The sequence below is a fragment of the Rhinolophus ferrumequinum genome, chromosome 18, assembly GCF_004115265.2.
Source record: "Rhinolophus ferrumequinum isolate MPI-CBG mRhiFer1 chromosome 18, mRhiFer1_v1.p, whole genome shotgun sequence".
NCBI classification, from domain to species: Eukaryota; Metazoa; Chordata; class Mammalia; order Chiroptera; family Rhinolophidae; genus Rhinolophus; species Rhinolophus ferrumequinum.
In genome coordinates, this window is record NC_046301.1 from 40,285,947 (window position 1) to 40,358,035 (window position 72,089).

At 39.6% G+C, this 72,089-nt stretch overlaps 5 protein-coding genes across 5 annotated transcripts; all 5 read left to right on the top strand.

Moving 5' to 3' along the window:
• The first annotated feature begins 456 nt into the window (after positions 1-456).
• LOC117038451 (zinc finger protein 699-like) lies at positions 457-33,440 on the top strand. The gene is given in 13 exon segments (XM_033135427.1): positions 457-828; positions 2,941-3,181; positions 3,338-3,426; positions 4,018-4,144; positions 4,628-4,711; positions 5,920-6,002; positions 6,455-7,601; positions 25,302-25,354; positions 26,357-26,483; positions 29,328-29,426; positions 29,836-30,016; positions 30,350-31,792; positions 31,794-33,440. Coding segments are annotated over 12 exon segments (3,534 nt in total). The 5' UTR covers positions 457-828; positions 2,941-3,150; the 3' UTR covers positions 31,864-33,440.
• Positions 33,441-36,537: 3,097 nt separating this feature from the next.
• LOC117038452 (olfactory receptor 18-like) lies at positions 36,538-44,000 on the top strand. The gene is given in 3 exon segments (XM_033135428.1): positions 36,538-36,554; positions 43,056-43,528; positions 43,531-44,000. Coding segments are annotated over 3 exon segments (960 nt in total).
• An 8,911-nt stretch (positions 44,001-52,911) lies between these two features.
• On the top strand, positions 52,912-53,877 carry LOC117038148 (putative gustatory receptor clone PTE01). Its single transcript, XM_033134828.1, has one exon. The coding sequence runs from the start codon at positions 53,047-53,049 to the stop codon at positions 53,875-53,877; it is 831 nt and encodes a 276-aa protein (XP_032990719.1). The 5' UTR covers positions 52,912-53,046.
• Positions 53,878-59,925: 6,048 nt separating this feature from the next.
• On the top strand, positions 59,926-60,942 carry LOC117038453 (putative gustatory receptor clone PTE01). Its single transcript, XM_033135429.1, has one exon. The coding sequence runs from the start codon at positions 60,085-60,087 to the stop codon at positions 60,940-60,942; it is 858 nt and encodes a 285-aa protein (XP_032991320.1). The 5' UTR covers positions 59,926-60,084.
• A 7,215-nt stretch (positions 60,943-68,157) lies between these two features.
• LOC117037797 (olfactory receptor 18-like) lies at positions 68,158-69,123 on the top strand. Its single transcript, XM_033134269.1, has one exon. It carries the CDS (start codon positions 68,293-68,295, stop codon positions 69,121-69,123), a length of 831 nt encoding a protein of 276 aa, XP_032990160.1. The 5' UTR covers positions 68,158-68,292.
• The last annotated feature ends 2,966 nt before the right edge of the window (positions 69,124-72,089 follow it).

Below are 72,089 nucleotides of genomic sequence, written 5' to 3' on the forward strand. Positions count from 1 at the left end.
AAAGACAGAACTGAATGAATATGGGGGATAGACCATTTTATAGACTAGTGGGCTTATCTTTGCAAATATATGCACATCGTTGCATAGTACTGAAGAAACAAGGAGAAAGGCCTGTAGAGAACCATTAACGAACTTCTTGCTGCCAGTACACTAAGCCTTAGATCCGACTCTGCCAGGAGCCACGCACTCCTGGGACCGGCCAAGGCGCACACGAAGCAGTCCGCATCTGTTCCGCTTCTAACGGGGTCCTCTGCGCTCCGCTCGGTCTTCCGGCCAGGGACTGCCCATCAAGACTGGTCCACACGGGAAGCCGGTTATGGATGCAGGTCCTACCGCGCCTCCTGGCGTCGACCAGAAGCGGCCCGCGGTCCCGTGAGGCCCCGCCTGGGCCTTACCGCTTCCTGATCCCCGAATTCCTGAAGCCCCGCCCCTCACGCTGAAGGCGATGGGCGGACGGAAGCGGAAGTGCTGGCCAGTTTTTGTCTCGTTTCGCGCTCTTCCCTCCGTCCCAGATAGGTTTTCTCACCTGTTGGTGTCGGGGCCCGGCGCTTAGTCCCCGCGGCTCCGGCTGTCCCGGAATCGGGGCGCCTCCCCCGTCGTGCCCCGCGCCCAGACTTCCCGCGGCCGCCGCGCTTCCTCCGAGAGCTTCTGCCCGCTCCGGCCGCGCAGGTCTGGACCGTGACTCAGTCTCCGGTGGAGGCAGGGCGTTTTCTCCATCAGCTGTGCACCTCTCTTCACAAGCTGCCACAGCGAACTGTGTCTTTTTTCCCAGAAGGAAAAGCATTTACGCTGTTCTGGGAAACGGCCCCAGCGTCCTCTTTTCCTCCGGTGCGTTATGGTGAGCACTGGCCAGAAACGCTCTGGCTGTGGGCGTCTGTTACTGAAGTTTGATGAGTTATTTAGGTGCTACCTTGTTGTCCGTTGACCATTTGTTAATACTTTGCATTATCTCCTGTATCTCTCTCCGTGTGTATATAAACTCTTTGAGAGTAAGGGAGATTGAAATGTTACAGAAACGATATCTGACCTTTAATAACTTGGTTAATTGCCTCACATGTAACAGCAAAGTTATGTAATGACTCATACAGATTAACACCCCAAAGGAAAACTCAATAGAAAAATGAGCAAGAGGTTTGGATAGGCTCTTCAATGAAGAAACTATATAAATGGACCGCAAATACGTGAACAGCTACTTAATATCATCAGCAACCAGGGGAGTACAAATTGAAACCACAGTGTGGTAGTACTGTACACACTGAATGGTCAAAAGTAAAACTAAAACAGTGACAGTGGCAAGTGTGGGGTAAGATGTGCATACACTGCTAGTGGAAACACATTTTTAAAGAATATCAACTAAATATGACCTGCTGGTAACACACCAGTAAGGCATGCACATGTGCACCAATTAAACCTAAAGACTATTTAAAGCATCATTATTTGGAATATCCCTAAACTGAAAATAACCCCAAGTGGATCAAGAGAAGAATGGATGAATTGCGGCGTGTATTTCCTGTGGCATACTCCTCAGCCAAGAGAAGGACCGAACCATGGGTAGATAGATGCAATAATTTGGATGAATCTCACAAACATATTTTGAATAACAGAAACCAGATGCAAAAGAATGCATGATGGTTGATACTGTTTCTTTAAAATTCAAAAATCGGCAGAATAGCCTACATAGTGGTTGTGATTGGGAGGATTGAGTTAGTGATTTGGAAGAGACAAAGAATATGTCTGAGATGGAGAAGATGGATATGTTCTAATTTCTTGACCTGATTGGTGCTTACCTGAGCCTCATCATTTCTTAATAGTTCACTGAGATTTTTATTCATGATTGCCTCCCTTATTGTATGTATGCTGTAATTCAATAAAAGAAGTTCAAGAAACGGAACTAAGGGTACTACCTCATAAGGTTGAGCGAGAGATACAGAAGTAGAATAAAATGTACTGAAAGGCTGAGTGAAAATAAAATCAATACTAAATGGAAAGAAGTAGAACTGATCAATAATATGAAAAGGTGAAAAGATTAAAAATATTTATAATAGTCTTTGTTGTTTGTGAGATAAGTTCAACATAAAACAATGACATGATTCAGGCCCTGTGGGAGAGGCTAATACTAGAAATGTATTTTGAGTTTTTTCTAAAACCCTGATACTCAAGTTTGGATGTCTGCGAGTCAAAATTGGAACACTAATTTCTTAAGTAAGAGAGGTATTAATTATCAAGCTCCCCTGAAGTGTTTATTTCCCTAGTTTATCTTTATCTTATCCCTAACCAGTCTTGTCTGTGTATCAAGATTATATTTGTGTATGTGTGGTACTCATACTGTGATGGGGTTGATTCTCTATACTGCTCGTCAACTGATATCAATTATTTGTTTATTATGTGCATTGCCCAGTTGAACTGGGAGATCCCTAAGAACTATTCCCTCTTCAGTGCCTAGTGTTTGGCCTGGCATAAGGAAGGCCCTTAGTAAATATTTGCTGAGTGAATGAAGAAATAAGAGACTGAGGGAGGCAACGATTCCAAGTCCAATCAAGCTCCAGCAGGGAGTACTCAGGGAGACTTCTGATTTCGTAAAACCTTTTGTATTTCTCCTCTACATTATGCCTAGCAGAGGGTCGGGACTGAATTCTGGTTATGTCAGGAATAATGACAACCACAGGAGATCAGACTCTTGACAGACTAAGTGTGTGTACTCCTGGCTCACTATTCCAACTGGTGATTTTGGGTCAGTTACTAATCCTCTGTGAACCTTCGTTTTCTCAGTTATTAAATGGCAGTATTAACACCCAATCTGGAGAGTTGTTAGGACAACTAAAGGAATTTATATATGTAGAACTACTTAGCAGGTGCTCCATAAATGGCAATTGTTATTAATATTTGCATGGTACGTAGTATTAGACAATTTTTAATGGCTGTCACATGTTTCATCTGCAGAGAGATGGCTAAAGAGTGATGTTTGAAAATTGAGGAAAAAAATGTCTGTTGCTTAATGATTGAACTGTGAACCAGTTACCCAGACACTCTAGTATATGAAGAGAAGTCGAGGTCAACCTCTTAGTTTAAATTCAAAAGCTTCTCTGAAGCAATCTGCTGACCAAGAAGTGGAATGTTCTGGGACATCTCACTGTCAGTCAGATTCACAGTATGCCTGCCATTGATCTGACTCATGTGTGTGGTAAGTACTTTTTGATTCTTCTCAAATCATCTGCTTTGTATAGTTCCTTCACACGTGTGTTTGTGGTGTGTTACGTGCATGGTGTGGAACAGCTGAAAGGCTTGTGATTGTTGGAATCGAATTGGCTTTGAAGTCCATACCATTCTTCTCTCCAAGGTCATGTTTCTTGGGATCCTTTCTGTCTTGACGAGAGGAAAATCGAGGGGACAAGGATGGTGGCTGGGTTACTGATGGATTCTTCTCAGGTGAGTAGAAAGTTGACATTTCTTCAAAATGTCATGCTTGTTTCTATTAAGACCCATGTCCCCAAGCTTAAAGCAGTTATGACCCTGTTTAGGGAATGAGTCCTGGTGAATTTCCCCAGGATCCATGCAATCTCAGTATACAGCTGTATACAGGGATCACACTGGAAATGATTCTTTTATCTCAGTCTTTACTAATTCTTTCTGATCCTCAGTTATGCGTGTTGGCTAATTGTTTTACACAGTATGACGGATCTTATGGAAGGAAATGAAGGTACCTAATCTTACGGAATTCCTGTGTCACTGGAAATAATTCTTTTGTTATTAGATTTTACAAAGTGCTGCATTGTGTTCAGTGCTAACTGCAGCCCATGATAAAGTTATGGTAAGATAAGTTCAGTCCCATGTCAGTGATGCTGGTAAATCCATGTGACTGTGTGTGGTCACCAGGGAGTATCTGAAGCTAGAGAGAAGAGGTCTGGGCCCAGGCGGACTGGAGGCTTCTGTCCGCCTTTCTAAGTCCCTCATGCATCTTTCTGAGAACATCAGCAAAGTTGGGACTTAGCTGAAGCCAGCATGTGTTTGATGATTTAGCACTTAGTGACCTTCAAGGACGTGACCGTGGACTTCACCCAGGAGGAGTGGACTTTGTTGGATCAAACGCAGAGAGATCTCTACAGAGACGTGATGTTGGAGAACTATGAGAATCTCATTGCAGTAGGTAAAGCTGGCATTGTTTCTTTACTAAGCCCTTTATGAAATGAAAGTTTCTTAAGTACCTTTGCTGTCCAATGGAAATACTGTGATAAACCAGCAGATATAGACAGATACAGTCCCTGGCCTCATGGGCCTTACTGTCTAGAGGATTCTCCATGAAAATGAAGATCTATGTCAATAAATGACTTTATTTCCTTCAGGTACTAAAAACCTGAATACTTTAAATATATGTAAGGTTGGACATGGTGCTCAGGTCTCAGAGATCTCCAGGCATTTTAGGGTACAGAGAAAGAATGTGCTTGGATTTTTGTTCCTTTTAAAATAATTTTATTGCATTTATTTGAAATTTTGCATGATTATTTTGCTGTTTATAAAGTGAGACTTTACCGTCTTGAGAAATACTGACGTCCAAAGGGTTGGTTCCTGATTCAGGGCTGTGTTTTTCATGTCTTGCAAGGTCCTCTTTATTTATTTTTCCCGTAAGCAGGGTATGAATCATGCACACCCAGTGTCTGCTCAGGGATGGAAGGAGCAGAAGAGCTGAGGACAGGCACCAGGGGAGTTCTGCAGGGTGAGTTTTGTGAAGAGCATTGCTAGCCTGGGAAAGGTGCTGTACCTTTGGAAATGTCACTTGGCAAACTTTTAAAGGTATACACTTTTTCTGAGAAGGGTGAGGCCATTTGGTTTCTGAGTTTCCCTTTCCCTTTCATTTCCATTGGTCTCGACTTTTTTTGTTCTCTCAGAAAGATCTGTCTGGCTTATTTGAAAATTTCATTCCTTGCAGGTAGCTCTTTTCCCAGTACCTTCCTATTCTTGTTTTCCTGATTCTGTCACCGTTTTTGTGTACTGTCAGCATTAGCTTCTCCTTAAGCTTCATAAACTGCCTACAGTTGACACCATATCTTTATCATTGCCAAACTCCTAACACAGCCAGACTCTTTGTGGTCCATCTTGCTTTTTGTTTCACCATTTTTATGATGTTTCATTCATATTTAGACATACACATGTGCCACATGCTTTTTTTGAGGTAAAATACACATAAACTAATCACTTTAGTGAATATAATTCATCAATATTGAGTACATTCACAGTGTTAGGCAACCATCAGCTCTTTTTAGTTCCAAAATATTTTCATCACCTCAAAAAGAAACCATGTACCCCTTAAGCAGTCAGTCCCCATTTACCCCCACCCCCAATGTATAACATTGCCAATTCCTTCCTTCCAAGGCTTTTCAGTCTCTCTCCTGTTAGTCCCAACCATTTTCCCTTTCCTCATGCTGTTCTGCCAATACTTCACCTGTATATACTTTCAGCAAAAGCTGCCTGGAATGCTTCCTCACTCCTAGGAACTCTTGAATTGGGTGAAATAAAGGGAAGTCCTTGCACCGATACTTGAGGAAGCTGCCAGACAGATCAAAACAGGGTGCATAGTGTTCCTTTTGGCACTAGCAGCTTGCTCAAGGAATGCCATCTAAATGACTACAGCTTCTCTGGAGTGTGTGGATGGTAGGCAGGAAGTTAAAATGCCACAACACTTTCTTGGTGAAATACAGTCACTTCTTTCTTAAGTTCCTTGGCTCTTGTACCTTTTGATGAGATTCCAAATTCTGCAAGAGTTGGTTCTGATAGCTTTTGTAAGCTTGTTAGTTGTTTTCTGGTGGGAAGGAGGCCTGGAGTTCCCTATGCATAATATTTTGTTATGTTATTCTCTGTGCTATATGCTTTTAAACAACATCCCACAATTGTTCTCCAAACTTGAGTTTTTCCACTTTATTTCAGAATTGGATTTGCAACTCAAAACCAAAGTTTCCACACCTCTTCAAGATATTTCTGTGGAAAAAACATCAAATGGAATAAAACTGGTAAGATTTCCAAGAGTAATATTTTCCGTCCACATCAGGACCAGAAGCAAAACATCCATGAGAATTATATGAGATAAATGCCATTCACTCAACGAAAGAATCTATGAAGAGATTCTCTGAACATCAAGAATATGAGGAGCACTCTAAATTTATTTCAAATCTGTTTCTCCTCAGAGATCTCACTAATAAACATACAGATATATGTAACTCTGGTATCCAGTTGTTGAAGTGCAATTTAGTCTAAATAATTATCAGGAAAACTCTCTAAGATGCTCTGTAAAAGTATAGACTATAATGCAGGGTCCTGTACTCATAGTCAGCTTATTCAACTTAAAATAATAGGAAAAAGTGCAATTATGATCATGTTTCCAGTGCATAAAAGTTGTGATGGGGAGACATTGTTATTACAATGAATGTGAAAAAGTCTTTAATTATCATTTATTTCTTAACAGGAGAGAAGTAATGTCGGAGTGAAACAATATGAACAATATGGCTCTAGCCTCTGTGGAAAAGTACTTAGTGAACATTCATTTCTTATGACTCACATTAGACAGAAAGCTTCTAAGGGTAACCAGAGTGGAAAAGCCTTTAAAAAGAACTTGATTCATACTTTCAAGGAAATACATGTTGGGGAGAAAACTTCTGAGTGTGTTCAACATGAAAAAGCATCTGGTCAGCTTTCAAATCTTACTGGGCACAAGAAAACTCAGATAGGAGGGAAATTGTGTGAATGCAAGGATTGTCAGAGAACATTTGTTAATCAGTCATCCCTTAAGGTACATATGAGACACCATACTGGAGAAAAACCATATGAATGTAAAGAATGTGGGAAAGCCTTCACTCATTCCTCATACCTTACAGATCACATAAGAATTCACAATGGAAAAAAGTCCTACGTATGTGTGGAATGTGGGAAAGCCTTTACTCGATCCTCGGGACTTATTTTACACATACGAATTCACACTGGAGAAAAACCATATGAATGCAAAGAGTGTGGAAAAGCCTTTATTGATTCCTCATACCTTACAAAACATGGACGAATTCACAGTGGAGAGAAGCCATATCTATGTAAGGAGTGTGGGAAAAGTTTTACCCGTTCCTCAGGACTTGTCTTACACATAAGGACACATACTGGAGAAAAACCTTCTATATGTAAGGAGTGTGGGAAAGCCTTTAATAATTCTTCAATGCTCAGAAAACATGTAAGGACGCACACTGGGGAGAAGCCATATGAATGCAAGCAGTGTGGGAAAGCTTTCACTCAGTCATCAGGCCTTACCGCACACTTAAGAACTCATACTGGAGAGAAGGCGCATGCATGTAAAGAATGTGGGAAAGCATTTGCTCGTTCCACAAATCTTAATTTGCACATGCGAACTCACACTGGAGAAAAGCCGTACAAGTGTAAAGAATGTGAGAAAGCCTTTACATACCCTACGTGCCTTAATATTCACATGCGAACTCACACTGGAGAGAAACCATACGAATGTAAGAAATGTGGAAAAACCTTCACTCAATCTTCAGCACTCGCTAAACACCTAAGAACTAAGGCATGTGAAAAAACCTGTGAATGTTTCTCAGACCTTAGTATTCACATCTAAACTCATCCGAGTAAAGACCTTCTGAAAGTAAAGACTATTAAAAAGCGGTATCAGTTTTCATCCTTACGTGATATATGGGAACTTACTTGGGACAGAATTCCCATTCATTTAAGGTATATGGTAGAGCTGTAATTGTTCATACTGTACAGAATGTGTAAATACTCAGACTTCAGAGAAAAACCTTCTGGTTATAAGGCATGTGAGATAGCCTTTTGGGTTTTTTGTTTTTGTTCTAACAATTTTACATATCTAAAATTACTGTAAAAGCCATGTAAAGTAAGAATAACATACAGCCTTAAACTATTTCACATCCTTAAACTACAGCACATGATAACTCACACTGGGGAAAAACCATCTGTATATAATGAATGTGGTATAAAACTTTACTTAGTGTTGAAGCCTTAATACCCACGAGACTTCATAATGGCATAATATTCTATGAAGGTAAAAGATACAGGGAAACCTACACTTGCTTCTCATGTCTTTTAAGAACTCAACATTTAAAAACTCACAGTGGAGAGGTGCCCTCTATACCGGGGGTGTATACAAGTGGACACTTTGGTCAACGTTGCTCAACCAGTAGTTTGCCATAATCAGAAATGTCTGGAAGCTTATGGTAACCACTTCGATCACCTCTTGTAATTGCAGAAGTCAAATGTGACTTGTATTCATCTTTTGTTATCGGTATATATTGAGTATTACAGTTTTAATACAGTTTTCCTTTCTTAAAATGTGTATACATTTTTTCTTTTTGGTGTCCTCTGTATGTAAGAAATCTGAGAAAGCCTTCAGAAATTCCTGAAAGCTTCGTGTGCAAGAAGACTCATGAATGTAAGAAATATTAAAAATTGTTCAGGTGTTAAAGAGTAAGTCATAACGTGTAGTGGAGGGAAAGGTATGTAAGAAGGCTTCTGCCTCATATGTTAATATTTTTTGGTAATCTCACAGAGACATAAAATGTAATGAATGTTAGAAATATAGGAAGTCTGTGTGTGTGTATTTTGCTTTCAACCTTTAGTAAAATGATAATTCACATGAGAGAAGTTATGATTGTAGGGTACATGGGAAATGGTGTATCCATTTTATAAATCTTACACTACATGTGAAAATGCACCCTGGAAAGAAGCTGTATGAATATAAAAGTGTGGGAGTGTTTTTTAGTAAGTACTCATCTCTTAAGAGACTTGTAAACTACTCCTTTGAAGGGATAAACTATGAATGTGAGGAAGTTTGGAAAGCTTTTGGGTACTGTTCTTCACTTACAGTACACAAGAGAATTCTTACTGGAGGAGAAATTGGAATAAATGACATAAAAATGAGATTGTCTTTCTGTGTGTCTTATTCTCAAGGAAAGCACCCATCCCCTTAATTCTCTGTGGTGATTTTGTATTATAAAGTTCAATTGCAGCTTTATTTACCGTGGCCAAGACATGGAAACAACCAGTGTCCTTTGATATAGATGATTGGATAAAGAAGATGTGGTATATGTACACAATGGAATACTATACTGCCATAAGAAAAGATGAAATAGTGCCTTTTGTGACAACATGGATGGATCTTGAGATTACTATGCCAAGTGAAATAAGTTAGAAAAAGTCGAGAACCACATGATTTCACTGATATGTGATATATAAAACTGAAAACAACAAAGGAACAAGACAAACAAATTAAGAAACAAAAACTCATACTACAGATAATAGTTTAGTTATTACCAGAAGGTAAAGGGGGGGAGGGTAGTAGATGAGGGTAAAGGGATCAAATATATGGAGATGGAAGGAGAACTGACTGGGTGGTGAACACACAATGTGATACCCTGTTTCCCCAAAAATAAGACCTAGCTGGACAATCAACTTGCGTCTTTTGGAGCAAAAATAAATAAAAGACTTGGTCTTATATAAGACCGGTCTTATTTTACTATAAATTTAATATAGTAAATTTAATTAATATAGTAATATGTAGTTATTAATATAGTAACTAATATAGTAAATTAATATAGTAATTAATTAATACAGTAAAATATGACCGGGTCTTATAGTAATTTTTGCTCCAAAAGATGCATTAGAGCTGCATTGTCCGGCTAGGTCTTGTTTTCAGGGAAACACGGTATTAACTAATCTACAGACCTCATTTAATTTCAAATTTTTTCATTGTTGTCCTTTATGTGGGCTAGGAATCAATTCAGATTCTCGCATTCCATTAATCTTGATATTTATAAAATCCACACTAACAATACCATTACTGGAAGCATTTAGTTCATTTATGTGTAATGTATCTGGTAATAAGTTTGGATTTCATTTAGTCATCCTCTTTTATGCTTCTATTTGTCTCATTTGTTTTTCTTTGAATTAAACTTAATCTGATTTCAAAACTTACTATAAATTTACAGTGATCAAAACAATATATTACTGGCTTAAGGATAGACATAGATTAATGGAATAGAATTGAGAATCCAGAATATATATGTATATATATTCATTCAATTGATTTCTGAGAAGGGTGCCAGGAGAATACAATGGGAAAAGAAAATATTTTCACCAAATGCTACTGAGACAACTGGATATCCACTTGTAAAAGAATAAAATTGGGCCTTTACCTTACACTATATACAAAAATTAATTTGAAATGGGTCAAAGACCTAACTATATGACCAAAACTATAAAATTGCTAAATAAAAAATGGGAAAGCTTCATGACATTGCATGTGGCAATGGTCTTTTAGATACGACACTGTTAGTCCTAGAATCACATTTTTACAGAAACCACCTGGATTAAAAACCATTAATATAGAGACTAGTGTCTGTTTCCATTATATTCAGATTTAACGTCAACTATCCTGCAACTCAGTAACTACACAATATATATCTGTTCAATAGGACAAGGCAGGAATGATGGCAGCCTTACCTACTGTGGGCAGGTTCTTGTAGTTCTCCAGCATCACATCTTTGTACAGGTTTTCCTGAGTTAGGTTCAGTAAAGCCCATTCCTCGATGAGGTCCACAACCACATCAGTGAAGGTCACTGAATCCTAAACCATCACACACAAGCTGGCTTCAGTAAAGTAACATCTCCACCAACGTTCAGTGGGAAGTGTGCTTTCTCTACCTTTGACCTACTGAATCAGCTCTGGCATTGAGGCCCACTCAAGCATGTTTTAACAAACACTGTTTCTCACGGACACCAAAGTTTGACAGTCTCAGTGATGCAAATCCGCATAGCTGATGGTGGAGTAGCCTTGGGTTATTATGCGAAGTATGACCATCAGACCTGCAGCTGCTTGATGACATTTTCTTGAAGCGTAATCAACTCCTTGTAATGATAATCAAGTCAACTTAACAATAAATCCAGAACAGAAATTACCTGTGCTGCCTTGTGTGACATGTTTGTGTGGGTGGAGAAGTGTGATCATGTTGTGGTTCTCCTTTGGGTATGTGTATTGTTATTTAGCTTATTTATTGCCCCCTTTAATTACTGGCAACCACACCAAAGATCAGCAGATTAGTCCTAACCTCTCTGTGTGCAGTGTAAGCGATCATACAGTTTGGCCTTAGATGGGATCCGAATTGTCTGAGATAAGACCTATGGGTACAGTTGCCTGAGTCTGAGACATTATGAGCAGCATTTGATGTCACTACTGCAGTTTGGCCTCAGTCCTCTGCTTGGACTCCTAGTGATAGTGTCATCAGTAAGTGCTGTACACGATGAATGGAGCAGCTTTCGTCCCAGCTTCTGTTGTTCAATGGCTGACCAATTGGTATAATCATGTGCCGTTCTTCAAAAGGCCAAAATGATGTGAGCCAGGAGTGGATTGTTGACGCCCTTCTCCATGCATCTTTCCTGCTCCCACTCATCTTGTTGAACATGTGAAGAATGCAAGACCATGACCAGTTTGCTTCCAGGCCATTTCCCAGAAGTGTGTTTGCAGTGAGGAATGTTGAAATATGACATCATCTCTCCCATGGAGACAAAGAGCAGGGTTGATTACCACTTGAAATAAAATAAGTTCCACAACCTCAGCTTTCTTTTCCTGTAACACAACTCAACCTATGTGCTGGCAACATATGTGGGCCCTTTGTGTCACCCCTGAGAGACTTGGGAACTAAGGGAATTAATACAAACATGCTGATGGTCAACCTGCTTGCTGTATCATGAGTATAGTAAGTCCTTTTTCTCTGACTTCAAAGTCTCGGATCCTCAGCTGACAACCATGAAATAGTCACAGGCTAACTCAATACTCGTACCTTGGAAGAAGCAAATATCAGATCATGGGTCCCACAGTTTTGGCAATGAGAATGGCATGTTGATAGAAACATTGTTTTCTGAAAGGAGAACAATGGTGGCCAGGCCAGGTATGAAGACATGGGTGTATCTGAAATCCATTAATGAAATCTCTTCCCCAAGAGGTTTGCCCATATTATGGGCAAAATTATACAACACAAATACACAATGTACCATGATTGAGAAGCAGCCAAAATACAGACAGCAAAAAAGAAGAAAAACACTCCAGATATTAGACTTTTTAGACATGGCATATAAAAAACTGTAGTTAACATGCTTAAAGAAATTGAGAGAAACTTGGATGAATACGAACTAAGACATGATAAAAATGGTCAGGCAGCTTTAAAAAACAAGCATAATTTTTAGAAATGAAAAAACATACTCATTGAAGTTAGAAAATCAATGCAAGGAATAATCACCAGATCAGAATTTGTTAGCACCACTTGATGAGAAATTAGCTAGGAATTTTCTAGCTAATTATAAAGGACACTAGCCTTCAGATCCAGGAAGCATAATAAGTCCCAAGCTAAGGAAAAAGAAACCCACACCTATATTCATTATAGGATTTTCTTCTCTGGTGTTTGTTTTTTTCTCCCCTCAATATTAAAAGCAGCCAGGGAAAAATCACAAGTCACCTAAAAAGGAAAAACAAACTGATGGCTCACTTTTCAAGAGCAACAATGGGTGTCAGAAGAAAGCAGGACGACACCCTCAGTGTGCTGAGAAAAAAAATTACCATCAACCTAGATTTCTAAACCCCGTTAAAGTACCTTCTTCAGGTTTAAGGGTGCATATATGAAATCAAACCTGAATCTGATCAAGCTTTTAGATTAACTACTATTGATAAGAAATACAGAGATAAACAAGTTAAACAACACAAAGAAGCAGCAATCAGCCAAATCCAGAATGTAGGACATTTTAAGGACAAATAACTTGATAGCTCCAATAAGTGAATTGATTTTTTAAAAACGGAAAAAAAAAAAAGGAAATAAAACAAAAACTTAAGAGAGATATACTAAAAAAACAATGCGGGGACCCTGTTAGGATCTTGATTTGAACAAAGCAAGTATGAAAGACATTCTGGAGACAATCGGGAACTTTGACGCCTGCCAGCTGGGGACATGCTGTGGTGGTTATGAACTAGCTAGAGATGTATACTTAAGTATTTACCGGTATTTTCAACTTACGATGGGTTTATTGGGATGTAACCCCATCATAAGATGAGGAACATGTGTATTATGTTGAAATATATGAAACTGGAATTTTAGTAGGCAAAAAAATAGTTGAACATTAGAAGTTTCATATAATTCATTCTAATAGAAAAAAGCTAGACATTTGAAATTTAGGAAACATTAGACTTATGAATAACTCATGGATTAAATATACCATTGATATAATAAATTAAATTAGTAATTAGAAAATACAAGATACTATGGTTATTGATCAGTTCTAGGTATCAAAATTTGTAGCTTGCTGCTAAAGTGGCCCTTAGGGAAAAAATTAAACTTTATATACTTATATTAGAAAACAAATGAAGTCAAAAATTCTTCTAAGTTTCCAACTTAAAAGGATGGAGGAAAAAAACTCAAAATAAATGAAGAAAAGTTGAAGGAAAGGAAGAAGAATATGATGACTAAAAATCAAGCACAAAAATTGGTTCTTTGAAAACTAATAAAATAGGAAAAAGTCAGACAAGATTATTCAAGAAAAAAAATACGGGAAACTCATAAAGAAAATAAAAAAGAACACGATAATAGATGCTCCAGATATTAAACATTATGAAGAACTATGTCAGTCAAGCTCAAAACTCACAGGAAATAGGCCAATTCTTAGAAAAATAAAAGATACCAAAAATTACTCTGTAGATACAAATTGAATAGTCCTAAAATAATTACAAAAAATCAACTAGCTAGTGATGGTCACATGACATTGTGAATGTAATTAATGCCATCAAATTGTTTAAAAAATTATTACAATGGCAATTTTTTTAAAGCACTTTATTTTTTTTATAGATGTTAATATGTATCTGTATCATGTGTGCCCTTTATTTATTTTAATTTTTAATTTTTTTATTATTAGTTTCAGGTGTACAAAACAATGTAATAGTTAGACATTTATACCCCTCACAAAGTGATAACCCCTCTCCCCCAATCTACTATCCCTCTGACATCGTACACAGCTGTTACAGTTCTGACTCTATTCCTTATGCTGTACTCCATATCCTGTGACTCTATATATATTAAATTGTAGTTGACATTCATTATTATTCAGCTTCAGGTATATACTGCAGTGATCAGGTACCTACACCGTTCATGAAATGGTCTCCCTAATAAGACAAGTGTCCATCAGATACCATATAAAATCTTTACAACATTCTTGATTATATTCCCCGAAATGACTTTCGTATCCCCGTGGCCATCTTGTGGTTACCGATTGTGCTTTCTAATCCCCTCACCTTCTCCCTCATCCCCACTCCCCTCCCATCTAGCAACCCTCAATTTTTCCTCTACATCTCTGAGACTGTTTCTGATTAGTTTGTTCATTTATTCTATTTTTTAGATTCCATATATAAGTGAGATCATATGGTATTTGTCTTTCTCTGTCTGACTTATTTCACTTAGCATAATGTTCTCTAGGTCCATCCATGTCATTGCAAATGGTAACATTTCATTCTTCTTTAGGGCTGAGTAATACTCCATTGTATAAATGTACCAGAGTTTATTAATCCAGTCATCTATTGATGGGCATTTCAGATGTTTCCATGTCCTGACTATAGTGAATAGCGCTGCAATAAACATAGGGGTGCATACATTTTTTTGAATTCGTGTTTTGGATTTCTCTGGATGGATACCTAAGAGTGGAATTGCTGGGTCACACAATGGCAAATTTTATGTTATATATATTTTATAATAAAAAATGTAAAATATGAAATAATCTGGGCTATGCTATCCCCCTTAGAGAGGCTCCAGGTCTCCCCAGCCCCAAATAACTCACTGTCTGGACAGATTCCTTAAGGAAAAAAATAAAACAAAATAAAACCAAATATTAGAAAATTTTAAATTCCTTTAAATTCTGTTTAAATTTGCCCCACAGAGAAAACACCAAGCTCAGAGTTTTATAAGTCAGTTCTGCTATTCCAAGACAGAATTCCAATCTGACTCAAAATCTTCTAGGGATTAGACACACTTATGAAGATTCTATTACTTAAACTATACTTCAATGTATTTGATCACCTATGCGTATATTTGCATATTAGTAATATTAGTATAGGTAATAATATTTTATGCGACCTATACGGCAAGATTTAGGTATTTGGAAGGTTAATTTAGCCTTTATGCAAAACACCAGAACTGTGCATGATCCAAAGCATCATGTTTGTTTTGCACTTTGAGGATTCTATTACAGTACCATGGGAGACGGACATGTCACTTTTAACACAATTTCACAAAACAGTTTAAGTTATCAAAGGGATTACCTTGATTAAGAGTATAAAGGGGATGGAATGTTCTTTGAGACTGGTATAACATTGATATCAAACACAACACAGCCATTCTAAGAAACCAACGTGATAGGTAAATCTCATTAATAAACATGGATACAAATATTCTAAAGAAAATATGTCCAAACCAAATACGTCAAAAAATGAGAAAGATAATACATCAGTACCAAGTTGGGTTTATCCCAGGAATGCAAGAGAAGCATACAAGAAAATCAATTAATATAATTTGTTTCATTAATAGATTAAAAAAGAGATCATCTCAATGATACAGCAAAATAATTTGATAAAAACGTATCATGTTTTCAAAATGACTTTAGCCAACTTTATAAAGAAAGATAACTCAATTAAAAAATGGGCAAAAGATCAGAATATTTTCCTAAAGAAAATACAAATGGCCATGAAGCACATGAAAAGATGCTTATCATTACCCTCCAGGGAAACGCAAATCAAAACCACAGCAAGATAGTACTTCCTACCCATTTTGATGGTTCTAATCAAAAAGAAAATAACAAGTGTTGGTGAGGATGTGGAGAAATCAGAATATTTTCCTGGTGGGAATGTATATTGGTGCAGCTAACTTAGAACAGTCTGGCGGTTCATCAAAAGGAGTTATCCTGTATCTTTAAATATTGAGTTATCCTATGAACCAGTCATTCCACGTGTAGGTATGTACCCAAGAGAAATGAAAACATAAATCCACACAAAAAATTGTACAGAATGGTCATAGCAGCATTATTTATAACAGCTCCAAAAGGGAAATAGCCCAAGTACCCATCCAGTAGTGAGGGGATAAATAAAATGTAATGTATGCATACAATGGAATATTATTTGGTGATAAAAAGTAATTACGAGGTCAGACAATTAAGTTCGCAAACTCATCCTAGAAAAAGTGCTACATACCTCATTGCTGAATATCACAACGGTCACCTTTGATGTACGCCCCTTGGGAAGCTGTGCACCAATGCCAGTGTCTAGTCCACCCTTCAAAGCAATTTTGGAACTCGTTTTCTGGAATGGCCATCAGAGCTGTCATCCGTATTATCTTTGATGCCCTGATGTCATCAAAATATCTTCCTTTCAATATTTCCTTTATCTTTGGGTAATGAAAGAAGTCATTGGGGGCCAGATCAGGTAAGTAGGGAGGGTGTACTAGCACAGTTATTTGTTTACTGGCTAAAAACTCCCTCACAGACAGTGCCGGGTGAGCTGGTGCATTGTCCTGATGCAAGTGCCATGAATTGTTGGTGAAAAGTTCAGGTCATCTAACTTTTTCACACAGCCTTTTCAGCACTTCCAAGTAGTAAACTTACTGTTAGTCTAGTTGGTACAAATTCATAATGAATAATCCCTCTGATATCAAAAAAGGTTAGCAACATTGTTGCAACAAGTTTGCGAAATTAATTGTCAGACCTTCCTATTTTTAGTCAGATCTGTCCATTTAGTTAAATATGTGCATGAAAATTGCCTGTAGCTTTTAACCATTTATTTGACTGGGGTCCCTGGCAAAGGAGAAATGGTCTTAAAATATTTAGACAGCTGAGGTACCATTTTGCAGATACTTTTTTTCTAGAGCAAAGGGCCCAAGACAATTTACAACAGCTCGAGCAACCTATAGGTCAGACACCAGCCAGCTTCACTTTAGAACATTCTGATCACAGACCAGGCCAAAGGCTAAAAAGCCAGTTCTAGGAAAATAACTGACCCTGGGAGAGTCTAGTTGTAGGCTGAGCTTAGTGCTATGTGGCACTCCTCTCAATGAGATGGCACAGTCTAACATGGGGCTAAACTGACTAATTTTAGTAGAAATAACCTCTGTCCCCAAAGGGATCTTTAGGTGAAAGTCAGCTTTGTCTCAAAGCTGTTTCTGAAGAAATCAAACTGATGTGCCAAATTGAATACTCAGACAACAGACAAAGAAGTGTGAACCCTGAGAAAAAAGATACTTACCAAGAAAGGCTCCTGGTGGCTAACTGGGCTCAAATGTAAAAACAGAGTCTAGCAGCCATTTCTAAATAGGGGCCTCTCAAGCTGTGCTTTAGGGAGAAACCTGTACCAAGCTGCCTACCTCCTGCACTGAACTGCCCGCCTGCGCTATGTTCCTGCCAACCAGTAGGACTGAGACTTTCCCTGTCCAATCAGAGCTGCATAGCTAGATCCTCATTAGCATCTTCACCAACCAATCAGAGAGTCTCCATTCTGACCAATCAGGACAGTGCTTTTTGGACCAATGAAACTGCAAGCTTTTAGAGCCCCCATTTGCATGAAAGCAGACTAGTCAGGGACAAGACAGAGAATTTTCTCTATATAAGTTAGCTCCTCTTTGGCTCTGGGAGCATATTTTTCCTTTCCACTGAAGACTATAGCTCCCCGGCTGCAGTAGAAACACCAAAGACGTCTTGTCAGACCAGAGCACAATGGAACAGACCGAACCAGACTGGACTGGAGCAGAGGAGAGCTGTCTACTCAGAGAGGAGCCTCACCCTAGGACCACCTCACCCCAGGGCTACCTCATAGCCATGCTGTTCATAGCCAAGTTACAGCTGTGCTGTTTCACAATTGAGCTGTTTGCACTGAGTGAAGTTTCCTTTCTCATCACACCCCAACTTGGGGATTCCTATTGGCGTTGAGTTGGTACCGATGACCATTAATTGACACAAGCAAGGCTTTTTTAACAACAACAAAAACCTCTAACCAATTCCTGAAAAAAGCCCAGAGAGCTTCAAAACACAAAAAGTGGAAGCTTGATTCCAGAAGACATACCTTTCGCTTCCGAATTGGAGAGCAAGTTGGGAGCCAAAGTGACTCTATGGGAGGTACCTGCACCTGCTTGCTCACCTGCCATGAAGCTGTCAGGGGCTGTTCTTCGCTGGAATTTTGGAGGAGCCCCCCAATGTTGACTGAAAAATAATATCAACTAGATATTTCATCACTAAAAAGGATGCATTTGGGGAAAAAGAAAACGTTGCATGCAGACATAACAAGCCATGTGCACATTCTGGTCTGAGTGCCAAGATGGAGGGTATTTATAGAAGGGAAAAGGAAGTTAAGGGAAGGGGAAGTTAGAACTACAGAACTTTGTTATAAACATAGAGTTCTTCCTTATGGTTGTTGTGATGACATAGAATGCAAGAACTTCTATAAGCCCTAGCTCTTCCCATAGACCCTCCTGACATTATGTTTCCTTAAAGTTCCAGTCAGTGTTTTTTTTTTTTTTTTTTTTAAGAAAAGCAGGTTTATTCAAAATGCTGGTGAGGATGGTGGACTCCTGTCCAAAATCCATCCCCCTATCCAGTGAGTCTTTAATACTTTGAAATGTTGCTGCATACTCAAATGCATCCTATTCTTTGCACCTCTGTTGCTGCACTTTCTCCACAGAGATGACTACAGTCACTGCATAGCTACACCTGACCTTTTCATGTAGCAACATTAATTCACTGTTTGTGATTCAGTTTTTCAAGGTAGTTTAGTTTCCTCTCTGTGGTTCCTCTTCCCTGGGGAGGGACGTGCAAACTGCAGCTAAAGCGAGAGGGAGCAAGCACTGCAGCATCTTAAACTGGCGGTTCTGACATTACACTGGGGGTGAAGCGATGACATAAGCCTGAGATGGCTTCTGCTAACTGTACGGCTGAGGCTACTGTCCTGAAGCAAGGGGGAGATTCTTTAGCTACTGGGTCAGGAAAGCAACTGTAATGCCCAATGAGTCTCTGATTTCCATTGTGTTTGTGAGTTCAACTACAAGAGCTTGATCATCCATTCCTGATACGAACAGAAAAACAAAACAGCTTATCACAATTTGGGAGAATTCTCTAACGCAGCCTTGAGTTGGTAAGTGACTAATTCTGCAGTGACCTCCCATGGCAGAGATTCAGGGGTGTCGTTAGTCGTGTCATAGAAGGAGATAATTACTTAAGTCGGCAAAGCAGTTTACAGTAAGTCTTAGGAATCCTCTAAGTTGTCTTTTGGTAAAAGGGGAGGAGGGAATTTTGAATGGCTGTAATTCTCTGGTGTGAGAACTTGTTTCCCAGGTTTATGTCATGGACTAGATAGTGAACCTGCAGGGTTTGATCAAATTGTAATTTATCCTCAAAAACTTGATGTCTTCATACAGCCAAAGTTTTCCTGAGATTAAGAGATTCCTCTTGAGAAGAGGTTACATCCGGTGAACATAAAAGCAAGTCATCTACATCTAGATTTAAGGCAGAAGAAGAGGGAGGTGAGTCTGGGAGACTATGGGAGAGAAGTATGAGGGGCCTTTACTGAAGACTTGTGGCGTCACAGTGCAGGTGTATTGTTTTGCCACGTGAGAGTGAAATGGTATTGGGAATCTGGATGTAAAGGAATACTAGAAAAGGCTGAACAGAGATCGACTACGGTGAAGTGTGTTAATTTTAGAGGTATGGAAGCCAGAAGAGTAACTGGGTTGGGGGGCCACAGGAAATGTGGGCACACAATACAGTTTACAGCCCTTAAGTTTTTTCCGAAACAATACCCACTCCCCAATTATTTTTATTATACCCATTATTTTTTAAAGGAGGATAGGAGTGTTGCAGAAGCTGGTACAAGGAATGAGTAAACTCTTTGCTATGAAATCCGCAACAGTAGGTCATAGTGCCTGCAGTGCTTTGAGTTTTGATACTGACACAGTTTGTCTCTAGTGTCTTCAAAAATTGATGTTTGATGGTCATTTACTAACAGAGTTATTTCACCTTGTTGATCCAAGGGTCGTTTGTAATGTAAGCAATAAATCTGTTTATATATCCTTGGTGTGTGTGTGTGGCATCATCAGACTTGACATCCAAGCAAAATTTGGGGTGGGGGGGTTCATTCAGTGCCTGCAGGGTGTTTTTACTGCTTTAACTACTGTCCACTACTGTTTTTTCTTTGACAGGGTAGCACTTGGACAGGGTTGCATGAGAGGAGAAGTCGCTCATAGCATGATACCATCCAGAAGCTTATGGCACAGGGGCCACCAATCAGAAAAGGAGGAGGGCAAGAGAACCCCTACGGGAGAGGAAAATCTGGGAGGGGGCATACTAGTCAAGATGATGTTGCTCAGCAACCCAGAAAGGGGAATCCTCTGATCAGAGGGCTCTGAAGGGCCACAGCCTGGGGGTCTTACCACCACAAGGCTCTATTTAATCAATTTTTCAACAGATGCTGAGCGAGATTTCACAGGGTATACAAAGCAGGCAGGCTCTAAATGGCTATTTTTTGAGGTTATTTAAAAAATAACTGGATGTGTAAAAATTTAAGTTTGGTGCCAGCAGGCTTTTGAACTAATGGTCTCAATCTGCAGTGAACAAATAAACAACCTAGCGGCCAATACTCAAGCTCATCTGTGGCTTATTAACATTGCAGACCTTTATCTCACACTTCAGAGCAAAATACGTTCCTGGGGGAGTAAAGATTGAAAAGTTTTAATAGTAATAAAATTAGGAAGAAAATTAGGAAAATATTTTTGTACTCTACAGTTTGGAAAGAAAGAATTTTTAAAGCAAGATAAGAAATCTAGAAACCATGTTTTTAAAAACAGTATACACTCAATGGGCTATATAAAATTAAAGATTTGATATAACGTTAAAGGAGCAAAGTACATTATCGACTCAATAGATGCGGAAACATTTGACAACACCGATCAAAAATTGGTAAAGTGTCTAGAAACCAGATTTAGAAAGGACTTCTTTAACTTAATAAAGGCCACAATCTATAGCGAATAACTTGATAAGCATTACTGACCATTAGACTTGATAAGTCTAGAACGCTTGATTTCTTCCTGACTTTATAACATAGTTTGAGAAGCCCTGCACAAACAAGTAAGAAAAGGAAAGAAATGTTAATATTAGAACAAGAAAAAAAATATGTACAGAAAATGTTATTTATGTTTTAAGTCCAAAATAACGAACAGACAACTATTAGAGGTCAGTAAGATTTCTAGGTAAATGGACCTACATAAATAATTATCAATAGTCTTCGTCTGCTTGAGCAGTTATCAATAAAACAATGAAAGGAAAAGCTAAAGGCCTAATGAAAGGACTGAATGAATGGAAGGAAGATCTCATGGATTAGTATAGGCTTGCGTTCTGTGTCCTGAGTACAGCAACGTGCAGAAGGGTAGGTAGACACGGACTCGAGCATCCTGTTCTCTGGTCCTTGAGAGGCTGGATAGGAGGCCCTAGCCCTAATCCCGCCTCTAGCCCTACTCTACTTCAGCCCCGCCCCTAGCCCTCACCAACTGCAGCTCCCTAGGAATTTTTAATGGTCTCCGCCCTAAGACCTAGCCCTACGTTAAGCCCCGTCTCTCTGAATATGCAACTAAGTCCCGCCCCACAGGATCAGTCAACCAAGCCCGCCACTGACCTGGTCCCGCCCAGCTCCGTCCACGCCCTACTGCTGCGCTGATCCGGCCCCAGGATCCAACCGCGTCGCTCCCGGGAGGAAACGCTAGTTCTCCACTCGGTCTGGAAGCGGACACCGCCCCGCCCCCCGCCTCCCGCGCACCTTATTTCCCAGCTCCTGAGGCCCGATCCTACGCGGTGCGCGGCGCAGAGACCGGAAGCAGAAGTACTCTTTTGTGCGTGCGCGAGCCCTCGGCCTGGTCTCCTCGCGCCCTCCCTCGCTTCTGAGGTCAGTGTTCGCCTCCGTCTGCGTCCTACCCGGCTTGGGTCGGGCCCGCGTCCCCTCCGTACTCCGCAGGCTAAGAGCTCGGCCTTGGGGTCGGCGGTCAAAGGGCCGCCGCCTCAGGGACCCCGTCCCCGACGCCCCCATCGCCGCGGCGCTTCTTCAGAGCCCCGGCCCGCTCCTCCCGTGGCTGCGGCTCGTCCCAAACTCACTGAATTGGGAGCGCTGGGCGGGGGGTTCCAGCAGTCGGAGTGAAAGCAGACTAGAGTTGGAGAACCACCCTCGTATTTGATCGGCATCCAAAAAGCATCCTTTGCTCCCTTTTCAAAAAGGAAAAGCATCCCTGCCATTCAGGTCACGGGGACGAGAGCCTCACCTCGTCTCTACGCTGATCTGTGGATTTCGGCGTGTTAGGTGAGCACGGGGTGACGTTCGCCTCAACTACGTCCCCATCTCTCCCCTTCTGGTGCAAGAGATGTTATTTAACCTGAATTTTGCTGTGCCTGTGGGGCAAAATCCGTTTGCTACATTATGTTCGGGTGCATAAAAGTGAACTGCTTATTTAATATCTTTGTAACTCTCCTCGCCGAATGCAGCTATAAATTTAACATTTTTTTCTGTAGATTTTTTGAATATCACACTTAACGTGATTATATGCTAGTTTCAGCGTTTTCTTTTTTATTCCTTGTACCTTGCATTTTTTTTTATTTCTTTAGTGCACTAGCCAGGACCTCCACTTTAGTGTAGAATTGCATAGAATTTGCATCCTTGCCTTGTTCCTGATCTCAGAGGGAATTCTACCATGGCACCATAAGTAGGATGTTTATTGTAGGTGTTTGTAAATTTTTTCCCTAGTAAAACCTCTTCCCCTCTAGTTGTAGTGTGTTGAATTATTATCACCAATGGACTTTACTATAGATCAATCACTGTTTTGTATCTAAGGGGATGAGTCATATCTTTTTCTATTAATGTGGTGAATTTATATTAATCGATGAATCCATTTTCAACCACCCTTCATTCCTAGGATGAAATGAAGTTGGTTTGTGATTATTATCTTTATTCATGTCTTGACTGTACTAATATTATTTTGCACAAATGTGTATGAATGAGATCTTTTTTATTTTTTTCCAATTGTACTTTTCTTATCTTAGAAATAGGAAAACAGTTTTTCCGCCCCAACAGTGGACTTTTGAATCCCATACTTAACCTGGTCAGCCGGGGGGGGGGGGGGGGGGGGGGAATTTTTAACTTTTGTTTTCTTTGTGGGTATGTTTCAAAACAACTGATTTTTTCTCTTTAATGACTGGATATAATAAAATGTTGTATTTACTTTAGATCATCGTGGGAAAGTTATAATTCATTCATGACCTGTACAGTTGTAATTGATTCATTCATGACCTGTACACTTTCATATCTGTTCCCTTTATTTTTTTGTTTTAGTCTCCCTACAGAAAATGCTAAGGGTTTGTTGACATCATTAGTGTTCAAAGGACACTGCTAGCTTTTCTGATTCTTTTTATTAGTTTTTAAAAGTATCATTAATTGTGCCTTGTTTTCACTTTTCTTTTTAACCCTTATGCTGTTCTTTTTCCAACCTTACAAGTGAGAGCTTAAACAACAGATACTGATTTTTTCTTTCCTGGGAACTGATGATATTTATAAGTATATAAGTATATACACTACACCAGTTGTGTGTTTCCAGTGTTATCTGAAACAGTTACTTGAATTTTCTGCTTCTGTCCTGCCACATGAGTAGTCCTGACTCTCTAAAGATAAATGTATGTGCATCTCCTTATCCTATATATCACATTTATATATATAAAAATGTGCTACATTTTTATATAGCGTACGTAGCATATACCACCATCTGATAATATTTTTTAATTGTCCTCCCTCAAAAGATTATAAAGTTCGTGTGCTTCAGGATTTTTCTGTTTCCTTCAGTTCTGTGTCCCCTGTGACTGCATGTAGTAGGATCAGGAGAAATATCTAATAAATATGAAATGAAGGAGCGGGAGGTAGGGACCTTAAGGGAAGCATTGTGCTCACCACATAGGGCATAGTCAAGAGAAGGAGCTCAAAGATAAAACATTTGAATAGAATACTTCATTTGTCTACTCTGCATAGTGTGCCCACAGGGTTCTAGGCCAGACCCTGCTAATGTTAGGGAATAAGGACCTCCCTCACACCTGAGTTGTAAGATATGTGTTCATAAATATACATACAAATATATATAAATGTCTTTAGGGTTTGAAGATAAATAGACCTGCATACACATCCCGACTCAGCAGCTTTCTCATTGGGTAACATTTAGTGTGTGGTTAATTGGCTGTGAGATTCCTCAACTGTAAACTAGTTATAATAATATCTGATTTGCAGAGTTTCTATGAAAAATAAATAATTTCTTTGCAAAAGTATGGACATCTTTTTGCAAACTCATTCTCACACCGTGGTTGCTCAAATGGGACGTTATAAATATAGTAAAGTTTTTATTGGCTTTAAAATACATACTGGGTCCACTGCAGTGGAAGAAGTGGTTGCGTTTCATTATTTGAAATTTGTGTGACAGCACTATAGATAACGCTATCAGAGATGACACACATTGCTAACTTCACTTTCAGTATTCTCGTTCTGCTGCTTCTGTCTGTACAGGCAAAATTTAGAACAAGAATCATAGTGCAGCAGTCTTCTCTGCCTCCTCTGTGTGGAATTCAGTCAGTTGATGCTCTTTCTCAAAAACCAGGTTCAGGGAACCTGCAGCCCATGAAGGGGGGGGCCTGGTAATCGGGTTGAGTAATAATGCCTTGTAGCCAAGGGCTGCAGAAGCAAGAAATATTGGGAATGGATCCCCCAGATGTCTGGGTTATAAGTCAGTGCTTTCTTGGATTTGAGATGGAGTGTATATTCTTAAGGTTGAAGGCATTGCCTATTTTTTTAATGCTTTTTCATGGGCAAATTGACAGCTAAACTTTTAGACTTCAGTTAACTTGCTTGGAAAATGGGACTCTTAACCTTTTTAAAAATGATCAACAAGAACCAGAGCACAGTTTTCTAGCTCTAGAGGAGGTAAGATTGCTTCATCTTCTTACGAGATCAGTGTGTGTTTGCTTGGGTGTCTTGAGGGTATGCATGTGTGGGTTTTGTGTGCGTGCATGTGTGTGTGTGTGTTGGGGGGAGTGGTCACTCAAAGGATGTACTGCAGCATCCAGGCTCATGAGTGTGGAAATTGTGGGGAGACCTGGCTTCTCATGTCTTCTCTCTCCTACCTCAGCTCTAACTTCTCAATACTCTGCCTTTCTTCATGAAGGGAACATGGATGGAGAAAATACGGCTGCTGAGTTACAGAAAAATACGACACAGGTAGGTAAGAGCTAGTAATTCTCCAAAAGAATATTTCCATCCCACCAGGTCGTTGATCGTGAATTGGGCCACACAGTAAGTATGTTCCAGGCTTTGAAGGCCAGAGTTTCTGTTGGAACTCAGCTCTGCCATTTTAGTGTGAAAGCAGCCACAAATAGTATATAAACCTGTTTTACTGTGTTTTAATAAAACGTTACTTACACAAACAGGTGGTGGGATTTAGCCCATGTGCCGTAATTTGCTGACCCCTGGCCTAGAGTATCAGGAAATACGGGCAGCTGTGGGCCTGCATTGAAAGGTGTGCTTCTGCAGGCTCCTGAGCCTCTCAGGTTTATGAAAAAAAGAAAAGCTCCCTGCCCATCAGAGTGTTTTTATTCATGAAAACCTCATCTGGATTTGACCTGGTATTTCATGTTGGGCTGATTGCTGTGGTGGGAGAGAGGAAGTGGGTGAAATTGTTTCTGTAACAAGGAATTGTTGGTATCACTGTGGAAATTATAGTAAGTCCTCATTTAACATTGTTGATAGGTTCTGTGACTTGAAGCAAAACGACAGATGATGAAACCAGTTTCACCATAGGTTAATTGATATAAACAGGAGTTAAGTTCCCAAGGCATCTCATCAGTGTTATAACAAAATGAAGTTCTTCAAGGACCTGCTGTATTTCATTTCTAGAGCATTTCTCTCGTTTTTGCTATATGCTCTGGACTGTTCTGAAGCATTATAAGACTGAAATGGTTCACCATCATACTGGAGAGATAAATTTAGTGTTTTAGAAGTGTTCAGTCTGTGAGACAGGATTTGATCAGTCAGGAAGGATGTCGGGAGAAAGAGGAAGAGACCTGATGGCTGAGGCCCAGGGTAGATGCTGGGAGACCATAACATCTTCAGAACTTCCTACGAATGGCTTCTCAGTTCCGCAGTGTTCTCAGCATCAGCCATCCTCCTGAACACATTAGGGAAGTTGGTATCTTTCTGAACAGAATATGCGGGATGTTTCAGGACTCAGTGGTCTTTGAAGATGTGGCTGTGAACTTCACCCTGGAGGAGTGGGCTCTGCTGGATGGTGCTCAGAAGAACCTCTACAGAGACGTGATGCTGGAGAACTTCCAGAACCTGGCCTCGTTAGGTAAGGAGGCAACATGCCTTCCTTTAGTTGTTTAGAAAACAAGTTTATCTGACTAATCAACCTTACTCTAGGATTTGGGCTGAGGAATTGGATTAACTTGGAAATAAGACTGACATATATCACTGACCCCAAGGAACTTATAGTCTAATAGCTTCACCATGAAAATAAACATCTGTGTATTGAACTGACTTTTTCTTGTGGTTGAAAGCCTCAAGGCTTTTGAAGTATTGAAAGTGTGGGCATAGACTTCAGGGGTCACGCGGGCACAGGGAGGTTTGTGGGTTCGGACCTTTTGAGAATTTGGCGTTGATGCCTTTTACCCAGAGGCCATCAGGAGTAGACTTATAGTTAAACAAGTTGGGTTTATTACTTAGTGCTGTGAGGGAGAACACGTGACATGGGGAGCTGGGGGGTGTCCCAGTAAGAGAGTGTTAGAAAGCACGTATTCTAGGATTTGAACTTTGCTAAGGAAGCAGGTTATATTACCTTCCTAGGCCTTCTGTAACAAAGTACCACAAACTGGGTGACTAAATAGAAACTTATCCTTTCACATTTCTGGAGCTGGAAGTCCAAAATCAAGGTGTCAGCCGGCCATGCTCCTTCTGAAGGCTTTATGGGAAAATATCCCTCCTGTCTCTCCCTGGTTTCTGGTGGTAGCCAGCAGTCCTTGGTGTCCTTGGCTTGCAGCTGCATTGCTCTGGTCTCTGCCTCTAAGGCTCTCCCTCTTCATAAGGACACCAGTCATTGGATGAGGGCCCACCCTAATCCAGTATAACTTCCTCTTAACTTGATTATGTCTGCAAAGACCCTATTTCAAAATAAGGCAGCATTCTGAGGTTCTGGGTGGAAATGAAATATTAAAAAAAAATATATATATATATATATATTCGTTTGTTTATTTAAGAGCAATTTTAGGTTCACAGCAAAATTGAAGGAGAAAGTACAGAGACTCCTCATATCCCCTCTGCCCCCCCCACACAGCCTTTCCCACTATCCCCCCAGTGTGGTGCATTTGTTCCAGTTGATGAACCTACACTGACATCATCACCCAGAGTCCATAGTTTACATTAGGCTTCACTCTCGGTGTTGTACATTCTGTGGTTTGGACAAATGTATAGTGATGTGTATCCACTATTATAATGTCATACAGAGCACTTTCACTGCCTTAGATATTCTCTTTGCCCGGCCACTTCGTCCCTTCCCTCCCTTCTAACCCTTGGCAACTATTGATCTTTTCACTGTCTCCACAATTTTCTCTTTCCCAGAATGTCATGTAGTTGGAATCATACAGTATGTAGCCTTTTCAGATTGGCTTCTTTCATTTAGTAACATGCATTCAAAGTTCTTTCATGTCTTTTCATGGCTTTTTAGCACTGAATAATATTCCATTGTCTGGATGGACGACCACCTATTTATCAATCCACCCACAGAAGGACATTTTTACTGCTTCCAAGTTTTGGCAATTATGAATAAAGCTGCTATAAATGTGTGTGCAAGTTTTGTGTGAAAATGTTTTTAGCTCCTTTGGTTAAATTCCAAAGAGCATGGTTGTCTGATCATATGGGAAAGGTATGTTGAGTTTTGTAAGAAACTGCCAGCCTGTCTTCCAACGTGGCCAGACCGTTTTGCATTCCCACCAACAGTGAGTGAGAGTTCCTGTTGCTCCACATCCTCACCAGCATTTGGTGTTGTCAGGGCTCCAGATTTTGGCTGTTCTCATAGGTGTGAAGTCGTGGCTCATTGTTTTAGTTTGCATTTTTCTGATGACATACGATGTGGAGCATCTTTTCATATGCTTATTTGCCATCTGTATATCTTTGGTGAGATGTCTGGTGTGGCCTTTGGCCCATATTTTAATTGGGTTGTTTGTTTTCTTATTTTGAGTTTTAAGAGTTCTTTGTATATTTTGGATGACAGTTCTAATAAAGATTAGATATGTCTTTTGCAAATATTTTCTCCCAGTCTGTGGCTTGTCTTCTCATTCTCTTGATATTGTCTTTTGCAGAGCAATAAACTTTAATTTTACTAAGGAAGTCCAGCTTATCAGTTCTTTCTTTTGTAGATCGTGTCTTTGGTGTTGAATCTAGTAAGTCATTGCCGAACCCTAGCTCTTCTAGATTTTTCTATTATCTTTTAAGAGTTTTATAGTTTTGCATTTGAAATATAGGTCTTTAATAAATTTTTGTGATGAGTGTACAGTCTGTGTCTATATTCATTTTTTGGATGTCAATGTCTAGTACCAGTCTTTGTTTGAAGGACTGTTTTTGTCAAAGATCAGTTGACTATTTATGTGGGCCTATTTCTGGACTCTATATCTGTTCCATGGATCTATATGGACATGAAATTTTGACCCAGTTGGAAATCCAACCCAGTTGGATTGAACCCGGTGGGATAAATTGGATGCTAACAAAAAGCAGAGGAAATACTATTATTGGGTATTTTGTGGGTGGCACAGTGACTTTTTTTTGCCTGTCTCTAGACTAAATTATGAAGTGGCCTTGTTTTGTTTCATTTTATCATGGTCTCAGAGTAACTATGTTTAAGATACGGTATTCTGTGAGATTATTTATGTTCAACAGGAGAACAAAATGTCCTGACTGTGTGTATCAGACCAGCTTCTAATAATACTGAGGATTAGATATGAATGTCAGATCAGTTCTAGACATCAGAGACTATGTTGCAGTTGCCTCCACACCATTAGAAAGTTTTTTGACAATTTGTTGCAATTAAATTCACATTTGCGCCTCTTTAGAGTTTCAGAAGACCAAAGTTTTGGCCTTTTCTCATGGAAATGTATGGTTTTCATTGTTTTCTTTCATGTGATATGCCTTTCTGCATTAACAGGGTATCCACTACACACACCCTGTCTAATCTTCCAGTGGAAACAAGAGGAGAACCTGGAGATAGCAAAGAGAAGACCAATCCAGGGGGAGCAGCAGGAAGGCAAGAATTCTTGGGAGAAACTGCCCTGGGTGGGGGATATTACAGTTGGAAAAATCAAATAAAAACAAAACAAAACTTTGTTTTGTCCGAAAGGCTGATTCCCCACAAATACCATTGATTACTATTTTGATTTTTTATCAGTCCTCTCACACTTTTCTTGTTTTGAGGAAAGACCTTCCATATTTCCCCTTTGTATATTAGTATTTGGTCATGTACATTTTATCCAGTTCCTTTTTGTTTTGTTCTCTTAATAATACCCTATTCATATTACCCATCAGTCTCAGTGTTCATGGAGTTATTTCTTAGTTGCTTACCATTTTGATCATTGTGCTTATTACCAAATTAAGTCCTGAAATAGCCTCACTACCAAAAGTCCTTTTCTGACTGATACCTTTACCTTTTGTTTTAGGTTTTGAGACTCAGCTTAAAAGTAATGAGTCAGTCACTTTGCAAGATGTTTGTGGAGAAAAAATATCCAATGAACAGAAAATAGTGAAGTTCAAAAGGAATGATTCCTGGTCCATTTTACACAAAAACTGGGAATACCATGGTATTGATTATAAGAACAAAAACCACGAGAGACATTTGAGGTGAGTGCTATTCATATAAAAGAAAGTAGTGCCTCAGTAGAGAATCTTAAAATTTAAAAAATGTATATAAAACTTGGTCAAAATTATGATTTCATAAAGAATTTTCACAAGATTTCTTTTTCCATAACTGAGACTGAGATCTTCAATGTTTGACACATAATTTGGTTGTAATTATCAGAAATCAAAAGTCAAAAACTCAGTGATAATATTAGCTGATGTGGAGACCTATGTGAGAACTTTCAGCTTATAACTTGACAGGATTAAAAAAAACATACATAGTCACTGAAAATGGTAAAAATTTATTACTAATAATGTGCTTTTTATTTTTAAAAGACGTCATCTGGTGGAGAACTTCTGTGACTATAATGAGGAAAATCAGTATGGACAAACCTTTGGCCAAATTTCGAATCTTAACACACTCAAGAGAACTACTGAAGTAAAATCCTATGAATGCCATGAGTGTAAAAAGGTCTTCATGGATCATTTATCCCTTAAGGATCACATCGGCTCTCACACTGGAAGCAAACCCTATCAGTGTAAGCAATGTGGGAAGGCTTTCCATTTTTTCGCTTGTTTTAAGAAGCACATGAAAACGCCCACTGACGAGAAACCCTACGAATGTAAGGAATGTACCAAAGCCTTTGGTTGTTCTTCATTCTTTAGGGCACATATGAAGCTTCATACCGGAAAGACAAACCATGAATGTAAGGAATGTGGAAAAACCTTTAGCTGTTCTTCATCCCTCACGGAACACAAAAGAATTCATAGTGGAGATAAGCCATACGAATGTAAGGAATGTAGGAAGGCCTTCAGTTGTTCGTCCTCGCTCTCCAAACACAAAAGAATTCATAGTGGAGATAAGCCATACGAATGTAAGGAATGTGGGAAGGCCTTTAGTTCTTCCTCTCACCTTATAATACATATAAGAATTCATACTGGAGAGAAGCCTTACGAATGTAAAGAGTGTGGAAAGGCCTTCAGTGAGTCCTCAAAACTCACAGTACATGTCAGAACACATACAGGAGAGAAACCCTATAAATGTAAGGAATGTGGGAAGGCTTACAATTGTCCCTCCTCTTTGAGTATCCATATGAGAAAACACACTGGAGAGAAACCCTATGAATGTCTGGAATGTGGAAAAGCCTTCTATCTTCTCACTTCCCTTAATACACATGTGAAAAATCAAAGTCGGGAGAAACCCTATGAATGTAAGGAATGTGGGAAAGCCTTTAGTTGTCCCTCGTCCTTTAGAGCACATGTGAGAGATCACACTGGAAAGATCCAGTACGAATGTAAGGAATGTGGGAAGGCCTTTAGCCGTTCCTCATCCCTCACTGAACACTTGAGAACTCACAGTGGAGAGAAGCCCTATGAATGCAAGGAATGTGGGAAAGCCTTTATTAGTTCTTCCCACCTGACAGTACATGTAAGAACTCACACTGGAGAAAAACCTTATGAATGTAAGAAATGTGGAAAAGCCTTTATTTATCCTTCAGCTCTGAGGATCCACATGAGAACGCACACTGGGGAGAAACCTTATGAATGTAAGGAATGTGGGAAAGCCTTTCGTCATTCTTCGTACCTCACTGTACATGCCAGAATGCACACTGGAGAGAAACCATTTGAGTGTCTGGAATGTGGGAAAGCCTTCAGTTGCCCTTCATCCTTTCGGAGACATGTAAGAAGCCACACTGGAGAGAAACCATATGAATGTAAGGAATGTGGGAAAGCCTTTGTTTGTCCTGCCTACTTTCGAAGACATGTGAAAACTCACACGAGAGAAAACATATAATTGTAAGGAATATGGGAATATCTGCAAGGCTTTTCAAATCTTAGGCAATGTGTGAGATCTCACACTGCGGAGACATCCTATGATATAAGAAAGCATGAAATTGTCACTCATCTTCTTGAAGACTTTCTAGAACTCACAACTGAGAGAAACCCTGTGTATGTAAACGAGGTGGTAATTCCTTCATGTCTATCACTTATAAGTCAAAATTCATAAGAAATCCATACTAGAAGCAAAGATCAGTGCCTCACTGTTAAAGTGGACTGTTGGCTCATTGATTTCCAGTTTTTATTTTCTGATATGAATATTTAAGGTGGTAAATTTCCCTCAAATACTTTTCAACTCTAACATGTTTTATTCTGAGGTGCTTTTATTTTGGTTCAGATGTAAATGGTATTTCCATTACTAAGTCTTGGACCCATGGGGAACTTGAAGTGTATTTTTTCATATGCAGGCAGGAGTGGGGTTTTTTTTTTGTTTGTTTGTTTTAATAGTTTCTGATTAACTTTCATTGCTCTCTAAATACAGTCATTATTGTATGGGCACTTTGGCATTTGTAATTTCTTTTGTAATTGATAATTTCATTTTGATTTAGTCCAACAGATACTGGAAATTGCCCACCTAATATTTTTTTCACTTTTTTACTAAGAGAAATCACAGTTTTTGAGGTTATCCATTTTTACTATTCAAACCATTTCTTGTCTAATAAGTAATTCTGCAGAAATTACTAAGTGCAAAGGTCTTGAAAGTAGTGTCTCATCTAATATGTTGTTGTTGTACTTTGTTCTTTGTCCTTGCTCATGACTGGGAATTGGACCCAATGTTTCAAGATGAAAAAGAGATCTTGTGACAAGAAAGCCAGAAATCAAGTTGGTTGGGCTGGTTGTGTGTGTTAATTTGAGCATGGCTGGGACTCCATTTCCCAGAATCACTTCTTCATGCAGTTCTAGGTTGGAGTCTAAAATAAAGAGTTTCCATGAGACTTGGAAGGCAGAGGATAGAGCCCATTATTTTTAGTTTAGTGGGGCCATAAGACAGGGAGACAGATGCATAGGTACCTGATGGACTCTATAGTTTCCAGCTCATTTTCCTCATATTGGCCCCACCAATCAATACTGGCTCAAAATGGAACATTAAGTGCTTGACTTAAGTTACCTCAGAAGCAGCAGCTCCGTAGACATCTCTGTAAGTTCCTCCATAATGGCCACACACAGCTTCTTAGATTTTCTGGCTAGTTCTAGTGGTATCATTTTGCTGATAATTACAGCCCCTCTGGCACATCAACCGATTATATAGAGTTGGCCCCAGTTTGGAACAGGATTGTTGTCATCTGCACAGTTCAGTTCCATTATTTTACTCTGCTCAAGTGGAAAGATACATCTGTGTAAGTCCACTGTGATCTCAAAACAGTGAAGATTAAGTATAATTGAGGTAAGCATTGGATAGGGTGCGATTCCATTTTAATGGAGAAAGATTTATATTTGACATCTTCAAACAGGGAAGATTTTACTGCTTTTTTATGTGAAAGGATGAAAGTTTGCGCGTCAGGTACATTTAGCCACACTTTTTCCTTCCATTATACTTTCCCCTTATCTCTAAACGTACAGTCCTGCGCCACATAAGGACATTTTGGTCAACAACCTGCAACAACAGACTGCAGGTATGATGGTCCCATGAGATGATAATGGAGCTGAACAATTCCTGTCACCTGGACAATTCCGATACTTGCACAATGATGAAATTACCTAGCGATGCTTTTCTCAGACTGTTCCAGTAGCTAAGACGTGCGTGGCTGTATACTTACACCACTTTCCCTTAGTCACTTTTTATTGTTTTATTAAGGCTACATAGACTAATATGCATGAAATGTGCTAATCTTAAGTGTACAGCTTGATGAAATTTCACATGTATACATGCTGATAAACAGAACATTTCTAGCACTACAGAAAGTTCTTCATCTGCCTTCTCAGTGATTCCTCCACAGAGGCAACCACAATTTTTACTTTTATTGCAATTTATTATGTTTGCTTGTTCTTAATCTTTATGTAAAGTTAAAATATAGTATGTACAGTTAGGTGTTTGGCTTCTTTTGTCAACATAATGTTTGTTTACCTTTTAATTGCTCTTTTGGTAGATTTACACTATGTAGAAATGAGATTAATGAATCAAAGGGTAGACTTTATGTTTAGTTTTGGTAGATAATTCCAGTTTTTCAAAAATGTTGATTCCACCTGTAATCCTAAACGCAAGGTGTGAAAATTCCAGTTGTTCTGCATACCTGGCCAGCACTTTCTAATGTTAGCCATTCAGCAGAGAATGTGGTAATATCTTGTTTTGGTGTTAATTTGCATTTACCTCATATGTAATGATGTTGAATACGTTTTAATGTACTTGTTGGCTAGTTGGATATCTTTTACGAGGGCACCTCATAAAAGCATGTCACCCATTTCTTTTTCTTTGAAGGGTTTTCTTGTCAAAGAAATACACCCTTTATTGTGTGTATGTGTATCTTTATAGTTACACACACAAACACATGTATACATACCATGTAATATATATTATATATATATTATAATATGTATATTATATATACGTATATTGCAGATAACTTTTTCCCAGTCTCTGGCTTGTCTGTTTGCTCTTCATATTTGTTAGCTATAAAGGGAATTTATTGGTTTGGTTACTGGAAAGTCCTTCGGTAGAACTAACTTCAGGTGTGTCTGGATACTGGGGCTAAAAAGACATTATCTGAATGGATTGTGTTTCAGTGTCTTGGCTATGCATCTATCTTCCTGCATTAGCTATTCTTCCTGGCAGGCTCTCTTCACAATGGGCCCCAGAACATTCAAGCTGCTTTCTTTCCAGCTTGAATTCCCAGCGAATAGAGAGTGATGGTCTTTTACCACAATTCCAATATGATTATTGCCATCGAATCTGATTGGCTTACTTGCCTACTGTTATCCACAGGACTATACTATAATACCCTGATTTGTTTAGGACTTGCTCTCCTTCTCATTCAGAAAGCAGGGTAGAGTCTGCACCAAATGAATCATAAGAGTCCTGGCAGTTGTGATATAATAACATGGGGAGGGGAGGATGCAGCAGTGGGCAGGTGGGATCTAGAAATAGAGGTGATAATGTCAGCACATTGAACTTACTCTGGTCTTTGCAGTGGGAAGGCTCTATGAAGTCTAGGAACTCAGCCAGGGCTAAGTAGTTCTAGAAGTCCTTTCTGAAAGGTTAGATGCCATCCGTTAACATTGTTAACATGTCTAGCTTGCTAAAGAGTGCTCCTCAATCTTTATGTTGCTTTGTAGTATTTTTGGAAATCTGGTAGTGAGAGCCTTCTACCATTTTTATTCTTCGAGATTGACTTGCTTTCTCTGTTCACTATTTGTTTCTATATTAATTTTAGAATCTCTATCAATTGTCACAAATAAATCTGGGACTGTACTTGGAATTGCATTGATTTTATAGAATAACCTGAATAAAATTGAAATCTTTACAATATTGAGTCTTCCAATTGATGAACATACTATAATTGTCTATTTACCTAGGTTGTCTTTAATTTCTCTTAAGTGTTCTGTAGTTTTAATTGTAGAGGTCTTGATCTCTTTATCTGTTAATATTGTTAACATGTCTGTAGCTTGCTAAATAGTGCTCCTCAAAGAGTGCTGTTTTGCTTTGTAAAATTTTTTATTTCTTAATTTGGGTGGGCTACTACATAGAATTGCAATTTCTTTTTGTACATTGATCTTTTATCCAATTACTTAAATTCAATTATTTATTCAAATATTTATGGATTATTTTGGATTTTCTGTGTATACAGTTTTGTCAGTGTCAATAAAGTCCTACTTGAATTCTAAACTTTATCATTTATTTTTCTCGCCTCATTACAGTGATGAATAGAAATGATGAACCTGAACAATGATGAACCTTGTTTCTGATCTTAGGGGAAAGTGTCCTATATTTCACCATTAACAATAATAATAGCTCTAAATTTTTCATAGTTAATGGCATCTTTTAGGCAAGCACTAGCTGTCTTTTCAATCAGCCACATCATGGGCTCCCTATGTTACAGAAGGAGAGTTAAAAGGGAAGGAGAGAATCCAGTCAGTAAAGTATGAGAGACCAAGATTGCTGAATCTTTGAGTGGAAATATATGGCACATTATTATATAAATGTTGATAGTTTGAGTTGACCTAAATAGCTAAGGTTTAGTGAGTGATTACTCTGTGTCAGACACTTTGAAGCACTTTATAGCTATAATGCATTTAATCTTCACAAAAAGCTTTGAGATAGATGCTATCATTATCCACAGTTTAGAGATGGGAGAAAAGAGGCCGAGAAACACCTTGCCCAAGATCACACACAGCTAGTATGTAGCTAAATCTGCTTGGCTTCAGAATTCAGTTTTAAGCACCACATGTTATTATTAAAAAGAGTAATTTGTGGAAATAATATCTTGCACAGCAGAAAATGCTGTCATTCTTTAACTCCAATATCTAACTCAGTACACTTCTGAATAGTAATTTGTAATAGTTAACAATTGCTAAACATTTACTAACAGTTGTCACCCCAATAAACTTTAATTAAAAAACAAATCAAAAAATTTTTTACCATGTACCACATATGCACAAATCCTTTTTATTACATACGTTTTACAAAAATTAAACTTTAAAATTTAAATTAATTGCAAATTTTAATTTTATGAATTGTTTCTGATGCCAAGATGAACGTCTTCCTGCAGTAAGCTTCTCATTTTGTTCTATCTTGTTTTCCCTTGTCTTGATTTTTTTATTGGGGAAAAAAACCCATATGGAATTCACCCTCCCCAAAATGTCCAAGTGTAAAGTACGATGTCAGTCCCACGCACATTGTTGTACAAAAAATCCCAAGAAACCCTCCGCCTCCTCCTCCCCGTCCTGAAACTACACCCACCCAACACCTTCCCACCATCACCTCTCCTCAGCCTCTGGTACTATCATTCTACTTTCTGTTTCTATGAATTTAACGAGATACCTTATTTAAGTGAAATCATACAGTATTTGTCTTTTTCTGACTTGTTTCACCATAATGTTCTGAACTTTCATATCTGTTGTAGTGTATGATAACATTTCCTTTTTAAGGCTAAATAATAATCCATTGCATGTATACACCACATTTTAAAATTTATTTTTATTTTTCAATTATAGTTGACATTGAATATTATTTTAGTTTCAGGTGTACAGCATTGTGGTTAGATATTTATATAATTTATGAAGTGATTCCCTCCAATAAGTCTAGCACCTACCTGACACCATACATAGTTATTACAATATTATGGACTATATTCCCTATGCTGTACTTTACATCCCTGTGACTATTTTGTAACTTCTTAATCCCTTCACCTTTTTCACCCAGCATTCTCCCACCACCACCAGCACCACCAACCTGGCAACCAGCAGTTCTCTGTATGAGACTTTTTCTGTTTTGCTTGTTCATTTGTTGTTTAAATTGTATATATAATGGAAATCATATGGTATTTGTCTTTGATGTATTTCAGTTAGCATAATGCCATCTAGGTCCGTCCATGTTGTAATGGTAAGATTTCATTCTTTTTATGGTCGAGTAATATTCCACTGTCCAATATCTTTATCCAATCATTTATTGATGGGCACTTAGGTTGCTTCCATATCTTGGCTAATGTAAATATGCTGCAGTGAACATTAGGGTGCATATCTTTCCAAGTTAGTGTTTTGGATTTCTTTGGATAAATACCCAGAAGTGGAATTGCTGGGTCATAAAGTGAGCAATGAAGAATACAATAATTGAAATAAGACCAGATTGGAGGGAATCAACATTAGATTAGATGAAGCAGAGGACTGAATCAACGATTTGATCGATAAGGTAGCGGAAAACACCCAATGAGAACAGCAAAAAGAAAAAAGAATCCAAAATATGAGGACACTTTAAGGGGCCTCTGGGACATCAAGTTTAACAATATTTGCATCATAGAGGCGCCAGAAGAAGAGACCAAGGAATTGAAAACTATTTGAGGAAGTAATGGTGGAAAACTTCCCTAACCTAGTGAAGGAAATAGACATGTAAGCCCAGGAAGTGCAGAGAGTCCCAAACAAGATGAACCCAAAGAGGCCCACACCAAGACACCTCATAATGAAAATGCCAAAGGTTAAAGACAGAGAATTCTAAAAGCAGCAAGAGAAAAACACTTCGTTATTTACAAGGGAGATTCCATAAGACTGTCAGCTGATTTCTCAACAGAAACTGCAGACCAGAAGGGGATTGGCACAGATATTCAAAGTGATGAAAAGCAAGGACCTACAACCAAGATTACTCTACCCAGCAAAGCTATAATACCATTTAGAATCGAAGGACATACGGAGTTTCCTAGATAAGAAAAAGCTAAAGGAGTTCACCCCACCAAACCAGTATTACAAGAAATGTTAGAGAGCCTTCTTTAAGAAGAACAACAAGAAGAAATATCAAAAATATGAAAAATAAAATGGCAATAACTACATATCTATTAACAATTATATGGATTAAATGCTCCAATCAAAATACAGGGTGGCTGAATGGATACAAAAATGAAACCCTTACATATGCTGCCTTCAAGAGACTCACTTCAGATCAAAAGACACACACAGACAGTAAAAGGATGGAGAAAGATATTTCATGAAAATGGAAACAAACAAACAAACAAACAAACAAACAAACAAACAAAGAACACCAATACTTATACCAGACAAATAGATTTTAAAACAAAGGCTATAACAAGAAACAAAGAAGGACTAATAATCCCACTTCTGGGTATTTACCTGAAGAAACCCAAAACACTACTTCAAAGGGACATGTGCATCCATATATTCATTGCAGCATTATTTACAATGGCCGAAATATGAAGGCAATCTAAATGTCCATCAATGAATGAATGGATAAAGAAGAGATGGTACATATATACAAGGAATATTACTCAGACATAAAGACAGAGTAAAATCCTGCCATCTGCATCAACATGGATGGACATAGAGTGTATTGTGCTGAGTGGAGTAAGTCAGGCAGAGAAAGACAAATGCTATATGATATCACTTATATGTGGAATTTAAAGAACAAAATAAAACAGAAACAAACTCATAGATACAGAAAACATTTCGATGATTGCCAGCTGGGAAGGGGATTGGGGTGGTGGGTGGAAACGAAGAAGGGATTCAAAAGTACTACTTGGTTGTTACACAGTAGTCATGGGGATGTAGGGTCTAGCATAATAAATATAGTCACTATTATAATAACTATGGTGTCAGGTGGGTACTAGAGTTATTGGGGTGATTACTTTGTAGTTATATAAATGTGTAATCACTATGTGGTCATCTGAAACTAATATATTATCAACTGTAATTGAAAAATAAAACTATTTAAAATAAGAAATGAGAAATCATTAAGAAAAGCATGAAGTTCTCCTTGCAGACATAAATATGTTCAAATATGGAAATATTTTCATGTTCTAGCATGGGGGATGTTAGCAACAAAGATGCCGCTATTCCTGATGTTATTTCATCAATACCAGTTTAGTAAATCAACACTGCAAGTGAACTTTTAAGTGGAAATAATTCATCTTTCCAGACAGCGCATTCCTTTTGGATATGTGACTAGTGGCAGCCAAGTGAACGTCCCCTGTGAAGGGGTAGGGCTCGGAAGTCTGGACCAAGGACACTGACGTTTTCCTCCCAGGGTTCCCTAAGTCTTCAGAGAATGAAGTTCATGAACCAGTTTGGCTAATTATGAGCTCTGTGCATTGAGCTCCCGAGGCCGCACTATCATAAATAATCAGCCTGTCTAGCTGCTTCCCACCTGTGTGTCTTCTTTTCCGAGTAGAGATCCCCCAGGAACCCTGGCCTGGGTCTGTCTGCCAGTCCCGAGGACAGAGCAATAGGGCTTAGGTATTTCTATGGCATGGACTTCCTATGAACCAATTATTTTCCTTTTATAAGATATACATCCTTCAGTTGTCAAACAATTGTGGTAATTTTAAGTAATGAAAATTTTAAAGGATGGAGAAGAAGAAGGGGAGGATAAATCTAACTTCATGGACTGAGACACTTAGGATTTCACATTTACGATATCAAGTCATTTCATGCTCAAGTTCCCTGGGACAAGAAATGCTTTGACCTCTCTGCCATGTAATTAAATAAAAGTAATTAAATATTTCTTGAGATTAAATTTATCAATAATCTGCTACTGCAATAATTTAGTTTGGATTAAAATATGATAACTGAACATTACCTGCCAAACTTCTGGGGATACTATTCTCCCTGTTTCTAGGTAAAAAATGCCATCAGAAAGAGGTTGAGATATTTATACACACTCCAAATTTAGTGTGTGAAAGATGTAGGACTCAAACATTTGTCCCGATTCCTGTCCCAGGATTCTGTCCCTTCCACTAGAGCTGAATAAATATGTGTTTTTGAAGCCTGCTTTGTCCCAGATGGGGAAATGGAGGAAGAACCATTGATTTTCTATTTGGGACTCTGAGGTCATCTGTGAATAAGGAAATGGACCTTGCAGTTTATAGGGGACTTTCTGGAATGAATATTATGGTTTATAGGCTTTTCTACAAATAGTAATGTTTTTCCATCTCACTTTGGAAATCTGAGATATGCAAGCATTATTTCCTCTACAAGTTGAGAATTTCATGAGCGATCATGGAATGACCACTAGTAGACAGGTATCAGGGATATCCTGATACTATATCTCAGCAGAAAGAGCAGGTAGTTGATTGTATCTGATTTTTTTTATTGGGAAAAAATGTCCGCAACTAGTAGTAAAATTCAATGTACACTGGTTTTTACAATGCACACCACTATACTTCATGTATATCTTATAGATATTTTCACTTGCGTGATACGGAGAGGTAAAAGGATTTACGCAGAATTATCATTACAATGAATTGAAAAATAGAATGAAGTCTATCCCTCAGCAGTATTATGCATCAGTTTAAATGTTGAAACTGGATGCACGTACTTCACAGAAAGACAAAGTTTTAGTGACAACATTTCAGGGACAACATATGTAGTATGATATTTTTCAGGAAGTGAATTTTCAGGAAGACTGCTTATAGGTACAGAATCTTTCCTAACACCATGGAAACATTGGTAGGAAAATATACCCCCGAAATTCACCGACACTGGTTGACTTTGTGGGACAGGTATGCAGGGGAATGAGATCACCAAGGGATAGCGACACACCTGAAATTTTATTGGTAATATTTCAAATCTCTAAGTTCTGAAGCAAATATCACTGAATGTTCACATTTTTAATATGGTGAGTGGGTATTGATGATAATACTAATAATTTTCTAATACTAATATTCAAGGCAATGATTCTCAACTCTGGCTGTACATTCGAATCAGCATCAGAGTCACATGTAGAGATTCTGATTTAACTGGTTCTGAGCTGTCGCCAGGGCATCAGTATATTTTAAACGAGCCATAGGTAAGTCAGATGGAGAAAGACAAACACCGTATCATCTCACTTATATGTGGAATCTAAAGAACAGAATAAATGAACAAACAAAACAGAAATTGACTCAGAGATACAGGGGAAAACAAACTGAGGTAGGAGGGGGTGGGGATGGGGGAGAAGGTGAAGGGATTAGAAAGTACAAATTAGTAAGCACAATATAGCCACGGGGATATGAAATACAGTTTGGGGACTATAATCAATGTTGTAAAGATTTTGTAGGGGGTCAGATGGGCACTTGTCTTATTAGGGAGACCACTTCATAGACGGTGTAGAGATGTCTGACCACTGTGCTGTACACCTGAAGCTGAAGCTGAATAATACTGAATGTCAACCATAAATCTATATATATTTTTATATATATAGTTACAGGATGTGGAGGACAGCATAGGGAATAGAGTCAATGAAATTATAACAGCTATACATGTTATCAGGGGGGTAGTAGATTGGGGAGGAGGGTATCACTTTGTGAGGGGTGTAAATGTCTAACTATAACATTGTTTTGTACACCTTAAGCTAATAAAAAATAAAATGAGGAAAAACTTAAAAATAATTATATTAAAAATAAAAAATAAAAGATCTACAGGCAATTATAATGGCCAAACAGGAGTGAGAGCCACTGGTTTATATTTAATTTCTTTCAACAACCTTATAAAGTAGGTTCTATTTTTATTGCCATTATAGATGGAGAAACTATCCAGGCTGTTGTTATATTATTTTCTGTTACTTTGCTCTTTTGCATTTTTCTCAAATTAAATCCCATTGCTACCTGCCAGGAGAAAGGAAGTCCCCAGTTGCCTCAGGGGAGCTGGTTTAGGGAGAATTGTAATTCCTGTTATCAGGAAGGATTGACATGAAAATTTTTTAAGGAGGCTTAAGAAAACTGGGTTTCAGGCATAACTTTGGGACCTCCCTTACTTGTAAAACATCAACTGTCAATAAGACGGCTGATTTGATGAGGAAACAATGCTTCACAAATTTTAGAATTAGAAGCATGTTTAAATATTTTAACCAAGCCACTACATACATAATGGAGAAAAGCAGAGCAAAGAGTGTTTCAAACATGAAGACTCCCTGAGCCTGTGTAGTGTTGATACAAATAACCCTGCATAAAAGCCTGGGGTTAGGATCAATATTTGGAAGGACTTTTAAAAGAAAACTCACATATTTAAGTGAGCACTTATTTCCATTGAAGATGCATATTGGGGAAAACCAAAAAACAATGAAAATCCAGGAAAATAACTATCATATCAAAATTCTAACTAATTACATTTGACTTAAATTTAGAATACAGGTAATATTATAGAGTGTGTATAAATATTCCAAATTAGGGGAATTTCTTGCATTGCTTTTGGGTAAATTAAAGTATATTTGCTTCCTAGTATTTTTTAACTGTAGTGATTTCTTTTAAAGGAGAAAGATATTTCTTATTACATATATTTCTTTTAAAGGAAGGAATTAATATTTACTGTTTTCATGACTTGATAACTCTAAATCGGCTCAGTGTCTCTAAAGAGGGTATATATAGAAACAGGTAAACGGCCAAGAAATCAATGAGGAAAAATTTCTAAGAGGTAATGAGTTTGTCACCACTGAGAAGTATTGCTGAAGGTACTAGAATATATGATCAAGTGTTAATGCTTTACTTTGATTTGCTTGAATCCAAAATATAGACTTAGCGCTGGCTGCCTGTTTACTTGTTTCATCTAGTCCAAGCCTCTTTTTCTTTTTTAGGAGGTGTCTAAGCCCCGTGGGATCAAATAATCTAACACGTGTCTCAGAATTCTTCCTCTTGGGGCTCTCAGATGATCCAGAACTGCAGCCTTTGCTCTTTGGGCTCTTCCTGTCCATGTACCTGGTCACCGTGCTGGGAAACCTGTTCATCGTCCTGGCCGTCAGCTCAGACTCCCACCTGCACACGCCCATGTACTTCTTCCTCTCCCACCTGTCCTTGGCTGACATCGGTTTCACCTCCACCACCGTCCCCAAGATAATTTGGGACATCCACACTCACAGCAGAGTCACCTCCTATGTGGGCTGCCTGACTCAGATGTCTATTTTTTATTTTTTTGGAAGTTTGGACAATTTACTCTTGACTGTGATGGCCTATGACAGATTTGTGGCCATCTGTCACCCCCTGCAATACCTGGTCATCATGAACCCACAACTCTGTGGCCTGATGATTTTGGTGTCATTTTTCATCAGCCTTTTGGTCCCCAGCTGCATAATTTGATGGTGTCACAACTTACTTTCTTCATGGATGCAGAAATTCCTCATTTCTTCTGCGATCCTCCTCAACTCCTCAAGTTTGCGTGTTTTGAAATCCCCATAAATAACATATTAATCTACTTTATTGGGGACATCTTTGGTGGTATTCCAGTCTCAGGGATCCTTTTTTCTTACTGTAAAATAATTGCCTCCATTCTGAGAGTCCCATCATCCGGTGGGAAGTATAAAGCCTTCTCCACCTGTGGCTCTCACCTGGCAGTTGTTTGCTTATTTTATGGAACAGGCCTTGGGGTGTACCTCAGTTCTGCTGCCTCCCACTCTCCCAGGAAGGGTGCAGTGGCCTCGGTGGTGTACTCTGTGTTCACCCCCATGTTGAACCCCTTCATCTACAGTCTGAGGAACAGGGACATCAAGAGGGCCATGCAGAAGCTCCTCAGCAGAACAGCCTAATTTTAGTACCTGTGTGTGGGGGCAGAGCCAGGAGTGCAGTTTCCAGGCTCCCGCCCTCATGTGGAAAGGTGCTCACTCAGGTAGTAAATGGCTATCAACTGATTGGATGGCCATCAGCTGTGGCTAGTTGGCCATCAGCTGTAACCAGTGAGCCATTGGCTACTAATATAACTGCTGTGGCTACGCTAGCAGAAAATGGGGGCTAGCAAGAAGATGGTGGCTGGGCTGGCAAGAGCGGATTGCAGTTAGCACAGCGGATTGCAGTTAACAAGTGAGATTGGTTGGCAGAGAGAAGCAGACGGCAGGTTGAGGATAGTGTATCTCCTACTTCCTGTGTCTCCATCCCAGCAGCCGGGGAGAATATAGTGGTATGACTCCCCTATCTATGGCTCCGTGGGTGTTCCTTTTTGGCCTCACCATGTCCTGCGTTCTTATATGGGGAGCGGGACAGGAGACCCCGCATGACACCCTGCATGACACTGCCATCTTTTTTTGTGTTAGAAAAGCCAGTATAACCAAATACCTGGAACTTGAAATCCTGTCCCTTTTGTTCCATAACTTTTGTAGCTCTTGTGCCTTTCATCCCTTCAATGTTTCATATCTAAATATTGCTTCATTTGGTACATCTTTAATGAGATCGAGTGAGTATTGTGGGATCCTATCTAATTACAATAACTGCATAATTGAATCATGTTATAGCTATAGAGCCTTCTTTATTTCTCATACATCCCAGACATCCTGGAGAAACGCACAACTTTTTTTTTTTTTTTTTTAAAATAATTACAGTTCTTAACCCTTTCCAAAAGTTGTGACTGTTGTCCACACAATTTTGATGTCTTTCAGATTTGTGTATGTGTGTTATGTGTAAGGATGTACGTAACTGGTGCTCAGCTTTGGCTTCATGTTGGAGTAACCTGGGGAGCTTTAAAAATATTGATGACTGCATCTCAACACAGATTATGATTTAATTGCCCTGAGGTATAGCCTTAGCATTAAGACTTAAAAAAAATCTCATGGTGGTTCTCACGTATAACTGAGGTTGAGAACTACTGAGCTAACTACAGGTTTTGTTCAGAGATGACTGGTATGGTTGGGTCCCTTCCTACTCAGGAACAGGGGTTGAAGTTCTTCAAGTCATCTGAGCTCACGAGAGGGAGGATATGAAAAAGATCCCCCTAGCAATAGGCAGTGTGATTTCCCTTAATATTCCTGATATTTCTTTACATATAGTCTCCTTCCATAGTCATCTGTGCTGGTTAATAAGAAATTGTCACCTTGCTCCAAGGTCACTTTGACACCATTCTTCCCTGCCTCTTGTCTTCACAAATGTCTTTGGGCTCTGATCTGTAGTATAGGACCCTTCCTTTAGAGATGTACAGTTTCTGAAGCAGTGATCTGAAGACTCTCGGAAAACCTGCCTAATAATGAATCTAAGTTACGTGGCCTTTGCCACTAAACTGTCTGACAACCTCACTGATCAGGAACTTTGATACAGGAGAAGGGAACGGCCTTTATTGAGGATGAAGCCATAGCAGCCAGTGAGAAGAGATACCTCTCATTTAAAATTCCTAAATTAGCATTTTGATTCCATGGTTTCCATGAACTGAAACGAGACACTTTGGATCTGATCTACTCTGGAACAATGAATAGGCTGTGTCTCCACTTCTGAAAATTTAAGTAATGGACAAAAGCACTTGGAATTTGCCAAGGTAATTGTGATGGCTAATTTTATGTGTCAACTTGGTTGGGCCATGGTGCCCAGATATTTGGCCAAACATTCTGGGTGTTTCTGTGAAAGTGCTTTTTGGCTGAGATTAACATTTACCTCATGGACTTTGGGTAAAGCAGATGACCGTCTATAATATGGGTGGGTTAATCAGTTCAAGGCCTTCATAGTACAAAGACTGACCTCTTGGAAGTAGAAAGAATCCTGACAGCAGACTGCCTTTGGACTTGAATTGCAACTCTTCCCATCTCCAGCCTGCTGGCCTCCCCTGCAAAATTTGGGCCTAACAAGCCACCACAATCATGTGAGACAACTTCTTAAAAGAAATCTCTCTAGGCAACCTATGGAATGGGAGAAAAGATTTGCAAACCATATGTCTGATAACTGGTTAATCTCAAAAATATATAAGAAACTTCTACAACTCAATAGTAAAAACAAAAAAACCAAAAACACTAATAACCTGATTAAAAAATGGGCTAAAAACGTAAGTAGACATTTTCCCAAAGAAGACATACAAATGGAAAACAGGTATTTGAAAGGTGATCAACATCACTATCCATTAGGGAAAGGCAAATCAAAATCACAGTGAGCTATTACTTCACACTCATCAGGATGGCTACTAATTAAAAAAAAAAAAAAGACAAGTGTTGGCAAGGATGTGGAGAAATTAGAATCCGCGCACACTATTGGTATAAATTAAAAAATGTGTTAGTCACTATGGAAAACAGTATCACGTTCCTTAGAAAATTAAAAATAGAACTACTTTATGATTCAGCAATCCCACTGCTTAGTATTTACCCAAAAGAACAGAGATCAAGATCAAGATCTACAAGATTCCATGTTCATTGCAGAACTATTCACAATAGCCAAGATCTAGGGACAACCTAAATGGTTGTTTGCAGATGAATGCATAAAGAAACTGTGATCTAATAATTAATATAATATAATATATAATAATATAATATAAATAATGGAATCCTATTCAGCCTGAAAACAGAAATCCTGCCATTTGCAACAACATGGATGCCATTCAAGAACGTCATGCTAATGAATAAGCCAATCACAGACAGACAAATACTGCATGAGTCCACTAATATGATGTGTCTAAAACAGTCAAACTTATAGAATCATAAAGTGGACCGGTGTCTGCCCTGGGCTGGAAGGACGGGAAAAGGGAGCGTTACTGATAAAAGGGCATAAGGTTTCAGTCAAGCACAATAGATAAGCTTTAGAGATCTGCTGCACCACATTGTACCTGGAGCCAACAACAATATATTAACAATTCAAAATTTGTTAACAGGGCAGGTCTCACGTGAAATGTTCCTTCCATAGTAAAAGAAAGAAGTCCTGAGAGAGACAAGTATTAACTGAGGAAATACTACCAGATCCTTGATATAAAAGATCTAATTCTCCCTAAAGTACTTGGTCATTTGAATGCGTTTGATGATGATAATCTTACATGTTGGTGTATGTTAATTTAAAAAGTAAGTCTGAATTTTATTAAGATGTATGAAACTTGAAAGTCAGAAAGAGGAGTACGGGCAGGATTCCTCCTGAGAAGCGGAAGACCTCAGACCCTACAAAAGACATTTACTTTTTCTACGATCCTATGCCGTTAATATTAACAAGTCCTCAGAGATTGGGATAGCAAGAACCAATCTGTCTAATTATGCGCTCTGTGCATTAAGCTCTCAGGCCCACACAGCTGTAAATAAACAGGCTGTGCCATGTAACCTTTCAGTTATTTGGTCCCAGTAAAGTGGGATCTGTTTCTGTGTCTTCTCTGCCCAGAGCCCTTGTCTGCATCAAGGGGTCCAGGCCTGACTCTGGCTTCCTGCCGCCCTGAGAACAGAGCCTGAGCCTTCGTCATTCACCAGGCTGGGAAGGGCGATGGATCGTCATTCCTTTGTCATGCCCCAGCATGGAGGCAGCAAAGTCCAGTGAGTGCTGTTGGCGATACTGGATACAAGAGGGACTGGGGGAGCATTGTTTCTTCATCGTCAGGAAAAGCGGGACAGTTGGAGTAGCCAGACGGGAGGGTTGGGAGGCACCAATATACAGTTTTAGCTCAGAGGCCTATAAGATTTATGTTCTTGGTTCTGGTTGGGTTCTGAGCGTTCAGATTCAGAATTCTGCTTTCCTTCCACCCTGATTCTGGCTCCTGCCTCACAAGAGCAGGAAAAGAGTCCCTCTAAACTGTCCGCTAAGCCTTCCAAAATGATGCTAAAGGTGATGATGAAGGTGAGTGGGCAAATGACGTCAGATGACGCCATGCATGCTACCCTGAACCTTTAGTAAAGATTCCCAAGTGTCGTTGGGCTCTGAATCAGGTGCTCTATACAGCTTGTTTCTTTTCATCTGCATAGTCACCCCTAAGATATACCTGCATACATTATTGTTCTTTTACAAAGGAGGAAAGGATTATCGACATTTAATGTAACTTACACAGGTTTCAATGAGTCTGACTCCAGACATAGGGAACCTGGCTAACAGTCTCCCCTTGTCCAGCAACCATTTCACGTCTCTGATCATTCAACATCAACACCGTCTGCTCACTGGGCTTTTCTCTTTGGAGGTTTCTGGTAGACCGCAGGGGAGCGCAGTGGGTGGTACTTGCTGATTCAACTAGAGGAAGGATGGCTGAGGCCACAGACAGGGCTCACAGAAAGAGCAGGCTCATGACAATTTAGGGCAGATCTCTCTCCTGCCCCTACTCCTGGACTTCGCCTCAGCTGTCCACTTCCTCCCCCACTCTTGTAATTTAGCCCTCCATCATTTCAAAGGGAGATATAATGTCAAAGTCGCAGGTTCCTTCCATACTCAGAAAACCTGAAACTGTTAAAAGATGTGCAATGTACTCATATGTGTTGTTGGTTAAGGCCTGTGGATCTCAGCTTTATTTTATATTTTCAGTTCTTATAAAATTTATTGGGGTGACATTGAACAGTAAAATTATATACCTTTCAAGTGTACAATTCTGTAATACATCATCTATATATTGTATTGCATGTTCACCACCAACAGTCAGTTCTCCTTCCGTCACCATATATTTGACCCCATTTACCCTCTTCTACCACCTCCCCACTCCCCCCTTACCCTCTGGTAACCACTAAACTGTTGTCAGTGTCTATGAGTTTTTGTTTCTTTGTCTTGTCTTGCCTGCTTTCAACTTTCTGAATTTTAATAAAGTGAAAAAGTTAACTGTACGTGCTTCAGAGATTCATAATATAATTTTAAGTCCTATCTGCTCTATTTATTATCTAGTAACGTGGAGCAAGTTCTTAGTATCTGTGAGCCTCAACACTGTCATCTGAGTTGATTTCTAATTGCTACAACTCCACTAAGGGCTCAATAGATATGAATATTACCTATGTGATTAACTATGTGATGAATACATATAAGGAGAAAAAAATTAGACATTATTGTTGATAACACTCAGCTTCATACCATTTAACCAAAATATCCTGTGATCTGGCCGTTTGGTTTTCAGTGGATATTTGACCAACCATTTTATTTTTGTCCCTATACAGATAGATACTGAGTACTTGGAAGGAAATGACAGAGTCACATTTATTTCTGATGCCCCAGAGCTTATATCATCTCTGGCACAGATTACAACAACAACAAGAACAAAAAAACTTGAAATACATGAAATATTGAATAGACCCTTCTTTGGTTCACAGAAACAGGATAGTCAATATGGCTTGAATACACTGGTGATTTCCTGTCTGTGCTTTCATCCATTTCAGGGATGTCTCACAGCAGAACAGAAAAGATAAAATAGCCCTTGTTTGTGTGTATGTCATGGACTTTCAATGGGACCTCTTATTTTCCACTTAATAGCACCCACAACATTCAAATATTCAAAAACCATCACAGAAAAATTTCATATTTTCACACAAATATGAAAAAAAGAGGCAGAATGAAAAGGGGAAGGTTAATTTTATTGGGTGGGCTGAGACACATTTTAGGGTTTCAACTCACTCTATGCTCCAGTGCCGAGACAAGAGAGCCTTCGGATTCTCTACCATATAGTCAAATAAAAGGTTATTAAAACCTGATATGTGGGATGTAAAACTGAAAACAACAAAGAGACAAGACAAATAAAGAAACAAAAACTCAAAAACACAGACAATACTTTAGTTACTAAACTTTAGTAGTTACCAGAGGGTGAGGGGGGATCGAGGTGGTAGATGAAGGTAAAAGGGATCAACTATATGGTGATGGAAGGAGAACTGACTCTGGGTGGTGAACACACGATGTGATACATATAGATGATGTATTACAGAATTGTACACCTGAAACCTATGTAACTTTACTAACCATTGTCACCCCAATAAGCTTAAAAAAAAAAAAAGAATCCCAAAAGAATTCCAAAAGAATTTAAAATTAAAAAAAAAAAACTTTCTTAGGATTGCATTTTATCAATAAACCCACTATTCCTTCCAATCATTCAAATTCTGGTTACAAAATAACATACAAATATTTATTAATAAGCAAGTGTTTATTGAGTTCCACCTCCCTTAGATACCACACATCTCTAGAGAGGGCTGTTATTTATTCTCCTCATTTCCAGATAAGGAACGCCAGCATTGGGAGATTGAGGGATTTACACACACTTCTGTGGATTATGGCACTAACACAATGGGTTATAGGACTGTCTATGAACAGTACTATACAGCCCTGTTTGAAAAATCTGAGATACGGATGTTATACCCTATATAAGATATGAATTTCATATGGAGCTATCATGGAATGACTATAATTAGATACTTCAGAAATATTTCTGATTCTAAATTTAAAAATAGCATGTAGTTGACAGCAACTGATTTTTCTATTGGGGAAACAAATGTAGTCAGTAAATAATAAAATTGAACTTGCAATGATTTTTGTAATACAAACAACTGTCTACCATGCACATATTCTACGTATAGAAATATATGGTGACAGAAGGAGAACTGACTCTGGGTGGTAAACACACAATGCGATATATAGATGATGTAATACAGAATTGTATACTTGAAATCTATGTAATTTTACTAACCATGGTCACTCCAATAAATTTAATTAAAAATAAAGAAATTCTCACTTGTATGACATGGAGAGAGGCAAAAGAATTTTCATAGGATTGTCGAAATAAAGAATTGATAATAAAATAAATTCCTCAGGTAATACTATGTATCAGTTAAAGCATTATATCTAGATGTATGTATTTCATAGGGAGATTTAAACACAATATTTTAGTAAACAAGAATGTTTGAGATGCAATGTATGCAGTAATGTACTATTTACGTAAATTTTCAAGAAAACTCTTTAGAAATACATAAATAAACACTGACATTATGGAAACACTGACAGAAAATATACCCACCAAATGAATGACAGCGGTTGCTTTTGGGGGACAATGGGATCATGTAGGGATTTAAGGAAAACTCAATTTTTATTGGTAATATTTCAAATCTCTATAAAATATGAGTTTGGAAGCAAATATTATTACATACTTATTTTTAAATATTAATTATAGTTATAATAGGTAATGTTAATTGAACATTTTCTAAGTGCCTGGCAACAGTCTAAGGCAGTGTTACTAGTGCATATAGAGATTATTATTTAATTGGCTGTAGGCTGTGGCCAGGGCCTCAGCACATTTTATAATATTCACAGGTAAATATAATAATCAACTAAGAATGAGAACCAGTGGTCTGAGAACTTTATGTTTAATTTAATTTCTTAAAACAACCCAAGAAAGTAAGTTCAATTATTATCTCATTTTGCTGAGATGGAAAGTACCCAGGTATTTGTTATATTAATCTCCGTACTTTTCTCTTTTGTATTTTCCCCCCAATTAAATCATAGTTTGACATGTTAAGAGAAATGAAAATCAGAACTGGCTTCAGGGAGTTGATTTAAGGAGAACTGTATTTAAGGGGAATTGATTTAAAGTAGAATTGATTTAAGGAGAATCTTCCCCGTTTCAGTAAAGATTGAAGCTAAGTAGGCATAAAAAGGCTGGGTTTCAGACCTGGTTGGGGGTGCTTTCCATGGTCCTAATTTCCTTGATTGCAAATAAGAGAGTTGGATTTGATGAGGGCACTGCACTTCCAAATATTTAGAATTAGAAATACATATAAGCACTTTTCCCAAGCCACTGCAAAATGGAGACCAAAAAACCAAGAAGCAATGTCAAACATCAGAGGTTTCCCTGAGATTCTATAACATTGATATGTAATCCTGCAAAAGATGAGAAATAGGAAGCAAGTTTTTAAAAACATTAAATATTGTTTAATGATTGAGAGCTGCATTGTACACTAATGCCATGTATGGAAGTCAATGATGCTGTATGATTTTGGTGCATTTAACCAAAACATACTTACCAAAATTTGAAGTCCAATACAGTCAATGGTATTGTAACAGCTATGCATGGTGTCAGGTGGGTAGTAGCTTTGTGGGGGTTATCACTTGGTGAGGTATGTAAATGTTTAATCACTGTGTTGTTTTGTATACCTAAAACTAATAATAATTTTTAAAAACCTACAAAACAATTGAAGTCTACCAGGCTAAGGCTAGGAGGGATATTTGAAAAGATTTTTAAAAGACAACCCATATCTTTAAATGAACACATATTTCCATAGAGGAGAGAAGTCAGAAATCCAAAGAATGATGAGAACCCATGCAGACAACTAGCACATGAAAAATCCCTTCTTTTTATTACGAACATTTGACTTTAATTTAGAATGCAGATAATGTAGTTCTAGCAATTATACAGTTAATCAATATTCTAAATCAAGGGACTTTCTTACACTGTATTTGAATAAAGTAAGGCTGCTTCTAAATGTCCTTTAATTAGAATGATTTTTTAATCTTTCAAGAGAAAAATATTTTTTTAATTTAATGTTTCTTTAAACGAGTAGGCTGTATTTTATGATGTTCATGGATTTGCTATTTCTAAATGTTCTTGCTTCACTAATATTCTTCAGCAAGTGTCTCTAAAATAAGTGTATATAAAAAGAGGTAAGTAACACGGAAGCCACTGAGGAAACAGTTCGAAGAAAATTAGATTTGAGACATTGAGAAATATTGCTGAAGGCACTGGGGTGTATGAACCCAAGTGGGAACACTTATGAATTGCTTAAATCCAAAATGTAGACACAATGCTGGATGTCCATTATTTGTTCCCTTTTTTCCAACTCTCTTTTCTTTTTCAAAAGGTGTCCAGGCTACATAGAACCACAAAATCTAACACGTGTCTCAGAATTCTTCCTCTTGGGGCTCTCAGATGATCCAGAACTGCAGCCTTTGCTCTTTGGGCTCTTCCTGTCCATGTACCTGGTCACCGTGCTGGGAAACCTGTTCATCGTCCTGGCCGTCAGCTCAGACCCCCACCTGCACACGCCCATGTACTTCTTCCTCTCCCACCTGTCCTTGGCTGACATCGGTTTTACCTCCACCACCATCCCCAAGATGATTTGGGACATCCACACTCACAGCAGAGTCACCTCCTATGGGGGCTGCCTGACACAGATGTCGTTTTTTATGCTTTTTGGATGTTTGGATAGTCTCCTCCTGACCGTGATGGCATATGACAGATTTGTGGCCATCTGTCACCCACTGCAATACTTGGTTATTATGAACCCACAACTCTGTGGCTCGTTGGTTTTCGTGTCATTTTTCATCAGCCTTTTGGTCTCCCAGATGCACAATTCAGTTGTGTTACAACTTACCTACTTCAAGGACGTGAAAATTTCTCATTTCTTCTGTGACCCTTCTCAGCTCCTGAGCCTTGCCTGCTCTGACACCCTCACCAATAACATAGTCATGTACTTTGTTGGTGCCATCTCTGGTTTTCTCCCCATCTCAGGGATCTTTTTCTCTTACTATAAAATCGTTTCCTCCATTCTGAGAGTCCCATCATCTGGTGGGAAGTATAGAGCCTTCTCCACCTGTGGCTCTCACCTGGCAGTTGTTTGCTTATTTTATGGAACAGGCCTTGGGGTGTACCTCAGTTCTGCTGCCTCCCACTCTCCCAGGAAGGAAGCAGTGGCCTCGGTGGTGTACACGGTGTTCACCCCCATGTTGAACCCCTTCATCTACAGTCTGAGGAACAGGGACATCAAGAGGGCCATGCAGAGGCTCCTCAGCAGAGCAGCCTAATCTCGGTACCTGTGCCATCTATCTGAAGTGTAGGTTGGAAAAATGCACCAAAACTAAACATCAAGACCTGCAAATCCTACCTCTCTCATCACATCAATTTTGTCGCTCTCATGGCTTTCAGTTCTCTCCTTACTTAGCATCTGAATATTGCTTCTCTTGGTATGACTTTAATAGGATGAGGGGGGAGTCTGGGATCCTTGGTGTATCATATTCATTGTGTGGTTGGGTCATATTATAGCGATAGAGATTTCTGTGGTTTAACATTGGTGACCCAAGCATCCTGGAATGACGAACAACTCTTCTATGTATTTAAAACTTACATCTTTTCGACAGCTCTGTATATTTTTCCGTACAAATTTCTCATCTATCAACTCTGTGTAGGCAGGTTATGTGTGAGGATGGTCCTCAACCGTGGCTTTTATTGAAATCATCTGGGAAGCTTAAAAATGCCGACAACTGGGTCTCATCACCAGTTATTCTGATTTATCTGGACTGGGGTACAGCCTGCGCGTGAGGATTTTGAAAAGCATCCTGGTGGTTCTAGTGAGCAACCAAGGTTGACGACTACTGATCTAAGTCAGGTATTTCTTTCAAAGATGTCTTGGGTCCTAACTGTTCATGGACTATTGATTATGAGAGTGGTCAGCAAAAGTCACTATGCCCTAAGAACTTAACTTTTCCCTTAACATCCTTTAAGCCCCTGGTGTGGTAGCTTCTTCCTTCACTTAGCTGTTACTGGTTTGTTCTTCTTTGCCTCTCAGTCCTTCCATAACTATTTAACCGGTTCCCTATATTAAATGCTCTTCATCAAAATGACTGATTGGTTTCTCTTTTCTTGACTGAACTCTGACTAATATTGTAACATGGGGTATAAAAGTGCTTTGTGAGGTGTCTTCAACTGTAAGATTGCAAAATATGCTCAGATCAGAAAGGTGGTTGTAAATGATATGCCTTTGTCATGGGTCTACAACCGGAAAATCAGTGGTGATATCATGTTTATAGTTGCTGTGTTCTCTGATGATGCCTGAGGATCCTGAAGTCATCAAGTCCTCACAATAAGTGTGTCTCTTCTTACGTTACTTTAGGATTGCAAAGGACCATGTTGTCAGCAAAGGGAGCTCTTCCCTTTCACTAGTAACAGTTTGGTTAGGACTTCACTGTATCACCATGCTTCCCTGTCTTCTATCATGATAACTCAGTCTTGGCACTTGTTTTGGGTTCTACAAAATGGTATTTAAAATTTTCTTCTTAAATTTATTTTTAAACATTTATTAGTTTTAAGTGCACAAAACAATGTAATAGTTAGACATTTCATATCACTTAATAACGATGCAATCTCCACATTCCTCAGCAGAGAGATCTGAGTCAGGAAGTCTGCATGGATAGGATTTGGAAGGTTACAACACACCACTATCCACATACGTCCCACTTTATCCACTAGGAAAAAAACAGATAAACCAAAAACACATTTTGTTATAGCTTTCAAGAGCTGAGAACACAAAGAAATCTAAAGAAAATATATTCTGGAGTAAGCTGATTTCTCTCTAGGTAGCAGAAATCAGAAACACTGGGGACGTTTGTTAAAGTTGGCTCTGGTATGGCTGCAAATTGGCCTGGCATTGATGGAGGAGCTCTCCTAGTGTAATAGAAACCAAGGGGTCCACCTGAGACTGTATGACCAGAAGTAGTAGAGTGGGGTCTGCAGAAGTTCTCCAGAGAAGAACTTCCACCTATTTGCCAGGTTGTCTCCAAGGAATTTTTGTTGCGTTTTTGTTATGCAATGAATTCAGGACTATGCTGGAAAGCAGATGAACGTGATCTGAGTCTTCGAGAGCCCGAACATAAAGCCCTTGCAGAGGATGAGGTCTGTGTCGTAGGCAGATCTGAGATGCTCCCAATGATCCCCAACTCCTGGTTTTCATGCCCTTGTGTATTTCCCTCCATTGAGTATGGGTTGGACATAGAGACTTGCTTCCAACAATGAAAATGTGGAAGAAATGATGGGAAGTCACTTCTGGGAATAGAGTGAAAAAAAAAAAAATCTGGCTTTTTTGCGTGCTGCCCCTTTCTGGCTCTCTAAGTTGATGCAGCAACTGCCATGTTGTGAACTGTCCCATCAAGAGGCCCAGGTTTCAAGGAACTGAGGGAATTCTTTGGCCAATAGTCTGCAAACACGTGAACCCTACCAACAGCCTCGAGAGTGAACTTGGAAGTGGGCCTCTGCCTGTGGAGCCTTGAGATGACTGTCATCCTGGCCGACGCCTTGATTACAACCTTCTGAGAGGCCCGTGGAAGTAGTTAAGTATCAGTTACCAAATAAATAGGTAAAAATCAATAGTATTTTAGTATACCAAATAATTCAATCAGAGAAAAAATTTAGAACTGAAGGCTCATTCAAATGAGGAAAAAACAAAAGAAACCCTGTAAATCTCCAAAATATAAAATGCCAACTCAAACGAGGTCTAAGGAAATGAAACTAAGAAGTCATCCTTAGAGACAAATATTAACAGATAAAATGAGACGAGTATCACATTCTTGGTACAGAAGACCAAATTCTGCATAGATTTCATGATTAATACAATGGAAGTACAGGTCTCAAAATCACACATTGAGTAGTTAAATTTTTAAAAATTACATATATATATATATATATATATATATATATATATATATATATATATGTAATTTTATATTAAGATCCTGCAACTTGGAAGTAAGAAGCAAAGAGGACAGATGAACTTCTTCCTCAAGAGAGGAAGAACCAAGACTCTCCAAGGACACTCACTTTTCTCCTCTTTCTCTTCCATTAATATTAGCAAGTCCCCAGAGACTAGGACAACATGGACCTATTGGCTAATTGGCTAATTATGAGATTTGTGCACTGAGCCCCAAGGTCATACCATTGTAAGTAATTGGCTGGTGCCTCCAGCCCTTTAGTTTGCTAGTCCTGCTATCGAGGCTCCTTATCTGTACCTCCTCCCTTCGTGGGCATCTGCATCAGAAGGTCCCAGCCTGAGTCTGTCTTCCTGCCAGTCCCAAGGAGGGATCCTGAGTTTTCATTACACATAGGCAGGAGAGGGCCAGCAGAGCCGTGCTCCTGGGCCATGCTCCAGCAGAGATGCAGCCCAGCCCAGTAAGTGCTGTGGGTGATGGTGGTTGGAGGAGGGACTGCTGAGAGCATTATTTCCTCCTCAACTAGACAAACATGACAGTTGGGGTGGCTGGATGAAAGGGCACCAATATACAAACTTTCAGATCAGAGCCCGAGCAGTTCGTTCTGGTTCTGGTGGGATTGTGAGAACTCTCATTTAGAGTTCTGGTTTCATCCTCATTGGTTCTGGCTCTGACTGGCATCTCCCCCACCATAGCAGAAAACGGGTCTCTCTAAAATTCCCCCTAAGCATGCCACAATGCCCACAAAGGTGACGACAAAGAAGACATTAATCATAACATCGTGTACTTTTATCTAGGGCTTTCTAAGTGCTAGGCTCGGGGGTATGTGTTTTATGTAGTTTGTTTGATGTCATCTACAGAATCTCTCCCAAATTATAAGTGCACATGTTATTATTTATTTTACACACGAAAAGGAGCATAGCATTTTCTGTAACTCATACCGGGTCATGCGTTAGAAAGAGTTGAAGCCAGGTTTGAATCTGGGCAGTCTGACTGCAGACAAAGGGCATCTGGCCAGTCTTCTCCCCTATAATGAAATGGTCATTTCACCTCCCAATCAATCCTGATGGGGACCCCCTGCTCACTACGCCCTTCCCAATGGAATTGTCTGGTAGACCACAGTGGGGAGTAGTAGGTAGCATTTGCTGCATCAACTGTAGGAAGGATGGCTGAGATCACAGGCAAAGGTCATAGGAAGAACTGACACATGATAATTTAGGGCAGATCTCTCTTGCTCTCGCTCCGGGATTTCACTTCAAAAATCTACTCTTCCTCCATTCTTATAATCAGCCTATTCAATCTCAAAAGGAGACAAAGTCAGTCTTGGGGTCCATTCCTACCCAGGCTACTGAAAACACTTTAAAAATTTACCTTGGATGTACCTATGGTTAAGACCTCTGTACCTCTGCTTAAAAATTTCAGGAAGTCTGGGAACAGGGAAGTGTAGTGCATGAAACTCAGAGACTGACCATTGAATTTTGAATCCTGTCTGCTCCACTTATTATTAGTGTGTTATGGGGCAAGTTCTTAGTATCTCTGGGACCTGGGATTGTCATCTGAGTTGATTCCTAGTTGGTACAGCTTCACTGAATAAGGATTAAAGAAAGAATGGATGCCCTGTATGCAATAAATATGTGATAGCTGTATAAAATAAAGGCAAAATAAATTTTAGATATTTTATTATATTTTATTAAATGTTTATATTCTAATGTAGGTGGTAGATATTGATTATAATAATAGATGGAGCATTAATGGAGAATTACCTAAATGTTGGGCAGTATTCTAAGGTAGGGAGATCAATGTTTGAGTCCTGAATTGTTTACCCTCTATGTGGGGATTGTATGTAAATCTCTGAATCTCTCTGTGCTTATGTTCCTTCTTGGAAATGGAGAGCCCAATGTCCACAATAATAGCAAACATATGAAAACAGCCAAAATATCTATTGACAGATGAATAAATAAAGAAAATGTTCTCTATCTATCTATCTATCTATCATCTATCTATCTATCTAATTACATACAGACACACACAGCAGAATATTATTCAGCCATAAAAAGAGGGAAATCTTGCCATTTGTGACAATATGGATGAACCTGGAGCATATTATGCTTACTGAAAAAAGCCAGGCCCAAAAAGACAAAGTATGATCTCACTTATATATGGAATCTAAGAAAAATCTAACTCATGGAACCAGAGAGTAGAGCTATAGTTGTAAGGAGCTGGGGATTGGGGAAAAAGGGAAATGTTGGTTAGAGTACCAACTTCCAGTTTTAAGATGAGTAAGTTCGGGGGATCTAATGTATAGCACGGTGACTATAGTTAATAACACTGTTTTGTATACTTGAAATCTAAAAGAGCAGATCTTAAGTGTTCTTAATGCACACACACACACACACACACACACAGTAACTATGTAAAGTGATCGATGTCTTAATTAACTTGATGGTGGTAATCATTTCACAATGAATATATGTATTAAATCATCATGTCGTACACTTAAAAAAACTTTCCTGTTTTACCATATATATAATTTTTATTTATCGATCATACTTCAATAAAGGTGGAAAAAAAGAAAAACAATGAAGTAGTATTATCAGGCCATTACAGAATAGAGTCTAAAAAAAGCAAAGAGCAGTCCTGCACACCAGACATTTTAGAAGATTGTATGAGATTGATAAAAATAACCCTGAATGAAATAAAAAATTTCAAGAGTGTTTCTTAAATTTCATTATTGTTAAATCATTCTCTGCACTAATGCCATCTTTGTAGTCATTGACGCCGCATGATTATGTGCACTTAACTAAACCATACATAACAAAACCTGGAGTCCATCAAAGCCAAGGAGAGGAATTATATACTAAATGACTTTTTAAGTCAATGACTCTCACATTAGAGCAATCACTTACTTCTGTGAAGGAGGAAAGACAGAAAACCAAAGAGTGGTAAAACTCATGAAGATAAGTATCACATAACAATATTTTTTGATGATGAGCATTTAAGTTCATTTAGACTCAACTGAAGAGTATCAGAGGAGGAAGAATATTAGAGATAACAAATGTATGATCACAGGAAAACAGTATAGTTCTTGAAGAAAATATATATAATATTCTATATATTTTCTTCAAGAACTATACTATGTTTTCCTGTGATCATGGATTTGTTATCTCTAATATTTTTCCTCCTCTGATACTCTTCAGTTGAGTTTCACTGAAGTGACTGTGTACAGAAAGAGGTAAATAACACAGAAACCAATAAGAAAACAGTTCTCAGAAGATAGGATTTGTCACACTGAGAAATATTGCTAAAGGTACTGGGGTGTATGACCTCAAAAGTGAATTGCTTGAATCCAAAATATAAACACAATGCTGTGTGCCCATTTATTTATTTCCTTTTTTCCAACCCTCTTTTTTTCCCCCCAAAAGGTGTCCAAGCTACATAGAACCTCAAAACCTAACACGTGTCTCAGAATTCTTCCTCCTGGGGTTCTCAGATGATCCAGAACTGCAGCCTTTGTTCTTTGGGCTCTTCCTGTCCATGTACCTGGTTGCCGTATTGGGGAACCTGCTCATCGTCCTGGCCGTCAGCTCAGACTCCCACCTGCACACGCCCATGTACTTCTTCCTCTCCCACCTGTCCTTGGCTGACATTTGTTTTATCTCTACCACTGTCCCGAAGATGATAGTGGACATCCAAACTCACAGCAGAGTCATCTCCCATGGGGACTGCCTGACTCAGATGTCTTTTTTGATCCTTTTTGGATGTATGGATGGTATGCTTCTGACTGCAATGGCCTATGACCGGTTTGTAGCCATCTGTCACCCTCTGCACTACCCAGTCATCATGAACCCTCGTCTCTGCTGCTTCTTAGTTTTGGTGTCATTTTTCATCAGCCTTTTGGATTCCCAGATGCACAATTTGATTGTGTTACAACTTACCTGCTTCAAGGATGTAAAAATTTTTAATTTCTTCTGTGACCCTTCTCAGCTCCTTCGTCTTGCCTGCTCTGACACCCTCACCAATAACATAGTCATGTATTTTGTTGGTGCCATCTCTGGTTTTCTCCCCATCTCAGGGATCTTTTTCTCTTACTATAAAATCGTTTCCTCCATTCTGAGAGTCCCATCATCTGGTGGGAAGTATAGAGCCTTCTCCACCTGTGGCTCTCACCTGTCAGTTGTTTGCTTATTTTACGGAACAGGTATTGGAGTGTACCTTGGGTCAACACTGCTGCCTTCCCCCAGGAAGGATGTGGTGGCCTCGATCATGTATGCCATAGTCAGCCCCATGTTGAACCCCTTCATTTACAGCCTGAGGAACAGGGACATCAAGAGGGCCCTATGGAGAGAGAAATGGAGGTGCTGTTATGTTTGTGTATACAAAGGGATGCGGTGAGGGGAGCAGCAATTTATAAAAATATTTGGGAAAAGAGAGTTTTAGGCAGAGGGAAAAGCAACCGCAAGGGATCCGAATCCAGAATCTGATGGGCAAGTTTGAGAAACAAGAAGCCTGAGAAACTGGAGTATAGTAAACAAGAGGAAGAGAGGTATGAGTTGCAGTAGGAAAAGTAGTCAGGAACTAGATCATATAAATGTAGTCTTGCAAGGCAGGTTATGGAAGAGGAATTGACATTGACAAAATCTGGTACTTCATTGAATGGGGGATGTCAAGGATATTAAGAACTCAAGCTCTGGGGAGGCCGGATGGCTCAGTTGATTAGAGTGTGAGCTCTGAACAACAGGGTTGCTGGTTCGATTCCCACAAGGGCCAGTGAGCTGCGCCTTCCACAACTAGACTGGAGACAACAAGCTGCCACAGAGATTCTGGAGGGGTGGCCAGATGACTCAGTTGGTTAGAGTGTGAGCTCTGAACAACAAGGTTGCCGGTTCAATTCCCATGGTGGGCTGCGTCCCCTGCAACTAAAGATTGAAAATGGCAGCTGAACTTGGAGCTGAGCTGCGCCCTCCATAACTAGATTGAATGACAATGACTTGGAGCTGATGGGCCCTGGAGAAACACACTGTTTCCCACTGTTCCCCAATAAAATTAATTTAAAAAGAAAAGAACTCAAACTCCAATCTCTGTTGCAGGAAATGGAAGGTATGGCATGGCCACGCCACTCACCAATACTGCAATTCAGTGTTACAGTTGCTATAATAAAAGAATGTACATCACAGCACAAAAAGAGGAAACATTCAATACACTTAGGGTAGAAGGTTAGAAAAAAAAAAAAGAAAAAAAGAATGCCCTATGGAGGCTCCACAGCAGAACGGTCTAATCTTAACATCTGTGCAATTCTTTTTGGAGTATATTTGGAAAAACCAGCAAAACCAGACATGTAGACTGAATACTGTTTTCTTGACCACATTCGTTTTCAGTCTCATGGTTTTCATTCTCCGTGCTTCACATATGAATTTTTTCCTTGTTTTGGTTTGTCTTTAGTTGAATTGAGGGTGTATCCTGGAATCCTTTGTACATCATAATGAATGCATGAGAGGTTCTCCTCAATGACTCTGGTATCCAGGTGAAATGTACAACTCTCTTGTTACATACTTAAACTTTACATCTTTTTCCACGGTTTCTGCCTATTTTCCATACAAATTTTGTATCGGTCAAATCTATTTATTCAGGTAATTGCTGAGGATGTAGTTCACTGATTTTCAATTGTGGATTTTATTGGAATCCCCTGGGGAGTGTTATAAATACTGCTGATTGGGTCTGTTGGAGGACGTTATCAAAAAGATGTGACCGACAGTTGGCCTAAGAGCTGGACCTGGGGAATCAGAGGGTCCTCACCCGCCTCCCCTGTTCTTGGAATGTGCATCTACTAGCCTACCCTGAACTAGAAGCTGGCTCAAGGATATAGCCTTGAGCTAGTAATATGTTTTTGAGACCATCTGGATGTTATACATGACTGAACCCAGGTAAGACCTCTAATGTATACAAACTTTTAAGATTCTGGTGGGCAGGTGTGTAGATCTACTTGTCTTGCAGCCACCCAAGACAAGCCTTGGATGTAAATTCTCTAGCTTACAAAACCTGCCACCTGCCAATTGGGAGTGATCTGCTTCTTTCTTTAGTCTCTCCTTGCCCACTGTGCGTGGGGGTCAGTTTCAAAGTTCACCCTGGAAGCTCCCGAGATTGTGAACACACAGGGTCTCCCTTGTCAAATTTTAGTTGACTATATGCAGGGGTTTGTTTCTGGGCTCTAGATTCTGTACCATTGGTCTCTGTCTCTATTTTTAAACCAGTCCTATATCCTATTGTAGCTGATGGTTGTAGTCCATCAGAACTCAAGCTCTTGGCCTTGAGTTCTTCCTTGTTTTTCAGCTGTGTCTTTATGTCTAAGCTTTGCCATTCTCTGGGTGGGGTGAAACTGAAACTGGGGGTGGTGCCTCAATCGGCTGGGGAAGCTGGTTGCTCACACTGCTCTCCCTTTTCCCATCAGGGTAACAACCCTTTCCACCCGGGGAGTACCATCCAGGTGCTGAGAAGCGCTGGCCTGCGGGATGGGAGGATGCAGGCAAAATGAAGCTGTTCTTCTTTTCTTTTTGTGTGGTTCTTCTCAGGTGTTATGTTCCAAGGTGCTGCTGAATTTTCTTAAGTGACCCCTGAGCTCTCCCAGAGCTGTTTTTGTTCATGGATAGCCATCTAGTCGTTGATCTTTATGGAGGAACAGAGGCTGGTGTCTCCTAATTCACCATCTTGGTTTTGTCACATTTTTTTCACATCAGTTCGTGACAAACCAATTTCTAAATTCCTCACCCAGAGTCCTCTGAGCCAGGAGGCCTGTGTGGGGAGGACGCAGGTTGCTGAGTACGATCATTCCCATGCAAATTCACTTTATCCACTAGAAGTAAACTGAAACAGGCCCCAAGCACATTTCCTTAAACTTTAGGATCTGTGAACACGAAGTAAGCTAAGGAAAAATAGGATGAGCTCTTTTCAATAAGCAGAAGCCGCTGGGGACATTTGTAGAATTTGGGCACAGAATGGCTGCAGCTTTTTGTGATATCAACGGAGGGGCTGGGGTGATGGAAGAGAAACTGTGCTGGCTTTTTCTGACTGCAGGTCCTGAAGGAACATGGTGGGGTCTGCAGAAACACCACATCAGAGGCAATTTCCATTCACACACCAGTTTATCTGCAGAGAAATTTTGCTGAGAGCATTGCAGTGTGATGGGTTATGCTGGGGAGCAGAGAGACATCTCTCCAGCCCTGGGGTGCTTCAAGACCTATGTCCTGATAGAGGGCGAGGTCTGCATGGTGGGCAGATTCTCATCTGTTCCCCGTGAACTTCACCTCCTGAATTTATGCTGTTGTGGAGACCCATCCTCTGGAGTGTATCCTGGGTCTACTGACTGGCTTCCAACCAACGTAACATGGCAAAACTGATGAGATGTCACTTCTGAGACTAGGGTACAAAAGGCTCTGGCTTTCATATTCCTGGCCCTTGTTTCTGTCACCTATCTGCTAGTCCTAACGGGAGCCAACAGCCATGTATGAGCTTCCCCGTCAGAGGCCCATGTGGCAGAGAACTGAGGAAGGCCTCTGGCCAACAGCTCACAGGGGACTCCATCCTTCCAAAAGTGAATGGACTTGGAAACAGGGTTCCCAGTGAAACGTTGAGAGGACTGCAGCCCTAGCTGACAACGTGGATTGCACTCTTCTTCGATACCCTGGTTTATTTAAGAGAAATAGCAAGTTATAAATAAGTGTATACAAGTCCATCGTTTTCTAGTATACCAACACATATCAGTGAAAGAGAAAAAGCAGAGCTTGGGCTGTCATTTAAATAAGCGGCATCATCATCATCATCAAGCTAAACAAAGGAAATAGAAAGTTTATTTTAGAGACAGAAATCTTAACTGAGAAAATGGAAATAGTTTCAGATTCTTGTTCAAGAAGACCCAATTCTCCCAAATTTACCTAATACAATGGCTTTGCAGATGTCAAAGTCACAAAGTCATAAATTAAAAAAAAGTCTACATATCAGTGAACACACAATGTGATATATAGATGGTGTATTACAGAATTGTACACCTGAAACCTATGTAACTCTACTAACCATTGTCATGCCAATAAACTCTAATTTAAAAAAAAAGGAAAACAAAGAAATCTAATGCGACTCCAATCTCCTGAAGTTATTTTCCTAAATTAGGATCTCGATACTGTATCAAATTGTTTTCATATTTTAGGTCTATGATTCACATGGAATTCATTTTCTGTATAATGTAAAGTCAAATATTAGATTTGGTTTCCTTCCCTGACTATTCAGTCTGTTAGAAAATCTAATGAAAAATCCATCTTTCCCCACAGATATTTTTAATACTTTATTTATTTATTTTAAAGCCTAAATTTTATGTTAAGATCCTTGAAATTGGAAGTCAGAAGTGAAGGGTACAGATGAGCTTTCTCCTCAGATGAAAAAGGGCTCAGACCCTTCTAAGTACATTCATTTTTCTCCTTTTCCTCTCCTGTTAATATTAAGAAGTCCTCAGAGATTGGGAGAACATGGACCAATTTTGGTAATTATGAGCTCTGTGCGTTGAGCGCTCCAGGCTACACAGGAGTAAATAATTAGCCAGTGCCTCCAGCCCTTCAGGCTGCCAGTCCCTATTAAGCTTCATACCCGTCTTTCTTCCTCCCAGAGTTGTCACCTGCATCAGAAGATCCATGCCTGAGTCTGTCTCCCTGCCTGGTCTGAGGACAGAGCCTCAGCCCTCATCATTCACCAGACAGGATGTCGGTCATGACCCAGCTGAGATACAACGCAGATCAGTAAGTGCCAAGGGAGATGGTGGATGGAGGAGGAATGCTGGAAAAACTTGTTTCCTCATTATCAAGACAGTGGGACAACTGAGCTAGCCAGATGAGAGGGCATCGATATGCAAAGTTTCAGCTCCGAGGCCTATGAAGTTTCTGTTATTTTTTTCTGTTGGGGATTTCAGAACTCTCATTCAGAATCTGCTCTTCTCCACTACCATTCCTAGCTTCCAAAGTCATCGCCCACACCTGAGCCGGAAACGATCTCTTCATCCCCTATGCACTCCAACATGACCACGACTGCTATGGTTATGATCATGATGGTGGCGAGGAGAATAACCATAACATCCCAGAACTTTACTGAGGGTTTCCTGTGTCGGGCTCAGAGTTAGGGGCTATGTAGCTTTAATTTTCATCTGCATAATACCCCCAAGATAGAGGTACACACATTATTGTTATTTTACAGTTGCGTAAAGGAGCTAAATTTAGTGGGATTCCCAGATATTACTGTTATTTGAGCCCCAGTATTGGTTGAGGACATGAAACTTTGCCAATTGGTGCATTTCAGCTGATGTTAAAGTTCATTCAGAAGCCAATCGGTGCCCTTTGATTTTTTGTTCTATAAATTCTTTCAGTAAATTTTCGATTTCCAACTGGATCAAACTGTATACCTCTGTTTCAGTTTTTTGTTTCCTTCCCCATACACAGGTTTCTTTCTTTCTCCTGTCTCTCTCTCTCCTCTTTCTTCTTTCTTTCTTTCAGTGCATATACTTCAAGGGAGTTACTCTCTGTTTTGATCATATTTATAAATTTTTTTTCCTCCAGAGAGACTCAAATCCATACTTTCAGGGTTAGGGACCTCCACCATGATAAGCATTGCTTTATAGGGTTTATGTACCTTATGCTTAAATCAGGTTTGAATTAACCCTTTCACTGTGCCACCCTTTCGAAGTGCCATGAGTGTTTCTCCCTAAAACCCAGAGGATCCAGGTCTTTGTTGAGACAAAGGCACGTGCGACAGTAACAGCAGAGATATTTAAAGGTCCTGGTGGGTTTTCTGTTCTTAAGAGTGGCATGTAATGGCTGCATTTCTTTCTCTTCCCTCCCCTCCCCTCCTGTCCCTTCCATTCCCCCTCCCTCTTCTAGTTTCTCTCTCTCTCTCTCTCTCTCTCTCTCTCTCTCTCTCTCTCTCTCTCTCTCTCTCTCTCGCGCTCTCTCTCGCGCTCTCGCTCTCGCTCTCGCTCTCGCTCTCGCTCTCCCTCTCCCTCTCCCTCTTTCTCCTTTTCTCTCTCCCCTCTAATGACTACTCTTTTATGAGCAACCACTCAATGGACCTATATTACACACAGAGTGTACACTCTTTCCCTTGAGCACCCCTAGGGGCCCATGCCTGCTTTGAAACACACAACCGATAAGGTAAGAATCTTTCCTCTGATCCTAGTGTTATCATATGTTCATTGTAAGACGGATGGATAGGTCTGGGCCCAGACACAAGACCCAAGGCCACATTCAGGAAAGATCCAATCCTCTTCTCTCTAATAGCCAAGTCATTATTGAAACTTCTACCTTAGGTCAGTTAGATCTGTAAGAAAGGATTGGAAAGATGCAGCATGGTGCAAAGTGCAAGCTTGAGGTCACGCAGCAGAGCCAGAGCAAAAAGACAGACTTCCGGTGGGCGTGGCCATTGTCTCAGTGCCCCACTTGCGGCATCAAGGGTAGTGGACGCTCTGAAGAAAGAGGATGGACGCCACCCCCAAATTTGCCTTGGATATAGAGGCTGAAAATGCCATAAAACAAGAGGGTATAAAAACTTTTATTCCTCATCTGAAGATCTCCCTGTCTGGAGAGAGCGTAGCAGACCTTTTACGCTGGTCTGAAATGGCACACGAAGTCAAGAAAAGTGGCTAAGTTTTCTCTTTTTAAATTGTAGTTAGGGTGTGTGTTCAGAGTGAGAGTTCCTGCATATGCGAGGTTTGAATCGCTCACTGTCACCAAAGGAGGGAGGACCCAGCCTTTTTTTAAATTGAGATATAATTGACATATAAATTTATATTAGTTTCAGGAGTACAACATACTGAGTCAGTATATGTGTATGTTGCAAAATGATTACTACAATAATTCTAGTTAACATCTGCCACCATACATAGTTACAATTTTTTTATTGGAATGAGAGCATTTAAGATTTACTCTCTTAGTAATTTTCAAATATGCAATATGAAATTATTATAGTCACCATGCTGTACACCCCCATGACTTCTTTATTTTATTTTATAACTGGAGAACCCGGGCTTTCTTATCAGCTAGCCTAGATGTTGGGCAGAAGGGGAAGAGGGAGAGGTGTGGTTTAAAAACTGTTAGTAGCCAAATATCACACACAAAAAATGGAGTCAGACACTTTATTACATAGCTCTTATAGGGTGTTTTTAAAGTCCAAACCAAGGGAGATAGTTGCACTGCTTTTGGATAAAATAAAGTGCATCTGACTGCTTATTAGTGTGCTTTAATTAAGCACACTAATAAAGAACACTTTTTTCCCTAAGGGAGAACGATATTTCTCATTCCTTTCTTCACAGGAGGGGACTGATAGGTTAGTGTGTTTATGGACTTTTAACCTCTAAATAACTTTGCTCCTCTAATTTCTTAGCCCATTCTTTCCAAAGCATTGTATGTAGTAACAGATTAATGGAGCAAATCCAACGTGAAAGTGATTCTAAGAAGAATATCATAACCAAGAAATATTAGTAAAGGGGTATGGTCCTCAAGTGTGAATAGTTAATTTATGAATTGCTTAAATCTAAAATATAGATAAACGGATGGGTATCTGTATACTTCTTTCCTTTATACCAACCCTCGTTTATTTTCCAAAAGGTGTCTCTGCAATGTGGAACCACAGAATCAAACAGGTGTCTTGGAATTCATCCTCCTGGGATTGACAGATGATCCAGACCTGCAGCTCCTCCTCTTTGGGCTCTTCCTGTCCATGTACCTGGTCACCGTGCTGGGAAACCTGCTCATCATCCTGGCCGTCAGCTCAGACTCCCACCTGCACACTCCCATGTACTTCTTCCTCTCCCACCTGTCCTTGACTGACATCGGTTTCACCTCCACCACTGTCCCCAAGATGATTTGGGACATCCACACTCACAGCAGAGTCACCTCCTATGAGGGCTGCCTGACTCAGTTAACTTTTTTTATGCTTTTTGGATGCTGGGACAGTGTACTCCTGACCGTGATGGCCTATGACCGCTTTGTGGCCATCTGTCACCCGCTGCACTACCCGGTCATCATGCACCCGCGGCTCTGCAGCCTGCTTGTTCTGGTGTCTTTTTTGATCAGCCTTTTGGACTCTCAGTTGCACTGCTTGATGATATCACAACTTTCCTTTTGCACAAATGTGGAAATTCCTCATTTCTTCTGCGATCCTCCTCAACTCCTCAAGTTTGCCTGTTTTGAAATCCCCACCAATAACATATTAATCTACTTTATTGGGGCCATCTTTGGTGGTATTCCAGTCTCAGGGATCCTTTTTTCTTACTGTAAAATAATTGCCTCCATTCTGAGAGTCCCATCATCCGGTGGGAAGTATAAAGCCTTCTCCACCTGTGGCTCTCACCTGGCAGTTGTTTGCTTATTTTATGGAACAGGCCTTGGGGTGTACCTCAGTTCTGCTGCCTCCCACTCTCCCAGGAAGGGTGCAGTGGCCTCGGTGGTGTACACGGTGTTCACCCCCATGTTGAACCCCTTCATCTACAGTCTGAGGAACAGGGACATCAAGAGGGCCATGCAGAGGCTCCTCAGCAGAGCAGCCTAATCTCAATACTTGGGCTTTTTTACTTTTTTGTCCTATGTATTAGAAATGACTGAAAAATCAAATATTTCGAATAGGCAAACATGCTTCTTTAGTCACACAATTTTCATAGCTCCTGGTTTTCATTCCAGTTGGTCTATCGTATCTTAAAATTGCTTATTTTGGCACCTCTTTGATGGGATTAAGAGAGTATTCTGGCATCCTATGTAGGTCAAAAATCACTGCACAATCGAATCCTATTATAACTAGGGAATATTCTGTATTTGTCACCTATGACCCAGGCATCCTGTAGAAATTCACAGCTCTTTTTTTATGTGTATATAGATAGATCGGTAGATGGTAGATAGATGATAGCTAGATATGTAGATAGATAGATAGATAGATAGATAGATAGATAGATAGATAGATATGATTTGACTCAACCATTTTCACCATCCATGTCTATTTTCCATAAAACTTTGGCTTCAATCCAATCTATTAATGCAGGTTGTGTGAGAGAATGTGTGTGTCACTGGTCCTCAATCTAGGCTTCCTATTGGAAGCATCTGATGAGATTTAAAAATCCTCATGCCTGAGCTCCATCACCATAGATTAAGATTTAATTGGACTGGAGAGTGCAAAGAGAATGCAGTTTTCACAGCACACCAGGTCGGTCTCAGGTTCAAGCAAATTGGAAAACTGTTGAATTTTGTCAGACCTTTTATTCAAAGATGACTTGTATGTCTTCGGTTCTTCACTGTTCCTGATCAGATCCTAAAGATCTTAAAGTGATCAGAGCTCATAAAGGAGAAGATATGGAAGAGTTTGCCTTAGTAATAGCCAATGTAATTTTATTCTCATATTCCTGGTAATATTTTTTCACCTATCTTCTCCCTCCACACTCTACAGCTGTCTTTGTGCTGAATACTAAGTTTTTTTTAATTTTTAAAATTTTTTTACTGCTCCAACTTACCCTTCTATACTGTAAGTTGTGATGCTGTGGTGGGGGCTGGGAATCTTTAAACTGCTGCTCTCATTTTCCATCTGGCTTCTCTTTAGGTTCTTTCAATAATGGCCAACAGAGGGCACACAACCAATCTTCCCCCTTATCCCTTAGCCTATGGTGGGTGTTGTTACTATGTCCTGCAGTTATGGCACTGTGTTGGTTACCATACTTTTTTCTTTTATGCCTTTTATCTTTCAAAAACTATTTAACCACACCTATATTAAATTATCTTCATTAAAATAGCGAATGTGGTTTCTCTTTTCCTGATTGAACCCTGACTGAGAACTCATCATATGGGGAAAAAAGCTATGTTCTGAGATGCAATTGGAAGAATGCAAAGTTAGCTCAGGATAAAAAGGTGATTGTGTCACCGGAGGCTCACGGGGATGTCCAAGAGAGGACTCAACCCAGAGCAGTGGCGACTGGGTTCTTGTCTCCATGCAAGAAAGAATTCAAGAACGAGGCAGATGCAGGAAAGCGAAAGCGATTTTTTCAAAATGAAAGCACACACTTGAGAGGAAAGTGTAGGCGAATTCAGAGAATGAAGCATGCTGAGGAAGTCATGATCAGGTGTTTTTATCCCTCCAAGGGTGGGAATTGGTGATGTCCCATTGATCTGGTTCATTCATTTCCTCCCCCCGGGCAGGACCCTCCTTATCCAGCATTTTTTTCCTTATTTGGTTCCTCCGGAACTGTCATGGTGTCAGATGCAGGATGGAAGTCCACAATTAGCTAAAGGTCAGGTCCGGGCTATACAGATCAGCCTAGCTGGAAGAAACTGGTTCTTGTTTTTCTCCAGCTGTAGGTACTGGATACAGTCACTTGTTACTTGTGTGACTTGAGGTACCTCATGTTGTACCACGGAGGGGGTTGTCAATTTCCTAGGCTATCTAGCCTGCCTCAATTATAATGATATATCTTGGTCAAGGTTATACAATTGAGGCTTAAAGTGGTGGTATGACATTTCTGGTGGCGGTGTGATCCTAATTGTGCCTGTAGGTCATTAAGCCACCCAAGCATTATGAATAAATTTAATTCTATCGTCATCTGCACTACTCTGGAATAGCAAAGGACCATATCCTCAGCAAAGGGGAATCTTTCCCTTTCACGAATAACCACCTCCCTAGGATTCTACTTTGTAACCATTCTTCCTTCTCTTCCACATGGTCAATATGTCTTTGGCCTTCTGTTTTCTGCGACATACAGGGGTACCTGTGTTACATCTCACTCTTTCTTTTAGAGATACTGTGGGGACAGAGCCAGGAGTGCAGTTTCCAGGCTCTCGGCCTCACATGGAAAGGTGCTGGCTCAGGTAGTAAATGGCCATCAACTGTGATTGGATGGCCATCAGCTGTGGCTAGTTAGCCATCAGCTGTAACCAGTGAGCCATTGGCCACTGATATAACTGCTGTGGCTACACTAGCAGCAAATGGGGGCTAGCAAGAAGGTGGTGGCTGAGCTAGCAAGAGCGGATTGCAGTTAGCAAGTGAGGTTGGTTGGCGGAGAGAAGCAGACTGCAGGTTGCAGATAGTGTGGCTCCTGCTTCCTGTGTCTCCAACCCAGCTGCCAGTGAGAATATAGTGGCATGGCTCCCCTACCTATGGCTCTGTGGGTGTTCCTTTTTGGCCTCACCATATCCTGCGTTCTTACGTGTGGAGCGGGATCAGAGACCCTGCATGACACCCTGCATGACAGATACTATACATCATTTCTGAGGTAGCAGTCTGGGTTTTCTGAAAAGCTGTCCAATAACTGTTTTAATTTCCTCTGCCTTTTACCACTAAGCTAAATCATCTACCAACTTCACCAACAATGAACCTAATATCTGATTGGCTCAGTTTAATATTAGATTTTTCCTCCTGCCCAAACATTCTAAAATATTTCAACACTCACACCTCCTTCTCCAATTCTTCTTTATACTCCTGCCATTTGATCATTTTGGCTCTCTAAAATTTTCTCTGACATTTATGCACACCACACATAA

Coding starts and splice junctions, on each gene's coding strand:
- LOC117038148 (XM_033134828.1), top strand. CDS start 53,047: ATGTACCTGGTCACCGTGCTGGGAAACCTGTTCATCGTCCTGGCCGTC.
- LOC117038453 (XM_033135429.1), top strand. CDS start 60,085: ATGTACCTGGTTGCCGTATTGGGGAACCTGCTCATCGTCCTGGCCGTC.
- LOC117037797 (XM_033134269.1), top strand. CDS start 68,293: ATGTACCTGGTCACCGTGCTGGGAAACCTGCTCATCATCCTGGCCGTC.